Below are 71,498 nucleotides of genomic sequence, written 5' to 3' on the forward strand. Positions count from 1 at the left end.
TCTCTCCCTCTCCCTGCCTCTCCCATCTCAAAACAAATTAATAAACATTAAAATATATATAAATAAATAAAAGGTAAGCTTTGGCCAGTTGTGGCAGAAGCTGCATCACAGTCTGAGGAAATACAGTCCTCGTTCATTTTCTTAGCAAAGGAAAGAGATGCAGGAAGTTTCCTAGAACTCTGCCCGCCCCTTTAACCAGTGCCCATACGTTTTTACTTGTCTGCCTCTTTTGGCAGAGGTCAGTGCTTGCAGCCGAACCACTGGGTCAAATTCTGTTCACTTTTGACCCTTCTTTCATCTTGACCATGTTGTCTGTCTCAGTGCAGCCCAGAACAGCTGGATTTTTACTTAAAGGCTCTGATCAAAGTTCTATACAATCCCCTAGGAGATCTTATTAAAGATCTCCAGAATTGTCAGAGGACTGCGATTTACAGCATGTTGCAGAGGTGAAATTTATTTAGGACACAAACATGGAACCATACTAAGTGGAAGAAGAAGAGGTCACTCACTTTTTAGGGGCCTGGAAAAGGGAAGACCCCCAAAGAGGAAGTGGTGGGCAAACATGTGTAATCGTTCTTGATTCTTCCCTGTTTTAGGAAATGTTTTTTTGGTGTTTGGACCTGGCCCATCGGGTGAGCAATTTGCCTACACTTTCAATGTGACACTTCCGTTGTGCCTCTGAAATGGGTTCCTCCTTCTCTAGGCCAGCTCTCCAGCTCCAGGCCTCTGAGCTGGTTCACAGGCTATGGAACTGCAGCCATTGTCTCCTGATCATTATTTCTGCCCACACTGTTTGTCCCTCCCAACATCCCCCAGAATTCTCTTCCTCAAACACCATACTGCAATATCCCTTTGGGGTGGTGAGGGCCAGTCAAAATCTTCCTACTGCCTTCGAGAAAGTGTCTAAGTTTATTGGTCTGAAAACTTTTTAAGTACATCAACTTTATTGGGATATAATCACCTACAGATTCATTTAAAGTGTACATTTTTATGATTTTCGTATACCTGCAATTGTGCAGTTATCCCTACAATCAATTTTAGAACATTTACTCATACCAAAAAGAAACCTCATATCCTTTGGAGGTCACATAATTTTATTACGGTACATTATTATAAACGTTCCATATTATTATTGTTAAAATAGAGTTAATCTCTCAATGTGCCTAATTTATAAACTTTATCATAAGTATGTATGTATAGGAAAAAACATAGTAGATATAGGGGTCAGTACTCTCTGCAGTTTCAGGAATCCACTATGCAGCTTGGAACACATACCTTGTCAATAAGAAGGAACAAGTATACACATATAGCTATGTGTATATGCAGATATAATTATAATGTGTGCATTATTCATAAACATATATGTATATGTGTACAAATCTGTATGTTTTAGATATACATTTTTTTCATTTAAAATTCTTTTGATGTTTATTTTTGAGGGAGAGAGATAGAGTGTGAGCAGGGGAGGGGCAGAGAGAGAGAGGAAGACACAGAACCAGAAGGAGGCTCCAGGCTCTGAGCTGTCAGCACAGAGCCCAATGTGGGGCTTGAACTCATGAACCGTGAGATCATGACCTGAGCTGAAACCAAGAGTTGGGTGCTCAACCCACTGAGCCACCCAGGAGAGTCCTATATATATATATATATATATATATATATATATATATATATATGTTTTTTCTTACAACTCTATGATAAAGATATTGTTATTGTTCCAAATTTTATAGATCAGGCTATGACCACACCTTCTACTCTCTCCCTCACTTAATCTGTTCCTGCATTGACCTTATTGTCATTCCCTGAAAATTCAAAGCATCTACTAACTTAAGAAATCTTCATATGGCCTGGGGCACCTGGTTAGCTCAGTTGGTTAAGCATCCGACTTCAGCTCTGGTCATGATCTCACAGTGTGTGGGTTCAAGCCCCGCATCAGGCTCTGTGCAGACAGCTTAGAGCCTGGAGCCTGCTTCAGATTCTGTGTCTCCCTCTCTCTGCCCCTTCCCCACTCATGCTTTGTCTCTCCTCAAAATAAATAAACATAAAAATAAAAAAGAAAGAAATCTTCATATGGGCAATTCCTTGTGCCTTAAACATTTAATGATGGTTCTGTATGAATTGCTTCTTCATCATCTATTGGTATCCTCTCATGTGTCCCCTCATATGAGAAAATTCCTACCACACTATTTAAAGTAGCAATATCATTCCACACTTGTCCCCATCACAGTCTGCCCTTCATTTTGGGGTTATCTTCCTCCATGCACTTACCATCACTGGCATATTCCCTGTATTTTACTTGTTTAGTTACTTTCATCTAACTCCTCCCTGCTTTCCATTTCATGAAAACAGGGACTTTGCTTTTCTCACTTCTGTACCCTTAGCACTTCTGCAGTGTTGAATGAATGAATAGCCAAACATACACACAACTAGAAGTGCAAAGGAATATGCACATACACCCACTGCTGCACACATACAAAGCAATCGGCAGAGTAATGCTGGCAGTAGGAAGGCCAGCGAGAGCTAGTCAGACCCCAGCAGGCAAGACCTCGGTCAGATTCTTGAGTTGCAGAATATGTAGGTTGACATAGGCTCTTGAAGGCTGATTCTGGCCAAAATAAAAGGCACGCAGGCCGAAATAGAAACCAGGGTACTTACTAATCTATGTTGAGATTGGTAACTGGAACACTCATGTCTCTGTGAACGATAAATCCTTTCCTTATATCAATCAGGCAAAAGGAAAAGAAATGATGCCAAGGCAGGTAGTTGGGGGCAGTCATGCCAAGTAATCCTGTTGCCAGTGGGGTCAGAATGCCTTCTTCACCCATCGGCATGGCAAGGATATCCATGGCCTGGACATAAATGTTATGAACATTCTAGACATGTTCAGAACATCTCTAGAATCTAAGCCAACAAAAAAGGTCTTCCTGTTTTCTATACTTTCTTTAGTGGTCAATTCTGTAGTGATTAGCATCTTTTTTCTGTATACATCAGAATATCTCATAAGATTATAGGTAAGAGCTTCTGGTCTGGGAGTCATTCTGTCTTTTTAAGGTGGCTTTGAGTCTCTCTTTTTGTCATTAAATTTATTTGTTAATCTCAGTTAAATTTAGAGAATGAGGTTTATTCCCCTGGTTACCTAGGCCTTGTGCATTACTTAGTCCCTGCAGCCTTTGTATTCTGACAATACTCACTTATTTGTAACTACACACACACACACACACACACACACACACACACACACACATTACACAGAACATATTTATCAGGCATTTCTGAGCAGTTAACCATGCAGGACCTTCAAACCCTAGCCCACATTTTTTTGCATTTATCAACTTGTGTAGGAACCAAAGATGGGGTCTTTGAAGGCAGGAAAAGAAGCACTCTGGCTCTCACTGTCTTTAATTACTTCCCTCCCTTGCCACAGTTCTGTGTGGTCCTGAGCTCTTATCTATGCCCACAGTTTCTGACCCCACCCAGCTATCACCAGCCCAAGTCCCTAGAAGGAGAAAAACACTGGATCTGTCTCTGTTGATTAAAAATAAAACAAAATGAAATAAAAGCCCTCCTCCAATTCCAGAAAACAAATACATTAACAAACCTAAGGAATAAGAAGAAGGAGAAGGAGGAGGAAGGAGAAGAAAGAGGAGAGGAAGAGAAACAAAATAAAAACAAAATCAATCAATCAAACAAAGACAGGAAAAGATTGGTGACATTAGGGCCTGAATGAGGCTGGAGTAAAGAGAAGAGCTACATTAGCCTGTTGGTCTAGGAATCTAAAAATACATTCTTTTCCCTCACAGGTGCCTCAAACTCAGTAAGATACAGGCTGTAGGAATTTGGTTTCAGAAAGAACTCTTCTGAAGCGAGAGTTAGCAAGGGCTACAAGGGGTTCAGGGGAGGAGCAATCACTAACTGTCCCACTAGGTCTACAAAAGAAAGGAAAATGCCCAAGTTTCTCCTCATTCTGCATGGTAGATGATCTTGTTAATAGATGGGGTCTAACCATAACCATTACTGCTTCCATTTAAGCCCTGCTTACTTATCAAACCCTAAATGTATCCTCTTCCAGAGAGATGTAAATTTCTTGTTCAGGAAACATGCTATGCTGCAGCTTTAATACTGAATATCCAAAGTACTGAAGATAGCATGTCTAACTTAAACAATCATTAATTGTTTTTTAGAATTCAAAAGTCACCAAGTCAGGAACTTCCCAATCTTCTAGCAGCAGACATGGAATCTTACCATAGTACTGGATCTTTTCCATCACTTCTGTATATAAGATACTAAGCCTTATACCTAGAAGAGCCACATTTGAATCAACCCTAGGTAGAACCTAAATACTGGGTCTATGCATGCTTCAGAGGTACTATACTTGAGAAAGTTTATAAACCACTACTTGACTTAGGTTTTGGGTCAGAGCCTTGGACTATGAACCAATAACTCATGTGGTGAAATAAACTGAAGGGAAAAAAGATTAGAAAACACTGGTTCTAATCAGAGTGTTATTCCTTCAGAGTATTTTTTTCTTTGTTTTTCTTAGTTCATAGAACCCATTAGGCAATATTATTTGTGATAAACAAGAAAAAGAACAGGGATTTCCTGCTTTTGAAAATAAATCATGAAAATAAATGAAGGAACTTTACTCAAGGTCGAAAGCATCAAGGAAAGCAGGAAAATAAAGCTACATTTCAGAGGAAATGGGAAATTTATGACTTATCTAAACTGTCAGATTCCAGCTTTAACCTTCAAGGTCCATCATGTAGAAAAGTGTGCAATAACTGGCTGGTTCTGGTTTCCATTTCCTCTTCCTCTTGCTTATTTAACATCCACACATATCTCTGGCTATGCCCGAGGCACAGTGATCCCAGAGGCCAGTCAAGCCACCGATGTCCGTGATGAGGTTTTGTAATAGTGGGTAATAGTGGGGTTCATGGGGTCCGGAGCCAATGACTAAGAAAGAATTCTTGAAGACATCTTTGGTGCAAAAAGATGATTTTATTGAAACACAGAGACAGGACCCATGACAGGAAGAGGTGCCCTGGGACCAAGAGGAGAGACTGGTTATATACTATGGGGTCAGGAGAAGTAAAGTTCCGGGGAAATTTCCAGTGAGATTTTCATATGCTAAAGAAGACTCACAGGATACTGGAGGCCTGGCTATTGTCAAGCTAGGGTTGTTTTTCTCTCTAGCAAAGCATTAAGACAGTAAGGAGTTCCTGGGGAAACATTTTACTCAGCCTGTCTCAAGTATTTGTCAATGGGCTGCAGGTTATAAGGAAATTTAGTTCTATCTGCCATGTCCTGCCTTTGTTTTCCACATCGCTATGGAGAGATGATGGAGACTTAGGTCCTGCAGGACTATGATCTCTATCTGCAAACCATTTGTTTTTCCCCTTTTCTTTGTTCTTGGGCAGCCAGAAGTACCTGAGGAATACCACACATAACCCACCTGGTGGGGATGGGAGGGGGATTGGTTGCGGCCTTATGCTCCCTCATCAGTCCATGTTGTAAGCTGCCAATGGGGAGAAATCACTCTGAAAATGCAACCCAGCTCTGGTTGACTCACCCACAGGCTTTGTGAGAGACGTGCCAAGGAGGCAAGGGACTTAGAAACCAGCAGTGTTGCCTGATGTCAGTGTGGTCTTTTCTCTCATTCTTTCAGTGACCAAAAACTGTTCACTGGCATCCTTCATGGCAACCACAAGAATCTGCTGCTACTCATGGTAACCAGTGTATTCTAGGCTGATGCAACACCTCCTAGAGCCTTTGATGGAAACTGTCTACTTCTGTTATGAGAATATAAATTCAGATGCCTAATGGAAGCAGACTAACTGATAACTTCTCTAATAAAGAGTCCTACACAGGGGGCCTGGGTGGCTCAGTTGGCTAAGCATCTACCTCTTGGTTTCAGCTCAGATCATGATCTCATGGTTCATGGGCTCAAGCCCCATTTCTGGCTTTATGCTAACAGTGCAGAGCCTGCTTGGGATTCTCTCTCCTTCTGTCTCTGCCCGTCCCCTGCTCACACTCTATCTCTCTCTCTTTTTCAAAATAAATAAATAAACATTAAAAAAAAAGAATTGTACATAGCTTTTTGTGCCTTCAGTGGTTTATAAACCCTGACTATGATTCTCCACTTTTAAAATTAAAAATAAAAAAATATTTGTGGTGAAGAATAACGTTTGAAGTAATTTTTCTCAGATAATACTATGAAAAAACATGCAGTGGGGCCAAAGACCTAGTTTACCTACCAACAGCGTAATCTATACAATTCACATTAATAGCACCTACACATATAATATTTGACTCATAGGATTTATACATGTGATAAATTAATTACCAATATTTAAGAAAATATTTTACTTTTCCTTCCTGAAAAGATGCATCTTAAATTTCTTAAAATCCTGCACAGAGCTTCTAAAAACACAAGTGCTACAGAACACATAAGAGGCAGGAATTAATGTTGGTCAAATTTTGGAATTTCTTTTTAAAAATCCTTTAAATTTAAATACCTTAAGACATAACATGGTTTTTTTTTACTTTATTGACTTTAATTTTATATGTAATAAATATTCTTATTGTTTGCTTTTTGATGATTTAATCTTTCTGATCTATCTGGATAATAATATCACTTATCTCTATCCTTTTTTTTCCAGGAAAGGGAGATAATAATCATGATGTTTCATAGGAGAAATGAGTAAAATGCTTCAAAATGAGCAGCTGAGATAATTTAGTTTGAATCAACCAATACCCAAGCAGTAATGAGACTACATTCAGCCTACCTGACTCCAGAATCAGAATTTATAAGCCTTACACTGAACTACAGATATCCCCTCTTTCAATCCTGTCATCTTTCCTGAAACCTTTCCCCACAGCTGTTAGTAGTAAGAGAGCACAGGTGGGCCAGATCCCTGGAGACAAGCCAGATCTTTCCCAAAGGCCCTCATAGAGGATGATGGGTCCTGCAGTGAGCACAAGGCAAGAGGGTGAAGATCAATCCCATACTCTGAATTTAAGAAAAGACTGGCGTCTACACTGAATCAGGAGGAGGGTGAATGTACTCATACTGTCTGCTTCAGAGAAAGGCATGTTTCCCAAACTCTTGGTATTAAGAGGCCTAGTTCTTATTCCCTGGGCTATGGCAATGTATAATCCTCATACCCAAGGTCTAAGGAAAGGGTCACTGTCCTCACACTAGATCTGTAAAAAATTTGCCTTGGGAACCTAGAGCCCTATCTCTATTGATAATGAATTTCTTATTCACCCAGGGCTATTCTTCACTGAGTAGCTCTTTCTTGTCCATTCACTGGTCTTCTCCTTTAGTAATAAAGTATCTTCTCTCTTAACCTAGAATCTTGTCATCCTAAACCATATAATCTAGCCCAGGGAGGTTTTCCTGACTTTTTTTCAGAGGGGAAAGCTGTAAAAATCACAGCCCAGGCACACTGGCCCATTAAAGGTTGAAACTGGATTATGCAATTAGAGAATGCTTCTTCTCCAACGTTCTTTACCACCCTATCAACAGGACTCCAGAATAACAACCGTGGATTGCAGCCGAAGAAGTTGCAAGGTGCACACTCTGTTTCATGATGAGAGTTTAGGGAAGCCCAAAGATAGGAGTGGCATCAGCAAACAAACAAACAGGCAAACAAAAGGACACTAGAGGCATCTGAAGCCTCTGACACCTATGGCCGCAGCAAACATTAAACCTACTCCAAATCCTAGCCTGATTAATCTATTCATTCGTCAGTTTGATCACAAGCCCTGGTTTTAAATCATTGCAGACTCCTTATCTGTCTCACCAATTAAAGAAGTGTAAGTAGGGCAGAAAATGAAAACGAGAGTTCAGGGAAATCTCCTCAAAATAGCCAGTTTCCCCTGAAGTCACAGAGAAAAGGACAGAGAGAGGGTTCCCGGGAAGCACAGGATGTAAGTTCATTCTGTCTATTCTTTCTATGAAATTACCCTTGGGTATTGTACTTTGGGATTGAAGTCTTAGTCATATTGTGGATCCCTTGTTACTCCATTCAGCTTCATGAAGTAACCATGTGTATGTTTTGTCAGCTTTAGAAAACTAAGAACCAGAGGCTTTGTTATAATCCACTCCTCAACTGAGTTAAAACTGGCTGAGATTCTGTGTCAACAGTTGTATTTTTTTCTTCACTCTGTTCTTGTCCCTGTCACCATCTTTAACCCAAATATTAAAACTGTCTGGCTAGAATCATTTCCCTATCTTGAGCTTAGCTCCTCTCTACATGTCTTTCTTGAAGAAGAAGAAAGGGAGAGGTGGATGTCATTTTGGAGGATCACATGGAGAGAGAAAAGGAAATGGAAAATTGTGTTGAGGACAGAGGAGGAACCAATGCCTCAGGAACAACACACATTATCACAAGTTCAGTGTGCATTCTTCACTGCTGACCCTTTCCTGATCTGACTCCACCCCTGAGGGACACAGCTCAGCCTTGACCAATGATTTCAAAGAACTAGGAGGAACAAGGGGCCAGAAGGTCAGCAGTAAAGAATAAAAGGTGACCCTTTCCAACAGCAGCACATACCCGCTTCTCTCTCTGATCGCCTGTAAGTTCCCAGATCTGACATCATGGTGCATTTTACAGCTGAGGAGAAGGCTGCCATCACTAGCCTGTGGGGCAAAGTGAATGTGGAAGAGGCTGGAGGCGAAGCCCTGGGCAGGTAGGCACTGGGTTTCAATGCATGGGAAAGGATGGTGAATATGAGCCTGGCCACTTGCCTGGGAAATTCCTCAAGAGCTTTGAAAGTCTCTGATTTTCCACCTGCTATGGTCCCGTCACATAGGCTCCTGGTTGTTTACCCCTGGACCCAGAGATTCTTTGACAACTTCGGCAACCTGTCCTCTACTTCTGCCATAATGGGTAACCCCAAGGTCAAGGCCCATGGCAAGAAGGTGCTGACCTCCTTTGGTGATGCTATTAAGAACATGGACAACCTCAAGGGCGCCTTCGCTAAGCTTAGTGAGCTGCACTGTGACAAGCTGCACGTGGATCCCGAGAACTTCAGGGTGAGTTCAGGAAATGTTCATGTGCTCTTTTTATACTTTCTACTTTGAGATAGACTAACAAGAATTTCAGAAATAATGGGTCAAATTTGGTGTTAGAAGGACAGACCGCCAAAGGGCATGACCAGGACTACCTTGATTCAGGACTAGTGACAGTAAAGGCCTACTAGCGGCCAAGGTTTGCTTAAAACCTCTCAGGAACTTTTGTCAGAACTGAAACGACATCAGAGAAAAGAAGACTTGTTCAAGGAGGAATGGAATTTGGCATTTGATAAAGTTCTGTCTCAAGGAAGGAAGAATGTCTTATTTTACATGGTTTCTGATGACTGAAGCGTGGGGAGAGATTTGGGGTGGGGGGAGTTTTGGACAGATTGTCACACGGAAAATACAACAACTTCTCTCAAATATATCCTATTACCTGTCAGCATTGTTACCAAGTGGAGACTTGTCCCTGTCCTGATTGGAGACTTTAAATAAACTCACTGTGAGAACCCATGCCACCCTAAAATCCTGTTGTTACAGCAATTAGACAACTTGTAGATAAGAGGGAGGGAGAGATGCAAATAAAAATGGTGAGATGCAAGAGGATGGAGATAGAGGTGGGTAGGGTGTTGAATGGAGAGCTCATACACATTAAATTGAACTTAGGGACTAGCTTATCTGATTTCGTGCGGACACAACCCTTGAAGTAGTTTAAGGTATGGAGTTGGCAGGGACTGTAGGTATTGAACCACTTTTTCTGCAATTCTTTTTGAAAAATTGTACTCAATGTGCCTCTTTTTCATTTTGTCTTTCACCTAAAAGCTCCTGGGCAACGTACTGGTGATCATTCTGGCTTCTCATTTTGGCAAGGAATTCACCCCTGATATGCAGGCCATGTGGCAGAAGCTGGTGGCTGGTGTTGCCACTGCTCTGGCCCACAAGTACCACTGAGTCTTCCTTCCAGTTCAACAGTGCTCTTTTGTGTCCCCAGGGCCCTCCTTCTGCATATGGGGACTTGCGTTTGGCCTTGAGAGCACAGCTTCTGTTTAATAAAGTTCATTCTATTCAGTCATCATAAATGAATACTGTGTTTTCTGCGTCTTTCACTCATTGGCTGAGGGGTGAGGTGAGACATAGGGAGAAATGAGAGCTCATTTGGGAAGTGTGTAGGGACTCATCAAAGGAAGATGGGTATTATGGGAGAATTCTAGAAGGTCTGGGTGTATGGTAGGATGGGGAAGAAATTGTCTGGGTTGGGGAAAGGGTTAATTAAGCGAACAGGGATTTACAGGAGAGTGTGGCAGAAACTTACAGTAAAGGCAAATAAAGGAGATGCTAAGAAGTGCCTCAGAAGAAATCAAGATAGATTCGAGGTGCGTGTCAGGGTTCAGCTTTAAAAGCTTTGCATGGATCTAAGGTCTCGGCTAGGGTTACTTTTTCAATTTGCTTTAATGTATATTTTGAATTAGCTAACTTATCATATGTCATGTGAGCCTGAATTGGACATAAGAGGATGAATTGAGGGATGGCTCGGAGTTTTCCAGAAAAATGTCCATTAACCAACAAAAGTCTGTTCTTTCCCAAAGTGTTGCATAGTCTCAGTGGGGAGCCACAGTGGGAAATCACTGTGCATTATTTTATAATCAAACATATGCTAAAATAAAGCTGGCATTAGGATATTATATGAATTCGGGGGAGAGAAGAATGGCCAAGGCTTCATGTAGCAGATGAGATAATAACAAAGGTTCATAGTCTAAAACCAGTAAATTAGGGCTTGAGCTAATTTCTTGCAGGAAAAGGCTTTCTGGAAGTAGAGGAGACAGTAAAATAGAGTATTAGGAAAGACTAGATAATCCAAGGCTTTGATTATAAAAATAAAAACTATTACTATGTTTTTGGCAAGAGTAAACAATAAATATCCTTAGAACTATAATGACTCAAGGAATAGGAGTCGGGGTGGGGGGAAGTTATCAGCTTAATGAACACAAAATGAATTCCAAATTGCAGATTAGATGTAGATGCTAATTCATGGCCTAAACCCAAGAAAAGCAGAGAGATCTGCAAAACATGAAGGAGGAGCAGAGGTTGAGTGAGGAAGAAACGGTGTCTGATTGGCTGGGGTGGATGAGAAGGAAGGAGGTGGTAGGGAATGACTGAAATCTCCCAGCCCTGGGGGATCTAACAAGAGGCTGTGCACTACCTTGGGGACCCCCTGTGTGGGAGTGGCAAGAACTGAATGACTCTTGAGGGAGTCGTTGTTATTTTACTTAGGGAGTCTAGACCTTCAGGCCTTGAGTCAAACTCTCATATCAGTTAGGTATTTCATTGCCCCTGCACATTGATCAGAATTTGTCCTCTGAATTACCTTCTAATTTGGGTTTCTGTCTCCATGATCCAGATGAGAGACCAATGATTACATAGTTGCAGGTTGTCAACAACAGTGGTCTCCGAGCCTCAGTAGCCTCTCTTTATGCCCTTCAGCAAAGTAAACAGGAGCTGTTAGTGGTACTAAGCCTTTTACCCAGTCTGTCAGTCAGTGTCTCAGTCAACAACAAATGTGCATTTTTAATCAGTCTCATTTTCTCTTTCTTGCCCTCAACTTTTACACTGATTCTGCATGTCCCGGGGTCAAGGATGGTGATGATGGAGTGGTGGGCAGAAGATACATTCTTTACCCCTTAAGGGTCTAGATTTTGATTTTGAAGTTGCCAGTCCAGGACTATTTACATGATAACAACTTCATAATTAACACACACACGTGCATGTGCACACATAGGCACACAGGTCTGGATGACTCAGATTTTTAATAGATGAAAAAAGGAATTGTTGTCAATAGGCAATAAAAGCCATGTGAGCAAAACAATGTTGTGATGGACCAGATATTCTTGGAATATTAATCTGGCTATGAGTACAGAGGTTAGGAGGTTATGTCATTGCCAAGATTAAAATCCCGTAATGGCTTTTTACACTCTACCACTGAAGATAAGTCCTAAGTTATTAGGTTTAATGCTTCCTCTGCAACATTTCCTGCTTCTTCTTACCTTTACATATCACCTGCACCAGCCCATTATTCTTATCTCCAGCATCCCAAAGGTTTGTTGTACCTAACTCAGAGGTTTGGATTCCCTATTCCAGCTTTCAGAACTTTTATCCTAATATTTCCCCATGGCAAATTCCTTCTTTTCATTCTGGATCTGGCTCAAATACTACCTCCTTAGAGGGACTAATCCTGCCTGGTGTAATCATGGCTCTGCCTCATTAAGTCCAGATATTAATTTTTTCATAGCAAGTGATATTAACTGAGATTATTTTGTAGATTGGTTTAATTATCCATTTTCTATGTCTTCCATGCCATGTTATAAATGTTAAGAGGAAAGTTTTTTTCTCTTCCTCATTTATCTTAAGTCTCCAGTACTTAGGGCAATGATGACAGTTATTCAACAAATAGATATTAAATGAGGGTCTCAGAACACAAGAGAATGAATGTTTGAAAAGAGTAATTCTCTAGTAGCAGAAATTCAGCTTTCATGTAGTAGGTTGAGTTCTTTAAAATTTAGAGTATCCTGTAAGTAACATGGAAGTGGATTTTCCAGTGTTATTCGTTTAAGGAGCAATCTTAGGGAGAAACAAACAAGCCAGTTTCCTAGAACTCTACAGGCAGGAGTAATAGACCCTGAGAGAAAAAATAAAATAAAATGAACCATTCCATTTCCCGCTGAAAGTGAGTCCTGTCCGGTCCTATAAATGCTTGCTTGAGATGCTTGAGACCAAAGTACCATAGGTTACAGGGACAGTAGTGTGTGGCATCCTGTCAGTGAAGATTGCTTCTGCTTACTAGAAATAAAGAGAAGTTAAACATAGCAAGCAAGGGTAGATCCAGCACATGCCAGAGACAACTCTCTTAATCTGCAGCCCATCCCACGGAATCTTCAACTACTCTCTGCATTGAACAAACACTGGCACCCTTCTCCCCCAACCAGCCTGAACACCTGTGTGCTCAGAGACAAATTGGAAAATACATGGAATCTTCCAGACTGCTGCCAGATGACTCCAAGGGAATATTCTGTTACTTAGGGAAGTAAGGAAAATACTTAAATGGATTAAAAGACTATATAAAATGGATTAAAAAACATTGGAGTAACATCCAATCCTGCCCTAATCTACATATTTTTTCCTATTCTGCTTCCTTTTGATGTTAGATAGAGACATTATTCCTATTTTAAGAAGTATTAAATTGTGTGCCCAATATAATCTTAAGAGATTTGAAAACTAAGAAGCGCGGTGGCCTCTTCTTGTAAAGACTGGCTGAACAACAGAATGATACAGTATCGCAACTCTTCACTTAATGTGGAGGATATTTACAATTCTTCCTTTTTACTGTTTTAACCCAAGCCTCATCAACCATCTTCAAGTCATTGCAGGCTGCTGGTGGGGGCCAGGGAGGGGCTTGAGATGTGAATTGCATACTGGTTGGAGCCAGTAGGGATAGGTGCAAGAGGGAAGCGAGGTGGGGGGGCGGGGATGAAGTATCAAATTGGGCATGAACAGCAAAGTCCCTCTGAGGAATAGGTATTTTTTTTAATTTTCTTTTTAATGTTTATTTACTTTTGAGAGAAAGATACAGAGGTATGGGGGGGGGTGAGGGGCGGGGGGAGGTGGGCAGAGAGAGGGAGACACAGAATCCAAAGCAGGCTCCAGGCTCTGAGCTGTCAGCACAGAGCCTGCTGTGGGCCTTGAAGTCAGAGACCACAAGATCGTGATCTTAACGGACTGAGCCACCCAGGCTCCTTGGAGATGGGTGATTTTTCAAAACAAAGGAATGATATAATCATTTTGGAAAGCATTTAGAGAGACCAGGTAATGAAGAGAAGGGAGTTAGTATTATTTTATGTTCAGGGAAACAGTCAAAATTATTGTTCCGGAGGGGAATATGAATAATAAGTTTTAATAAAATTGATACATATGTGGGTGCATACCCGATCAGAGAAGAAGTATAGACTTGGGACTGGCCGTAGCAACTTGGTGTGATGACGAAGTGATTGGGAAAAGAACAGGCAGGACAAAGATTCAGCAGGACTTGGAAATTGATTGACAGATAGTGAGGAAGTCACAGATGATAGCCAGTTTCTTGTCTGGTGAGTAAGAAAGAAGGACTCTTTCTCTGTCTCTATTGGCACGGAAAAAAATGCCCAGATACCTCTTACTTTGAAACTGGAAAGAGCACAACTGCTCTCATGGCAATCATTTCAAACCTCAGCGTGTTGAAGAAGTCTCTAGAAAGCTCAAACTGACTCAACAAATAATAAGTTTCAAAAGACTGAATCTCCTTTCTACTCCAATTTCACTGATCTTTACTACTGCTTCTTCCCCAGAATCTTTCCCGCATGCACCCACCCTGAAGAGTTCCCCAAATGTAGGCTTCTTGGATGGGGCACATGAGGTCATGGTGGCTCCAATTCAACAGCCTCTGGAGTTTCTTTGGCATTTTCAGGAGTCCCACAGTCTCTTATAACAACAGAGCAGAATAGACAGGAGTCACTGATGCACCATTCGCTTGCAGTCACTCACACACTTAAAACACATGTATAGAGCACCTTCTGCAAACACTTACAGTATCTAACACTTTTGAATCCTGCATTTGTCTTATTCTCTATTTTAAACATCTCTCTATTTTCTAAATTAAAATGGCAGGATTTATTCTTTTCCTGTGTTTTTCCTTATTTCTCCCCTGAGCACATCTTCCCTCCATCAGCCCTTTTTTCTTGCTGTCCTCATGGATTGTGAACACTTACACACACACACACACACACAGGCACACACACACGCACACAAAACGCGTGCCTTCAACATCAGAGTATTTAATATTTGAATGGGCTCTCATATTTCTCAATAGTCTATAAAACCCACTTGAGCAAAACAGTTTGGGAAGGAACAAGATATTCTTGCAATATTAATCTAGACAAGAGTACAAACAGATTAGAAATGGTATCAGTATCATGATTAAAATTCTCTAATGGCTTCCTACTCAAGATAATGAAGCTAATCCTGAAGAGCTGTAAGCATGTGTTACCTCTACTATCATCTCCGACCACTCTTTTCTTTGCTATTTGCATATCAACAACATTGGCCCACTATTTGTCTCTCTGCATATACGGGTACATTGCGTATGTGTGGGAGGGTGTGTGTTTTCCTGCCTTAGAGTTTTACATTTGCTATTCCAACTTCCAGAGCCTTTCTTTCTTAGTATCTTCCCATGGCAGCAACTTCATGCCATTGTGACCTCAGCTCAAATATTGCCCCCTTAAAGAGATCATTGCTAATATAATTGTGTCCCACTCGCAATGAGATATAAATTGTCCTCATAGCACCTGGATGATCTTAAGGCCACTTTTGTCCGTTTGAGTAAGCAATGCTGTGATATGTCACAAGTAGACCCTAAGAACTTCAGGTAAATCTAGGAGATGTTCACACCCTCTTTTAGCTTTGGGACAGCTTAGACAACTGAGCACTGACCTGACTGCAGTCTAGGATGGCTGTGAGAAGGGGAATATTTGGAAACATTGGAGTTGAGAGAACTGAACTAAGATCAAAGGGCCTAAGGGACACTTCTCGAAATCTAGAGGGACCTGTTTGAATTCTTTGTTTTTAGAAGAGACTTGTATAGAGGTGAAGAAAAATGACTATTGGTAACTTGAACTTTACTTTTTTTCTCTCCTGGAGGCAGAAAAAACAAGGCCAAGGAGAAATATCTATGCAGGCAAATGTTGGCTCTATATAAGGAAGGAACCTACGGTTCACAAATACATTGCTAAGGTTATTCATATATAGGCTGGACACTTGTACAAAATTGTTCCTAGAGACCCATTTCAAACTTACATCCTATAAATCCTAAGGTGGGTCAGATCGTCTCTGAGGGAGGGAAATGGCAAGAACATGTGTCCTGGAGTGGCTATGGAAAGAAACCTGTGGGTCCTTGTTTTTCAGCCCACAAAATAGGAGATTGGTCATGGGGAGAAGAAAGAAAAAGTGGAATCATGGCCAGGGGTTAGTCCAGCAAGGAGAACACACTTGTGTTTAGTCACCAGGCAAGACCCCAGGCTTTGTGGGAAATTGACATTAGTGTGGTTCTAAATGGAAGTTGGCTGGCCAGATACCTGGAGACCCACCTGGAACCCTCTGTCCCTCGTACATATCTGTTACCTCTTGCCACCTCCACAGCTCCTGGGAAACTGGGATCACTGAGTCCCCTGTTTAGTATTGTAGAGTCAGCAAAGAAGAGCTTTATTTTCAAACAATAGCAATAGGAGTGGTAGCAGTAGTAGTAATGATAATAATAATAATAGCAATGGTAATAATAGTGCTCTGCTAAGAATTCTTTACTGATTGTCTTCAGTTCTACTTTTCCCATGTGCTGTTACACTTGTGAGAATCCCAGGAATTATTTGTTGTGCTGTGAGTGTGTGTGTGTGTGCATGCAGTCTCCCCATTCAATATTTGTATGCCGTAAAGATTTTGGCAAGAAAATAAAAAACAATAGGGCAATGAAAGGAATATATGCTTGGGACATACATTTGGGGAAAACATACACTTAGGGGCTCTTCAAGTTAAAGCTAATGACGTGGCTGGGGGCATGGGGAAGGCTGTGATGAGAGAGGATGGGTGTCACGGGACAAGAACTCCTCTGAACCAGATGATTACATGGGTCTGAGTGAGGACTCTGGTGAAGACCAAGGATGGAGATAGAGTACCAGTGGGGATTCTTCTAGGGAAAATTAACCCAGTTCTCAAAAGGTCAAGGTCCAGGCAAGGGCTGCAATTCCATTCTGCTAACAGGGGGGAACATGTTTTCTAAAAGCAGCTGGTTTGCCACAAGCTCTTGTGAGGATAGATTAGGGATGGAAGGGGTTGGAGGTCTGAGCAGGGGGATAACTCTTTGAAATCACCTCCAAAGAACCGGCCCTGGGCTTTAGGAAAGAACTTTGTGGCTTAAGTGGTGAGAGCCGCTGGGGACATTAAATTGACTGCATACCATCAGGAGACAGCATGCAGGAGCCAGCAGATTTGCTACAGTGTTTCAAAGAAGGGAGATCCCTATAAACTACTCAGAGAAGTGGGGATTTAGGTGGGGGGAGATGAACCAGAAGAAGCTGAGAAGGCAGCTCAGCCAAGCAGATGAGCACTGAAAGATCAAAAGGGAAAGGAAAGATATTGCACAGAATAGTTGGGGAGGATCACAGGAGTATTCCTCTGACCAGAAGTTAATTTCGAGTTATAGACAAAGCTGTAATGTGATGGACAGGACAGTGAGAAAGTTAGCCTTGCTGTGGGTGTTGAGTAGATTAGCAATCACGCTGATGCCAGGTTTACAAATCTCTGCTCGTTTCCCACGCCTTAGTGTAAAATACCCACACTCTACCCTCAGGTGCCCAAATGGTGAGGCCTGGGGCCGTCACTCCAACTTTGCTCCTTCCCACTCTTCCCTTAACATCTCTCTCTCTCAGATCTTGTCATGCCTTAGGCTTGTCGTGTTAGGCTTTTCTTTCTTTCTTTCTTTCTTTCTTTCTTTCTTTCTTTCTTTCTTTCTTTCTTCTTTCTTTCTTTCTTTCCTTCTTTCTTTCTCCTTTTCTGTCCAGCCTCCAAGTTTCACACTTGCCTTTCCTGGCTTCAAGGAAACTACTTATTCCTGGCTCCATATTGTCATCAAGGTCCCAGTTCAAATGTATCTTCCTTTCAGACCTCTGTCCTTACATTATTTTTGTCTAGTCACTTGCCACCATGTCATCAGATGCATTTTGTTCCTCGTCATATAACAAACACCATCTGAACTTCTTTGCTGATTTAATTATTAGTGTCAGTATCCTCTACCCACTAGAATGTGAGCACGATGAGACTAGATACATTGTTTTGTTTTTTCCAGGATTTCCAGGTTTTTTTTTTTATTTTTTAATGTTTATTTATTTTTGAGAGAGGGGGATGAGCAGGAAGAGGGAAAAGTCCAAGCAGGCCAGAACTCAAGACCGGTGAGATCATGATCTGAGCTGAAGTCAGATGCTTAACCAACTGAGCCACCCAGGATCCCCAAGATTCTCAGTTTTTAAAACAATGCATGGCATTATTGGCCTCGGTCAATATGTGCTTTTTAAATACGTGATGGATGAATGACCAGAAAACTGATAGATGACTGTGATGGTGATCTAGCATCGATGTGATAAGCTTCCAGACAGCAGTGGGAACAGTGAGCATGGAAATAAGGTGGAAGTGTGAAACAGCCATGAACGGGAGAAGTAAAAAATTCTTGCAAAGTAATTGTCTAAAGAAGGTGAGAGAAAAGCAGGAGTTAGAGGTAACTACCAGAATCATTGTTGGTTTGCTGGAAATGTGGGAGGCTATTTGCCAACATTCAGAGATGCAGATATCCCCAAGTCTGTGGGGTCCCAGTGTGCACACAGTGGGCCAAACAAGCACCAGGGCCATCAGGGAACAAGGGCCCTGAGACTTTCCCTCCGTCCATGCACATGGCTAAGGGTAGGTGGGATTCCTGGCTGTGGTCAACATTTCCTTGGGTTTCTTTTATGTCATTGACTTCTTCCCTTGAAGAAATCTTTTTGGGATTGATTCACACATTTTTTCTTTATATCTCTGTACCAAAGTGTTCACATCAGCACAGCTTGGACTTGAGAGCTCACAGATAATCAAGTCTGTCATGATAAAGTACCTTCCAGCACCTTAACAATTCTTATCCACAGTGTAAATGTAAGTTTTTTCCCAAGATAAATTGATAAAAGCCTTCACTATATCAAACAGACAAAGGATTTCTTTTATACTAGCAGAAATCCAACACTAATATATTGGGCTGAACTCTTTACATGTTAGAGTACCTTTGTAAATACACATGGGGATTATTTCTTAAATTGAGAAAAAAAAATTTTTTGTAAGAGTCATCTCCGGGAGAAACAAACAAACCAGCTTCCTGGAGCTTAAAACATGGGAACAATAAACTCTGAGATAGAGAGAGAGAAAAAAAATACATATATATATTTTATATTTTATATAATATGATATATATATTTATATTTTATTATATATATACATATATAAATATAAATACATATATAATATAAAAAAAATATATATAATTATATATTATATATAAATATATATATATATATAATATAAACCATTTCCTCTCTCCCTGGAAGTGTGCCCCATCTAGACCTATAAATGTTTGTTTGAGACGCATGAGACCAAAGCACATTAGGCTACAGGATAGTAGTGTGTGAAACACTGTCAGTGAGGATTGCCTCTGCCTGATTAGAAATGAGGAATGGTTAACCACAACAAAGGAGTGTAGATACAATAAATGCCAGAGACAACTCCCCTAATCCTTAGCTGTGGCCACAGAGTCTAATATTTTCTGTGGAACACTCAGTTTTCTCCAATACTCAGTTCTGTATCTTCTGAAAGAACTGAGTGAATAGTTCACATTGGCCAGAGACACTGTGTGTATAATCAGAATGAACAAAATTGTTCAGACAAGGAGATGCACATATATTTTAATAGAACTCGCCAACAATCAGGCAGTACTCAGTTCTCCAAATTACTTAGTTTTTACCTGTCCTATTTCTGAACTGAAGCTGGATTGGGATCTTTTCTTCTTCACTTATAAAAGTATAAGCCTCATTTAAGCTTTAGGAAAACTGGTGACCAAGAAAAGCTATGGCTTCTTTTATACCCAAAGAAAACAACAGAGTGATGTCCTGTAAACACCTGATACAATGCCCAGAAGATCTCTAATTCTTACACCTCTGAATTCTAGTCATGCCTCGTGGTCAGCCTGCAGGTCATCTCAGGGCTGATGGGGTGGGAAGACTGAGATACGACATGCATAGTGGATGGTGGGGAAGGGCAGAAGAATCCCCCTGATAGAGCCACCCAACACTATCAGAGACACAAATGTCCATCCTGCTGACCCTCCCTTGTCCAAACCCCACCCTGGTGGTGACAACCCACGCTTGACCAATAGTCTCACCTCATTGGGAGAAGCAAGGGCCTGGAAACTAGAAGTGATGAATAAAAGGCCACATGGAGAAGCAGCAGCACCGACTTGCTTTTGGCACCTTAGTGATCACCAGTAAGCTCCCAGATACCATGGTGCATTTTACGGCTGAAGAGAGGGCTGCTGTTGTTAGCCTGTGGGCCAAGGTGAACGTGGAGTTGGTTGGAGGCGAGGTCCTGGGAAGGTAGGCACTGGAAGGGGGCAGGAAGGCAGAAAGTGTTCCTGAAAGGGGAATTGGTCAGGTTTCATACATACTGTGACTTCCCATCTGGTCTGTGACTATGGTCATCCCACAGGCTTCTGGTTGTTTATCCATGGACCCAGAGATTCTTTGACAATTTTGGCAACTTATCCTCTGAGTCTGCCATAATGGGCAACCCCAAGGTCAAGGCCCATGGCAAGAAGGTACTGACCTCCTTTGGAAACGCTGTTAAACATATGGATGACCTCAAGGACACCTTTGCTGAGCTGAGTGAGCTGCATTGTGACAAGATGCATGTGGATCCTGAGAACTTCAAGGTGAGTTCTAGGCATGCTTGTGCTCTGTTCCTTCCCCCCAGATATTTGCATTGTGGGTACGTTAGGAAACACAGGTACTTAAGTCTGATTCTATGAAGGTAATTGTTGGGATGTAATATTTAAGGAAGAGCTTGATTTTGGTAGTTAGGTTGTTCCAAACGTAGTTTGGATGTTAACTACTCCATAGTTAAGATGGAGTAGGATAATTATTGTGACCAGTGGAGACCACTGGCCATCTTATATTTCTGAAACAATGATTATGACCAGGGAAGAACATTGGCCACAACTGAGTTAAATGGTTTTGGCCTGAGCATACAATTACAGGAAGAAGAATGCCTTACCTTTGGTAATTGAAATTTTGTCTAAAAATGATGAATACATTTATGCATGATTCTTGAGTTTAGAACCTGGACTAAGCAAGACAAAATAACAGCAATCTTTTCAATGGATGATTGTGAACCCTGCCCCCTTTAGCAGTGATGGAATGCTCTCGTATACATGGCAGAAGATTCTTTGTCATGTGAGTGACCAAACAATTTGAATGTACATATTATCTGGGGACTTAGACTATACTTGCAGTACTATAATCCTACTTAAAAAAAAGACAGAGTCTCTACAAAAGAGAAGCCATCCATAGCAATATTCTAATGTGGAAGCTGGCAGGGCAAATGAGAGAAGGCCAGACACAATGGAAAGTTCAGGGCTAGGAGTCATATTGATGCCGATGTCAAGCATATTATGGTAAACTTCTGTGGGATCATGACCCTGAAAGTTACTCAATCTCTTATCAGGAAGATAATGGATGTGACCAGCTTGAGGCTTTCTGTTCACTAGGTACCATTTTCTTTTTATCCCCAATCTCTCCCCAGCTTCTAGGCAACATGATTTTGATTGTCTTGGCAACTCACTTCAGCAAGGAGTTTACTCCACAGGTGCAGGCTGCTTGGCAGAAGCTGACCACTGCTGTGGCTAATGCTCTGGCCCACAGGTACCACTGAGGTGCTTATCTAACCATGTTGGCACCTACTGGATGGCCCTCTGTTCCAAGAGTCCATCTCCTGCAGATGGGCAGTGTCCTGCCCCCTTACTTAAGTGCTATATGATAAAAATAAAATAAACATTGTGCTCTATAAGAAACATCCTTGTCTTCTCTCTCTGTCTTTATCTCTTATGTTGATTCAGCTAAAAGAAAGCAATCCTATAAGGAATGGGGTTATTTGAAATAAGGAGTTTGGGGAGGATAGAGAAGAGAGCCTTATAAGATTCTTCAAGATAAGAGTGGCTTTGGGCACCTGGGTGGCTCAGTCAGTTAAGCATCCAACTCTTGGTTTCAGCTCAGGTCATGATCTCACAGTTCATGCGTTCAAGTCCTGCATTGGGCTCTACACTGAAGTCATGGAGCCTGCTTTAGATTCTCTCTCTCTCCTTCCCTCTCTGCCCCTCCCCCACTTGTTCTCTCTCTCTCTCTCTCTCTCTCTCTGTCTCCCTCTCCGTCTCAAAATAAATCAGTAAACTTAAAAAAAGTAGCTTCAAACGAAGGTACTTCTAGGAAGGGAAGGTAGACTCGAGTTGAATAATGTCTTCAGCAAAAGGGAGTGAATGGAGATACTCTAGAGAAATGTAAGAAGAATGTTGTAGTGAGTTGGGGTTCACAGAGGGGACTGTATAGGCTCAGAGCTCTTTGGTGCTATATTTTGCTTCCATTTAATATAAGAAACATGTTTTTATCAGCTGTAATAAAGTTCAGATGGGACTACCCAGAGACCTAGGCAAGGACCATGCTCTAAACTTTCCCTAGTGTCTTCAGTGGTATTAATGGAGGAACTGTCTCTAAGGCATAGGAAGTAACTGCTTTGATTTGGATCTGTATCTCACCTGCTAGTTCTGTGACCTGGAACATGTTTCCAATTCCTTTGGTGGAGACAAAAGGCCATTAATGTGGGAAAATGACAAATGCAGGGTCTAAGTGACAGAGGAGAAATCAGTCCCTTGAAAGAAGCACAGCGGCATAAAATTAGGGACACTGCTGCCAGGAAAAAGCAGAAAAGAAACTATCATTATAAGCAAAGTACCAGTGAAATTTCTTGCACACACGAGTAACATAGTGATCAGGGAATTTTAGGGAAACTGATCCATGCATGGATATAGAACTGACAAGACAGGGTCTAACGTGGATCTATCCATAGGAATGTGCTGTGATTAGAATGAGGGCAAAGGACCGAACTTCACAGGGGCAATTAAACTAAGAAAAAAGTAAGGTATCATTGTGGCAAAGATACCGCAGGACTTGGAAGAGAGTGCAGTAGAGAGTAGTGAAGTCACAGATGATAGCCAGGTTCCCTGTCTGGTGAACGAAAAGAGGAAAACCTATTCTCAGAACAGAAAATGCCGAGAGTCTCTTGTATGGAGCTGGCAGTTGAGCACAGCCATTTTTGTGGCCATCCCTTCAAATTCCAATACCCAAGCCCCTGGCATAGAAGCAAAAAGCCTGGGCTTTGGGAATAGCACCTCGAAAAGTTTAGTCAATATTTCCCAGAATGAATTTCCTTGTTTGTAAAATGGAATAATAATTCCTACCTCACAAATATATTACAAAGTTTTCTGTTTTTGTTTTTCTTCCAAGATTTTATTCAAATTTAACTTAATATATAGCGTAGTATTGGTTTCAAGAGTAGAATTCAGCGATTCATCACTTACATGTAACACCCAGTGTTCAACACAAGTGCCATCCTTAATGCCCATCACCCATTTAGCCCATCCCCCCAACCTCTCCTCCAGCAACCCTCAGTTTGTTCTCTACAGTTAAAAGTCTCTTGTGGTTTGTCCCCCTCTCTGTTTCTATCTTCTTTCATTTTTTCTTCCATTCCATGTATTTTGCTTCTTAAATTCCACATGTGAGTGAAATCATATAGTATTTGTCTTTCTCTGATTCGTTTTGCTTAGTGTAATACACTCTAGTTCCATCCACATTATTGCAAATGACAACATTTCACTCTTTTCTGATGGCGGAGTAATATTCCAGTGTGTGTGTGTGTGTGTGTGTGTGTGTGTGTGTGTGTGTTTGCTTTTGAAACATTTAGAACATTTGGAGGACAGGTATGGCTGTCATCATTCAGACCTCCCCCTGCAGGACCACACCTAGGCCTGGGCCAATCTGCTCACAGGAGCAGGGAGGGTAAGATCAGGCCTGGGCATAAAAGGAAGAGCAGGGATAGTACCAGCTTACACTTGCTTCTGACACAACTGTGTTCGCTAGCAACCCCACAAACAGACAACATGGGATTTCTGACTGCTGAGGAGAAGGGTCTGGTCAATGGCCTGTGGGGCAAGGTGAACGTGGATGAAGTTGGCGGTGAGGCCCTGGGCAGGTTGGTATCCAGGTTGCGAGGCAGGCCTAAGGAGAGTGAATGGATGCTGGGCAGGTGGAGAAGGCTCAGTCCCTGGGGCTTCTGACAGGCACTGACTCCCTCTGTCCCTCTGTGCTGTTTTCACCCCTCAGGCTGCTGGTTGTCTACCCCTGGACTCAGAGGTTCTTTCAGTCCTTTGGGGACCTGTCTTCTGCTGATGCCATTATGGGCAACAGTAAGGTGAAGGCCCATGGCAAGAAGGTGCTGAACTCCTTCAGTGATGGTCTGAAAAACATTGACGACCTCAAGGGCGCCTTTGCTAAGCTCAGCGAGCTGCACTGTGACAAGCTGCACGTGGATCCAGAGAACTTCAGGGTGAGTCTAGGATATCTTCCGTTTGTTTTTTCTTTTCACTTTCTAGTCTTCTACTCTGGTTCCTTTACCTACCTGTTCACCCTCCAGCTTCCTTTTTACTTTAGAATATATCATCATTGAATGCTTTTCAAAATGTATGTAGTTTTATATTTTTCATTCAGTATTCCATGTCGTTTCCTTTCTCACATTCTTGTTTTTTTTTTAATCAAGCTCTTACTTAATAGTTTATCTTTTGCTTCTCTCTTTTTCTCCCTAACTTTTTTCCCTACTCAGTACCCAAATTATACATACTAGCTCTCATCTTCTACTTCTATACTTGGAATAGTCTTTCTATCTCTCCAAATGGGGATTGGAAGGGCTCCTCAAAGGGGAGAGGCTCAAGATGTCATCTAGAGTCCAAAAATCAGTTCAGAATTAAAGAATAATTGGAATTTTATGGAATCAAGATTCAATGGAAAGGAAAGGAAAGTGAATATCTGAGGATGGTAGACCAGAAGTAGGGAAGTAGGGAAGCAGTAGTTGCTAAGACAACCATCATCAGACTAATTAATCTGTTCCTTATTATATAAAACATATATAATAAAACTATACAGTATACATACATATATGGTTACTCATTTCTGCCTATGGAGATAACCTGAAGATCAATTTGGGCTAGAGCATGGGCAGGAAAAAAAAAAGATTGTTGGCTCGGTTTCTCAGAAGCCAAGCTTGATTTCTCTGTTAATCATGTATATTTTTCTATCTATGTCTTCCCCACAGCTCCTGGGCAACGTGCTGGTGTGTGTGCTGGCCCACCACTTTGGCCATGAATTCAACCCCCAGGTGCAGGCTGCCTTTCAGAAGGTGGTGGCTGGTGTGGCCAATGCCTTGGCCCACAAGTACCATTGAGGTCATGGCCTATTTTCTGGTGACCACTGGAAGAACCTAGTTCCCTAAATTCGATCTTCTGAACTTGATGAAATAATGTCCACCTTCAAGGGTATGACTTCTGTCTAATAAAGAACTTTAACTCAACTTCCTGATTCATTTCACTTTATTTTATTTTATTTTATTTTATTTTATTTTATTTTAGTCTGGAGGTATGCTAAATCCCTTAGGATCTACAGATAGGAAGCTCTTGTGTTTTATTCAAAGAGGTCAAGGAAAATGAGAAAAGGAGGGGCACCATGCATAGTCACTAATGTAGGACACTTCTCCCTCCTGAGCATTTGCATTGTCCAGAAAGTTTTAAATACATAGAGAATACTGGCATTACAGGGCCTCTGTGGAAGGCTTCACACAAAAGACATAGCCTTCAGGCTAATGCTTTGATCTATTTCCAACATTTACTAAAAAAATACTGTGCTCAGCTGGAGACATAATGAATGATCAAGACACTGTCCTGTTTCTTTTTTTGCCTACATGCCTTGCTTGCAGTGTAGCTTTCAATACCACACTTCCTCAAGTGCTCCTGCTCTAAGGAATAACTTCCATCTTTTACTTGCCCCAAACACTCTCATAAATAATTCCTGCTCCCACCCTCCCATTTTAGACAAAATTCAATGCTTGTTTATTACTTGTGAGGCCTTTGGACCCTGGCCTTAATGAACTTTCCAATATTGCCTAAGGAAATCCTTCCAAACCCATCCCTTCTACTTATTGTTAACATTTCTTCTTATCCATCACACTCACATTCTATGCTGTATAAATGTGTCTGACCATTTTATACTGCCCTATATGACTACTGTGCTCTGTTAAGTTCCTCCATAGGCAGTGAGTGAATATGTACTAAATGAAATAGTCAGTGGATGAATAAGTGATTATTCCCCATCTTCGAACTGTGGAACTAGAGAACAATCTGAGCAAGGGACCATTGCATAGAGTTCCTCCGGTATGGATGCTACAATATGCAATGAGGAAGCACATGGGGAAGTAAAACACTGATCGGAGATTTGCTTTCTGTTTCTTGTGTGCTGGACATTGGGCCTTATGAACTAATGCCTTACATATTTGTAAAAGTTCCCAGAATGAAGTCAAGATTCTGCCCCTGGAGATATACAGTTTCATATTTAACTTGGGAAAAAATTGCCCCTTTGCTTTTCATTAGTCAACACCATGGCCAACTTAGCGATGTCAATAAAAGCTTGAGCCCAGTGGAGGAAATACCAGTGGCAATTATAAACTGAAACATTAAGTATCTTGTAATAATTACCACATACTTTATCAAAGTTATGGCTAGGTTGACTTAATGCTTTTCATATAAGGCTACGACTTTTAAAAACTGTATGTCCATAACTTTTCTGAGTTCTGCTCTTGTTAGGGTATTTTTGCTTTATTTAATTTTATGAATTTAATTTAATTTAATTTTTGAAGGGATACTAAACTGAGGTAATTGAGAGATTGTGCATCTGGAAGAGAAGTGTAAAAGATAACTTTCTTGACCCAGTAAAATATGTATTAGATTGTTGAAATGCCTAGATGACTGAAGGGGATTTAAAATTGAACACTACTGCATGTACAAAAGTGTTTTGGTTCAGTGTCATTTTTGAAACACATAAAACAACATACCTCTGGATGACAATCAAGAGAATCTGCTTCAGGATGGATAGTCATGAAGAGAATCTTGAAGTCATACTCTTCATTACACTCAGACTAGGCCCATCCTGGTTCAAAACATTAAGAACTGTGCAAACTTGACATACTGGAGAAAAATAAAATTTAAAAAATTATCTCTCTCTCTCAGGGACTCTGTGTGTGTGTGCGTGTGTGTGTGTGTGCACATGTGTGCACATGTGTGCATATGTGTATGTGTGTATGTTAGTGCCCAATGGAGCTGGAATCAAGGTAAAGCAGACATCCTGTGGTTCCCCTTCACAGGGTAGAAATAAGTTTAAAAGGAAAAGAGGGCACTGGGTCTAGAAGCTTTCTAGAATCTTCAAATATTGATCAGGATTTGAGCCCGAGGCTCAGAACATAGCCACATTTATTCTTATTTTTCTCTGATAAGTCTGAGCTTTTGATGTCTTATTACAACTTTCAGCCTTGTCACTGCAGAGTCATGAGTAAGAAAAGGAGAAGTCCATTTCCCTCTTCAGTCATGCTAAGTAGCAATGGTAAGATAGAACAGCAGTTCCTGTCCGGAAGCCAGGAAGATGGTGGCTCTAGCAGTTGTCAGCACAAAAGAGTGGTCCATACATTCGTGGCCAAAGAAGACTGAAGGAAGAAGATATAACAGAACTTAGGGGAACCATTTCTGAGTACAAGTAATGGTAGGGGAAGTCTAAGTAGGTGCTACTTTCTGTCAGTCAAGATAGCAAAGCTATGGCTTTGACAATTTGGTACTTTACATTTAAAATATAAACATACTCCATATTGTTATTCAGTAAGGCCTCTGGATTTCTCATGACATATCTACAAAAGATATGTCCAGACCTCCCTTTGCACACTTACACCTGACCTCTGATATCAGGAGTGTGAAATAGAGTCTTGGAAACAGTCTGAATGTAAAGCAATGGTAAAGCTAATGGAGGTTTAAATTTAGTAAAATAAAACTCAAAGCCTACAGGTCAAACAAAATGTGTGTGTGTGTGTGTGTGTGTGTGTGTGTGTGTGTATTTGCTTTTGAAACATTTAGAACATTTGAAGGACAGGTATGGCTGTCATCATTCAGACCTCCCCCTGCAGGACCACACCTAGGCCTGGGCCAATCTGCTCACAGGAGCAGGGAGGGTAAGATCAGGCCTGGACATAAAAGGAAGAGCAGGGATAGTACCAGCTTACACTTGCTTCTGACACAACTGTGTTCGCTAGCAACCACACAAACAGACACCATGTCGTTTCTGAGTGCTGAGGAGAAGGGTCTGGTCAATGGCCTGTGGGGCAAGGTGAACGTGGATGAAGTTGGCGGTGAGGCCCTGGGCAGGTTGGTATCCAGGTTGCGAGGCAGGCCTAAGGAGAGTGAATAGATGCTGGGCAGGTGGAGAAGGCTCAGTCCCTGGGGCTTCTGACAGGCACTGACTCCCTCTGTCCCTCTGTGCTGTTTTCACCCCTCAGGCTGCTGGTTGTCTACCCCTGGACTCAGAGGTTCTTTCAGTCCTTTGGGGACCTGTCTTCTGCTGATGCCATTATGAGCAACAGTAAGGTGAAGGCCCATGGCAAGAAGGTGCTGAACTCCTTCAGTGATGGTCTGAAAAACATCGACGACCTCAAGGGCGCCTTTGCTAAGCTCAGCGAGCTGCACTGTGACAAGCTGCACGTGGATCCCGAGAATTTCAGGGTGAGTCTATGAGGTAGTCTCCTTCTCTTCCCTTTTCTGGACAAGCTCATGTTGTCCGTAAAGGTTATGGATATCCGGATGTTGTTTAAAATGGGAAAGAGGTATTCTAGTTGCACCAATATGGACTATTCAGGACTATTTTATTTCACCCTCTTTGCTTGTCCTCTTTTTGTTCTCTGTAATGACTTGCCTTGATTGTTTCAATTAAACTTTTGAGTGTTTAATTTAAACACTTCTCTTAATCCATCTAAAATTTTTTAGTCTAATGATTTTTTCCCTTATCTCTTCCTTTGAAAGCAAGGAGGGTAAAATATGATTGCTTCTTTACATAGTTTGAAAGAATAACCGTGATATTTAAGTTCCAGTTTAGGTCAGAAGGAAAGAAACATTTCTAAATTGAAAATCAGGCTGATATGGTTAGAGTCACATCAATAGCAGCATCTGAAATCCAGTACGTTTCTGCTTATATTCTATGTGCACAACTTGCATCTGTGGATGGGGCTGGGGTACTCTGAGCCTAAGCTGGATCCCTCTGCTAACCATGTACATACCTCTTGTCTCTTCCCCACAGCTCCTGGGCAACGTGCTGGTGTGTGTGCTGGCCCACCACTTTGGCCATGAATTCAACCCCCAGGTGCAGGCTGCCTTTCAGAAGGTGGTGGCTGGTGTGGCCAGTGCCCTGGCCCACAGATACCACTGAGCTCCCTTTCTTGCTTTCCAGGGAAAGTCCCTTGGTCCCCAGACCCTAATACCTGGACATGTCTAAATCATGAAATTCTTTGAACATCTGGCCCCTGCCTAATAAAGAATATTTATTTTCATTGCACTGGTGTATTTAAATTATTTCTGCATCTCTCACTCAAATGGGTACATGGTATGGGAGAGCAAAGCATTTAAAACATAAAGAAATGAGGGGTTAGTTCAGATCTTGGGAAAATATATCTATATCTTAGCCTCCATGACAGGAGAGGTCGTAAATAGCTACATATGTGGGAAACAGATCCTGCTGCCTATTTTACTTTCCCTTAGAGAAGGATTCAAGTGGAGGCTTGATTTGGGGTTTGGATTTTTCCTATGCTTTATTTAAGTCATTTATTTTATTTAGCCTTCCTTATAAATGTCTTCCCTCTCTCCAGTTGTCCAGAGCCTCACAGCCCTAAATCCACCAAGTTTTTCTTCCTGAAGGTTCCACTGTTCCTCTAAGATTTCCCTTCGTCTTTTGCTGTCCCGTTATTTGCCCTCCTCATCACTCTTATCCTGGTTCCCTCTATCATCTTATAACAGAGACTCCATATGAAGGACCCAAAGTGGGGGAGGTAGTTTCACTGCTCCTGGCCTTGAGACTTTCACAGTCTGCATTGGAAGGAAGGAACAAGTAATATTTTGAGAAATATATGACTAAGGAGAATGTGAAAAGGGACTTTTCATGTCTTGATATTCACTAATGTCTTGCAATCGTTTTGTGGGCTCACACCAAATGGAATACCATTCTCCTCAAGATGCTTCAGCATGCATACCCAGGAAGTGATTGGAGGCCTGTTCCCTCCTCCATCTCTCTCTGATGCCTCTGATGACATCTCTGTCTTTCTAGTTATTAGTATAGTGTTACCATCAGCAACACGCCATGATTTCATTTCCTGGTCAATAGCCACTTATGTGGATCCTAGATTCTGGAAATCAAATGACTTTGAAGTGGTCCTTGTCCTTTCCCACATTCTCATTCTGAATATAGCTAGGAAGACTCTGAAAGTATTGCAACCAACAAGTAAATTAATCAATTAGTTAAATTAATATGCAGGCTTCATTCAAACCCAGAATGGAGATGAATACAAGCTGTCCTTCTAAATGCATAACTGATGATTCTCTAAACTTTCAGGATCAGAAGGGAGTTAAAAGTGTGCCTTGCTGACAACTTTGTTCGTCTGCTGAAGGAATCTTCACATTTGTTATTGACCTGAGTATTAATGAATTTGCATACAGAGAGAGCATGGAAGAGCAGAGCTCCTGTAGATCTAGATAGATCTTTGATACAAGCAAAGTGGAACGAAGAGTCATGCAAGTATCTCCAAGAAAGAGGACTACACATGCCCACATAAGCATCAGAATGGAGTGGCAAGGTGTGGCAGGGAGGAAGGTGAAGAGTCTAGGAGGTCAAAAGAAGGGCCTGACAGTGGATGGGAAACACTAATAATATTAAGTGGCCCAGGGTGTGCAATTTGGTGATGATTCTATTAGCAGAGCACTCTTTTTAAGCAGAATTGTGCAAAATTATTTAAGCCAAAGATGGCTTTATTGACACTTATTTGGCCAAAGGTATAGTGTCTCCAAATGACAAATGCCCCATTTTGACATGATTAGGTACCATCTGGCTGCTGTTCTACTCCAGTACAAGCATTAGTTGGAGGCAGAGAAGGATGAAAGAGAGAAACAGAGTACATAGGGTGTGTATTTCATGTATAGAGATTACTATTCTTGTTTGAAAGCCGCTTAGCACTTGTGCTTCTCATGGGAAGGAGTCTCTCACTTCAATAGGTATCAAGCAGTACAGAACAATCTCAATTATTCACATTCATAAAACAGGAAAGGGCCAGAGATGTTCCAAAATTACTCTTGCTTCTGCAAATTTCTTTATAAAGTTACTTATTTTTTCTTGTAGGACTGATTTTTATTTTCTGATTGTCTCCAGGCAATGTATTAAAATGAATGCATTTACTAAATTCTTACAACTAAATGAGAAAGGGGATTCTCAGATTTATGTGAGGGCCTGGTGTTGGAGCTGAACAAGGCCTGAAATTTTGTCACAACTAATCACTTTGTTACTGGGAACACACAGGATTTCCATCCATTTCAGAGAGAATACCTTGATAATGGCTCAGTGGATCCAGTCAGTCTTGATGCTATGAATGACTGGGTTCATCCACAATAGAAAGAAGATGTACACTTTGCCCATGATGAAATGGATGAGGAAGGAGGAATGGCCTGCAATGGAAGGGCCTAGCAGAGGGACATAAAGTAACATAAAGTATATCAGAATGTGAATACACACAGCTGTGAAAGCTTTGAGTTACTTCCTTCAGGAGGCAATGGGCACTTCAGATATGAGAATCAGAATAGAAGAAAGCACTATTAAAAAGAAATATGGGCCCATGGCAAGCAAGATGACCAATTAAGCACAGAGGCTGTTGATCTATGAGCCAGAGGAGGAGAGTTGGATCATATCCTGGTGTAGACAGTAGGAGTGAGAAAAGATATTGTTATCACAGTAAGACAATAAGAGAAACCAAGGAGGTGAAGGCCATGAGGGATGGGGAAGGATGCACTCTGAATCCACCAAGCACTCTAATCTTCACTACCTGGGAGCTGATGAGCACTGAGGGATAGCTCAAAACCAACCCCCCCCCCCAAATAATCTTATTAAAAATGGACAGAAGACATGAACAGACATTTCTGCAAAGAAGACATACAAATTGCCAACAGACACATGAAAAGATGATCCACATCACTAATTATCAGTAAATGTAAATTAAAACCACAATGATATATCACCTCACACCTGTCAAAATGGCTTAAATCAAAAGCACAAGAAACAAGTGTTGACAAGGATGTGGAAACATAGGAACCTTCATGCACTATTGGTGGGAATGCAAACTGGCATAGTCACCATAGAAAACAGTATGGAGGTTCCTCAAAGAATTAGATATACCTTATGATCCATTAAATTCACTACTGAGTGTTACCAAATGAATTTGAAAACACTAATTCAAAAAGATATATGCACTCCTATGTTTATTGCAGCATTATTTACAATAGCCAAACTATTGAAGCAACCCAAGTATCCATCGATAGATTAACAGATAAAGAAGATGTGGTATGTATATATGATGGAATATTACTCAGCCATAAAAAGAATGAAATCTTGCCATTTGCAACAACATGGATGGATCTAGAGGGTATAATGCTAAATGAAATTAGTCAGAGAAAGGAAAATACCTTATGATTTCACTCATAGGTGAAATTTAAGATACAAACAAAGAAAAAATAAACAAACCATAAAAAAAGCAGACTCTTAACTATAGAGAAGAAACTGGTGGTTACCAGAAGGGAGGTAAGTGGGGGGTATGGGGAAATACGTGATGGGTATTAAGAGTACACTTATCTTGAAAAGCATTGTGTAATGTATAGAATTGTTGAATCACTATATTGTACACCTGAAACTAATATAACACAGTACATTAATTACACATAGGAATTAAAAAAAATAACGTAGACAGTATAAACAATTTAGTCCAAGATGATTCCTGTTCTTTCAATATATTAAATTACCTCTACCCTTCTCTTCTCAGATGCATGGGACAACAAATATTTCTACACAGAGTTTTGATGCACCCCTTGGTCTCCTTGGCCAACCTGAATCATTAATATTAATTTGTAGTCCTTATACTAACTCAAGTCCTATCTCTGAAAGGAAATCAGAGGACATCAAAAAGACTAAGAAATACCACAAAGAAGTTCATGGAGGAATTATTAAAAGGGGAAAAAGGAGATGAAGGTAGCTTTGCTTTGTTGGTAAGGGAGTGGAATGCATAAGAAAGTTGACTTTTTCTGTCTATGATAAGCCCTGAGCTGGGGAGTTTCTACATGAAGTGGAGAGCACATGAGGGAAGTAGGAGACTGGTCCCCTCCCTTCTCAGCTCCCTGTCTGCCTGCCTGCTCAGGTTGGTGGTAGGGCTAAGCCTTAAACTTCACCATAATATCAGCTTTTTCACCTAAGCTAAGGCTAGCCATGAAGAGGAGAGAGGAAATTAAAAGTAACAAAAAATATCTAAAAGGTGAAAAAAATTATGAAAGGGAAAAAGCAGAACAATTCTGAAGGAAACCTGGACATTATTTAATTGTTTATTTACCATAAGTAAACTAAAATAATAGAAAATTTAGAATAAGCATTTCTTGGGGCACCTGGGTGGCTCACTCAGTTAAGCCTCTCTCTGAGTTTTGATATCGGCTCAGGTCATGATCTCATGGTTCACGAGATAGAGCCCTGCATCCGGCTCTGCACTGGCAGCACAGAGCCTACTTGGGATTCTCTCCCTCTCTCTGGCCTCTCTCTCTCTAAGATAAATAAATAAGTATTAAAAAATAAGCATTTCTTCCTTGCTGTCACTTTACACATTAGACCCAGGATGGAAAAAGAATGATCTACCTGTCTGCAGGGAAGAGATTTTCTACCTTACCAAGATGACTAATAGCCTTCTTCAAAGTTTAATCAGATATTTCTGGGAGATGACCTTGAGAGGAGAGACCCTTGTATTTCTCTCATTTTGTGCCTATTTGGGACCACGTTGCTTCCCACAATTGTTCTTCTCATACAATTTCTAGTCAAATATGGGCAAAAATATGTGTACTTGTTATTATTGTTCCTGGATGTAGCCATGAACAATTTAAACTTGCTGGAACTCAGTTTCTTCAGTGGAAAGATAAACTGTTCAGCAGCATATGCTAAAGATGAAGATATACATACCCTACGACCCAGTAGTTTCCAGAAATTCTTGTGTGTGTACAAAATATCTACAATAATCTTCATAGCAAGATTATTTATTACAGTCAAAAGCTAGAAAGGACTCAAAGTCCATCCAGAGTAGTAGCAATAAATGTATTTGTGGTATATGCATAAAATGGAATACCATCCAGCAATGGAAAAGAGTCAACTATAGTTATGTCAGCAATATGAATCCAATTCACAAATATTATGTTGCATAAATAAGTCAGATATTAAGAAAATGATAGAGCTCAATACATATACATTTTAAAAAGAGGAAAATGAATCAATCATGATAGATAAAATGAGAAAAATCAGGATAAGATTAACGATGGAGAGATAGCACATATACCATACATATTCTTTTATTCTTAGACATTTACACATGCTACCATCCCTTCCTGGATCGTCACTGCCACTATTTTCACTGATATATAAGGTATTTCCAGTGTTGGGTGTTACTTCCTACAATATATTTTTTGTGACCTTTTCTCCTTCTGAAAGTCTTTAACTGTGACCTTCGTTTATATTTCCATAGAGATACATTAAAAGTGGTACAGTAGGTATCACGCCAAACTCTATTACTCACTAACCTACAAACTCTGTGATTTTGTAGGTCTTTGTGGTTTTTTTTTAACCATAGAACCTGGACCTCAGTGCCTGTATACAGTGTATTTTCAAAAACAAAATGAAATAAAACAAACTCCCACTCCCCAAAAAAAGCTAAAAAGAAAGACAAAAATTATAAAGTCTATGAAGGATTAAATGAATGAACCACTTCTATGGTACCAGTGCTTTTCCTGGGCATTTTGTCCCATTCGAGGACAATAGCACCTTCCAAATAGTTGCTCTTTCTATTCTGAAAGACATGGCCTGGCTCATACCTGATTTGTAAGTCTATAGAACCGGAGACACTAGCATCTCAGGTAATGAGCCTTTATCATCTTTGAAGCGTTCAGAAATTCAAGGATCTAGGAATTGTAGGAATTTAAGCAATTAAAATTTGATATTTTCTGTAATGTCACAATATAACAATGGCTGAGAAGCACTGAAATTTGGTTCCCATAAATAAAAAGTGATCTATTCTCACATAAAGCAAAAAAACATTGTCAAAGGCCACAGCAAGAGCAGTCTCCCAGCACTGCATCATCAGAGCAGAAGAATCTTGGATAGGGTAAGCAAAGGCCATGTTAGTCACCCATCGCTTCACATAAGCCCTAGAGGGAAGTCTACCCACCATCTTTTTTTCCCCAGAAACAACACATCCTAGCAATAACATCCTGGTAAATTGCTTTGAATAACTCCCTTCCCTGAGATACTGTGGCTATATTCTCACCCTTCCCTCATCTGGCTAAGGTTAGAGTTTCACTGGGTGAGTTAACTTTTGTCCCTCCACAAGCTTACCATCCTAAGATATGGCCAGCATTACTCTCTGCACAAGGTATTGCAGCTAAGAGCCTCATCTCTGTGGCAGTAGTAGGGCTAGCAGGCAAGGCATGTTATCTAGGGGTGCCCTGGAAGCCCTTTTTGCCCTTGGGAGTTTGGGTTCCCACTGATTGTGAAGGAGTTTGGACAGTCATCTGAGAATCCCCCAGTTCTAGTCTTGTCTATGGTATCTGTCTCTCCCATGTTCTGGAGACACAATAACCAGTTATCTGGGCCTAGGTTCCACTCTCAGCAAAGTAGTGCTCTCTCTGTTGGGGATAAAACAGGAACAAAGGAACCAATTTATTTCTTCTTATATCCTCTTCCTGTAAAGGAGGGTGGAACTGGAAATTAATGCCAGTATGTGAATTCAAAATTTCATTATTAATAGCATTTCTGTCAAGCATATAAACATGATCATGGTAATAAAATTTACATGAATAAATCATAATTCTAGATGTAACTGTTTTTAAAACTTATTTATTTTTGAGAGAGACAGAGAGAGAGAGTGAGAGGCAGCACAGGAGGGGCAGAGAGAGAGAGAGAGAGAGAATCCCAAGCAAGCTCTTCAGTGTCATTGAGGAGCCTGATGTGGGACTTGAACCCATGAACCATGAGATCATGACTTGAGCCCAAATCAAGAGCTGGATGCCTAATCAACTAAACCATCCTGATACCTCTCTAGATGTGACTATTAATTTCTATAATATCCACCAGTTTTCTAGGTCTTTCTGAAGACCTTACTGATTTAATATGACAATACATTTTTTTATTGCTGACCAAGCTATTCTTCTCCACTGTGTGAGGATTACAGAACAAGAGAAGTAATGAAAATGGTGATTGTTGGTGCCTACACTAAAGTCATAGAAATGACCTGGACAACAGCAGGAGTCTAGCAGTGTGTATTCTGGTACTCAATTTCCTAGAAAGACCCTGCAAGTTTTTTTATCTTGAAAACAAGGGGGATGAATAAGATAGTCATGGCCTATTCTGTAATCTTCAGGGGACAATTTAAAATATGTGGAACACTGGGGAGGAGCCAAGATGGTGGAACAGCATGGAAGTTTTTTGTGTGTCTCACAGCCAGACCAACACTAAACCAACCTGCCCACCTAGAAAACGGGTCTGAGGATTAACACAGCAATCTGCATAACCTGAACCACAGAATTCAGCAGGTACATGGTGCGGAGAGACGAATTTGAGGAAAGAGAAGCAGCGGCTGGCAGGGAGCCACTTTTGCATGAGGAGAGAGGATGGAGACAGCTGCGGGGGGTGGGGTGTGGGAGAATACAGGAAAAGCACGCCTCCCCAAAAGCAGCTGGAGAGAAAGTGGAAAATGGGAAACAGCTGCAGGGACTGAGCTAAAAAGAGAGAAGGGAGAAAGGAGAAAGGAGAGGGTTTAAATTCCATTAAGACTGTAAACAGGGGGTGTGCAGAGTCTGAAACTCTGCAGCTCAATACCTGGAGGTGCTCTGGTAGGAAGGCTGGATCCCCAGGAGCAGAGTAGCATGTGAGAGGTTCTTGGGCCACATGGGGAGAAGTGGTTCCACTGCTGGAAGGATATTTGATAGAGGCTGTGAGGCCACCCGGGCCCAGCAGACCCCAGAGAATGGCCACATTTGCTGGTGCTGGAACAAGGTCATTGGGGGTGAAGCCTGGTGTCAGATGTGTATTGTGATTTTCCATAATCCGTGAAACACTGCTGCTACACTGTCTCCCGAACTTTTTCTGGGGCGCGCTGGCACGTGGCTGCAGTATCTGGGTATCAGCAGCAGCACAGTCCTGCAAACGCTCCTGGGTGTGGCTGGCACCTGGCCATTGCTCAGTGAGATCCTCTACAAAGGGGAAGAATGGGTCAAGGCTGCAGTGCCTCAGAAGTGGGGGGCCAGGGAAATTAGTGGCATCTGAGACAAAACTAGGGAGGGAGGTGCTGCCTGGGGCTTGGTCACAGACAATGTGGAAGCGGGGAGTGGATGGAAGCCGAAGACGAAGGACGGGTACACAATTGCTGATCAGGGAGAATAGAGTTCCAATACTAGAGACTGGGTAGCTGGGTGTCGCCATTTTCACTACTCCAGCACATGCTACTAAGCACCTACCAGCACCACAACAATGCACCCCAGTAGGCTAGCAGCACCATCTAGTGGAGAACAGAGCCATTACACTAAGCCCCAGCCAACTGGGCCAACCTTGCTCTTCAAGAACACAAGTCTCACCGCCTGCTTAGTTTATGGACTATAAAGCGCTTCATAGTTTGACTTCTAGGGGAAAATGAAGCAATTTCAGTCATATTTCAGTTGTTATCTGGTCCATCTATTCAATTTTCTTTCTTTTCTTAATTTTAATTTTTATTTATTTTTTCTCTCTTCTGTTTCTTTTATTTTTCTTGAATACAGAAAGAGAAAAACTTCATTTTTATTTTCAATTTTAATTAAAAATATTTTCTAGAATTTTTCTACTATATTTTTTACTTTTTTGTAATTTTTTTCAAATTTTATTTTACTTCTATCATTTCATTTTAGTCTACTTTAGTGTATTCATTTTTTCAAATTTTCAAATGATTTCTTTTTTCCCCCTGTTTTCTCTAATCGAACAAGCCACTTTCAACACGCAGACCCAAACACATCTAGGATCTAGCATCATTTATTCAATTTTTTTTCCCTAGAAACATATACACTATGAAAACTGAAACAGGAAGAAATAGAAAATTTGAACAGACCCATAACCAGTAAAGAAATCAAATTAGTAATCAAAAATTTCCCAAAAAACAAGAGTCCAGGGCCAGTTGGCTTTCCAGGGGAATTCTACCAAACATTTAAGGAAGAGTTAACACCTATTCTCTTGAAGCTGTTCCAAAAAATAGAAATGGAAGGAAAACTTCCAAACTTTCTCTGAGGCCAGCATTACCTTGATTCCAAAACCAGACAGAGACCCCACTGAAAAGGAGAACTATAGACCATTTTCCCTGATGAACATGGATGCAAAAATCCTCAACAAGATATTAGCCAACTGGATCCAACAATACATTAAAACAATTATTCACCACTACCAAGCAGGATTTATACCTGGAATGCAGGGCTGGTTCAATATCCACAAAACAATTAATGTGATTCATCACATCAATAAAAGAAAGAACAAGAACCATATGATCCTCTCAATAGATGCAGAGGAAGCATTTGACAAAATACAGCATCCTTTCTTGATAAAAACCCTCAAGAAAGTAAGGATAGGAGACCTGGGAAGATGGCGGCATAGGAGGATGCTGGGCTCACCTCATCCTGCTGATCACTTAGATTCCACCCACATCTGCATAAATAACCCAGAAAACTGGCAGAAGACTAGCAGAACAGACTCTCCAGAGCCAAGCGTAGACAAGAGGCCCCTGGAAGAGGGTAGCAAGGAAGGAGTTGCAGTGCATGCTACACGGACTGGTGGGAGGGAGCTGGGGCAGTGGAAGGGCAGCCCGCCTGGCAAGGCAGAACCCCTGAAGTCTGGCTTGCAAAAGCGGAGGGGCCAGACTCCATGAGCTCTGACAGCCAGGGGGACTTAACATCTGGAATGTTAAAAGTCAACAGCTCTGCTCTCGGAGAGTGGAGAGGGTGAGACGACAATGGGAGGGAGAGTTGTTGAGCCCTGGAAGACAGAGCTCAGCTCGGCGGTGGAACAAAGGCACTGGCAAGCATCATCTCCCTCTCCCATCCCGCAGCCGAAATTCCAAAGGGAGCCAGTTCCCATCACTGAACTTGCTTGCACCGTGCAAGCGCCCAATGCTGTGCTTCTGTGGATCCATCCCTCCTCTGGACCTGCCTCCCTCCGGTGCTGCAGGTCCCCTCCTGCAGGGGACCACTGATGGCAAAGCGAGCTAAGCCTGCCTCTCCCACCCCTGTGCACCTTAAGGATCCAACCTGGCTAATACGCCCTAGGCCAGATCCCATGGAAGCAGCACCGCAAGCCTGGCAGTGTGCAAGTAGCCCAGACAGGGCCACACCACTCCACAGTGAGTCCTGCCCCTGGGAGAAGGGAAGATAAGGTACACACCAGTTTGACTGTGGCCCCAGCGGTGGGCTGGGGGCAGACATCAGGTCTGACTGTGGCCCCCCCACCAACACAAGTTACTCAGGACAGCACAGGGGAAGTGCCCTGCAGTTCCACGCCACTGCAGGGACTACCCAAAATGACAAAATGGAAGAATTCTCCTCAAAAGAAACTCCAGGAAGTAGTGACAGCTAACGAATTGATCAAAAACGATTTAAACAATATGATAGAACAAGAATTTAGAATAATAGTCATAAAATTAATCAGTGGGCTTGAAAAAAGCATAGAGGACAGCAGAGAATCTATTGCTACAGAGATCAAGGGACTAAGAAATAGTCATGAGGAGCTAAAAAATGCTATAAATGAGGTACAAAATAAACTCGAGGCAGTTAGAGCAAGGATTGAAGAAGTAGAGGAGAGAATAGGTGAATTAGAAGGTAAAATTATGGAAAAAGAAGAAGCTGAGAAAAAGAGAGATAAAACAATCCAAGAGTGTGAGGGGAGAATTAGAGAACTAAGTGGTGCAATCACACAGAACAATATCCATATCATAGGAATTCCAGAGGAAGGAGAGAGAGAGAAAGGGGCTGAAGGTGTACTTGAACAAATCATACCTCAGAACTTCCCTGATCTGGGGAAGGGAAAAAGCATTGAAATCCAAGAGGCACAGAGAACTTCCTTCACACGTAACTTGAATCGATCTTCTGCACGACATATAGTGAAACTGGCAAAATACACGGATAAAGAGAAAATTCTGAAAGCAGCTAGGGATAAACAGGCTCTAACTTACAAAGGTAGAAATATAAGAGTAGTGGCAGACCTATCTACTGAAACTTGGCAGGCCAGAAATGAATGGCAGGAAATCTTCAATGTGCTGAACAGAAAAAAATATGCAGCTGAGAATCCTTTATCCAGCAAGTTTGTCATTCAGAATAGGAAAGATAAAGGTTTTCCCAAACAAACAAAAACTGAAGGGATTCATCACCAATAAACCATCTGAAAAGAGATCCTAAGGGGGATTCTGTGAGTGAAATGTTCAAGGACTGCAAAGTACCAGAGACATCACTACAAGCATGAAACCTACAGACATCACAATGACTCTAAACCCACATCTTTCAGTAATAACACTGAATGTAAATGGACTAAATGCTCCAACCAAAAGACATAGGGTATCAGAATGGATAAAAAATAAAAACAAGACCCATCTATTTGTTGTCTACAGGAGACGCATTTTAGACCTGAGGACACCTTCAGATTGAAAGTGAGGGGATGGAAAACTATCTATCATGCTACTGGAAGTCAAAGGAAAGCTGGAATAGCCATACTTAAATCAGACAAAATAGACTTTAAATTAAAGCCTGTAACAAGAGATAAAGAAGGGCATTATATAATAATTACAGGGTCTATCCATCAGGAAGAGGTAACAATTATAAATATCTATGCACTGATATCAGCAGCCCTCAAATATGTAAAACAATTAATCACAAACATAAGCAACCTAATTGATAAGAATGTGGTAATTGTAGGGGACTTTAATACCCCACTAACAACAATGCATAGATCATCTAGACACATAGTCAATAAAGAAACAAGGACCCTGAAAGATACATTGGATCAGATGGACTTGACAGATGTATATACAAAACTCTGCATCCTAGGGCACCAGAATATACTTTCTTCTCGAATGCACATGGAACATTCTCCAAGATAGACCACATACTGGGTCACAAAACAGCCCTTAATAAGTATACAAAAATTGAGATCATACCATGCACACTTTCAGATCACAGTGCTATGAAACTTGAAATCAATAACAGGAAGAAGTCTGGAAAACCTCCAAAAGAATGGAGTTAAAGAACACCCTACTAAAGAATGAATGGGTCAACCAGGCAATTAGAGAAGAAATTTAAAAATTTGTGGAAACAAATGAAGATGAAAATACAACAATCCAAATGCTTTGGGATGCAGCAAAGGTACTTCTGAGAGGAAGATACATCGCAATCCAGGCCTATCTCAACAAAAAAGAAAAATCCAAAATACAAAAACTAACAGCACACATAAGAAACTAGAAGCAGAACAGCAAAGACACCCTAAACCCAGCAGAAGAAGACAAATAATAAAGATTAGAACAGAAATAAACAATATAGTATCTAAAAAAGACTGTAGAGCAGATAAATGACACCAGAGTTGGTTTTTTGAAAAAAAATAAACAAAATTGATAAATCTCTAGCCAGGCTTCTAAAAGAGAAAAGGGAGATGACCCAAATAGATAAAATCATGAATGAAAATGGAATTATTACAACCAATCCCTCAGAAATAAAAGCAATTATCAGGGAATGCTATGAAAAATTATATGCCAACAAACTGGACAACCTGGAAGAAATGGACAAATTCCTAAGTACCCACACACTTCCAAAACTCAAACAGGATGAAATAGAAAACTTGAACAGACCCATAACCAGCGAAGAAATTGAATCAGTTATCAAAAATCTCCCAACAAATAAGAGTCCTGGACCAGACGGCTTCCCTGGGGAATTCTACCAGACATTTAAAGCAGAGATAATACCTATCCTTCTGAAACTGCTCCAAAAAATAGAAAGGGAAGGAAAACTTCCAGACTCATTCTATGAAGCCAGCATTACTTAGATTCCTAAACCGGACAGAGACCCAGCAAAAAAAGAGAATGACAGGCTAATATCCCTGATGAACATGGATGCAAAAATTCTCAACAAGATACTAGCAAATCGAATTCAACAGCATATAAAACGAATCATTCACCACGATCAAGTAGGATTCATTCCTGGGATGCAGGGCTGGTTCAACATTCGCAAATCAATCAATGTGATACATCACCTTAATAAAAGAAAAGATAAGAACCATATGATCCTCTCAATCAATGCAGAAAAGGCCTTTGACAAAATTCAGCATCCTTTCTTAATAAAAACCCTTGAGAAAGTCGGGATAGAAGGAACATACTTAAAGATCATAGAAGCCATTTATGAAAAGCCCACAGCTAATATCATCCTCAATGTGGAAAAACTGAGAGCTTTCCCCCTGAGATCAGAAACACGACAGAGATGTCCACTCTCACCACTGTTGTTTAACACAGTGTTGGAAGTGCTAGCATCAGCAATCAGACAACAAAACAAAATCAAAGGCATCAAAACTAGCAAAGATGAAGTCAAGCTTTCACTTTTTGCAGGTGACATGATATTATACATGGAAAACCCAATAGACTCCACGAAAAGTCTGCTAGAACTGATACATGAATTCAGCAAAGTTGCAGGATACAAAATCAATGTACAGAAATCAGTTGCATTCTTATACACTAATAATGAAGCAACAGTAAGACAAATAAAGAAACTGATCCCATTCACAATTGCACCAAGAAGCATAAAATACCTAGGAATAAATCTAGTATTGAAGTCTTAGCCTCTGCAACTGGACAGCACAAAGAAATAAAAGGCATCCAAATCGGCCAGGAGGAGGTCAAACTTTCACTCTTCGTAGATGACATGATATTCTATATGGAAAACCCAAAGTATTCCACCAAAAAACTGCTAGAACTGGTTCATGAATTCAGCAAAATTGCAGGATATAAAATCAAGGCACAGAAATCGGTTACATTCCTATTCACCAAAAATGAAACAACAAAAGGAGAAATCAAGGAATCAATTCCATTCAAAATTGCACCAAAAACCATAAAATACCTAGGAATAAATCTAACCAGAGAGGTGAAAAATCTATACACTGAAAACTATAGAAAGCTTATGAAAGAAATTGAAGAAGACACAAAAAAATGGAAAAAGATTCCATGCTCCTGGATAGGAAGAACAAATATTGTTAAAATGTCGATAGTACCCAAAGCAATCTACATATTCAATGCAATCCCTATCAAAGTACCACCAGCATTCTTCACAGAGCTAGAACAAATAATCCTAAAATTTGTATGGAAACAGCAAAGACCCTGAATAGCCAAAGCAATCTTGAAAAAGAAAACCATAGCAGGAGGCATCACAATCCCGGACTTCAAGCTATACTACAAAACTGTAATCATCAAGACAGTATGGCACTGGCATAAGAACAGACACTCAGATCAGTGGAGCAGAATATAGAACCCAGTAATGGATTCACAAAAGTATGGCAAACTAATCTTTGACAAAGCAGGAAAGAATATCCAGTGGAATAACGACAGTCTCTCCAGCAAGTGGTGCTGGGAAAACTGGATAGCAGCATGAAGAAGACTGAACCTGGACTACTTTCTTACACCATACACAAAAATAAACTCAAAAGGATGAAAGACCTACATGTAAGACAGGAAGCCATCAAAATCCTCCAGGAGAAACCAGTCAAAAACATCTTTGATCTTGGCTGCAGCAACTTCTTACTCAACACGTCTCCCAAGGCAAGGGAAACAAATGCCAAAATGAACTACTGGGACCTCATCAAAATAAAAAGCTTCTGCACAGCAATGGAAATGATCAGCAAAACTAAAAGGCAACTGACAGGATGGGAGAAGATATTTGCAAATGACATATCAGATAAAGGGTTAGTATCCAAAATCTATAAAGAACTTATCAAACTCAACACTCACAAAACAAAGAATCCAGCGAAGAAATGGGCAAAAGACATGAATAGACACTTCTCCAAAGAAGACATCCAGATAGCCAACTGACACATGAAAAAATACTCAACATCACTCATCATCAGGGAAATACAAATCAAAACCACTATGAGATACCTCCTTACATCTGTCAGAATCGTTAACATTAACAACTCAGGCAACAACAGACTTTGGTGAGGATTGGAGAAAGAGAATCTCTTTGCATTGTTGGTGGCAATGCAAGCTGGTGCAGCCACTCTGGAAAACAGTATGGAGGTTCCTCAAAAAATTAAAAATAGGACTACCTTATGACCCAGCAATTGCACTACTAGGTATTTATCCAAGGAATATAGGTGGGCTGTTTCGAAGGGACACATGCACCCCCATGTTTATAGTAGCACTATCAACAATAGCCAAAGTATGGAAAGAGCCCCAATGTCCATTGATCCAATGTCCATTGATGGATGAATGGATAAAGAAGATGTGGTGTGTGTGTGTGTATATATATATATATATATATATATATATATGTATATATATAATGGAGTATTACTCGGCAATCCAAAAGAATGAAATCTTGCCATTGGCAACTACATGGATAGAACTGGAGGGTATTGTGCTAAGTGAAATTAGTCAGAGAAAGACAAACATCATATGACTTCACTCATATGAGAACTTTAAGAGACAAACTAGATGAACATAAGGGAAGGGAAACAAAAATAATATAAAAACAGGGAGGTGGACAAAACATAAGAGACTCTTAAATATGGAGAACAAACAGAGGGTTACTGGAGGGTTTGTGGCAGGGGGGGGATGGGCTAAATGGGTAAGGGGCATTGAGGAATCTACTCCTGAAATCATTGTTGCGCTATATGCTAACTAACTTGGATGTAAATTAAAAAAAAAAATTAAAAAAAACCATTTGTAACACTTGCAGTGTTTATACTACAAAATTTAACTGCTGGGGCTCGGTTGCTCAGTGGGTTGAGTATCTGACTCTTGATTTCAACTCAGGTCATAATCCCAGTGTTCTGAGATTGAGTCCGTCATTAGGCTTGGTGCTGAGCATGGAGCCTACTTAAGAATCTCTCTCTCTCTCTCTCTCTCTCTCTCTCTCTCTCTTTCTCTCTCTCTGTCTCTCTCTGTCTCTCTCCCTCTGCCCTCTCTCCCACTTGTGCACACACTCTCCCCCCACAAAAAAATTAATTACTTATTTCAGTATGATTAAAGATAGATTTAGTTGCCACTTACAACCACTTCCGCTTGGTTTTTGTCTTTCATTCAGTGTTTGATATCTTATTATGTCTGGTTTTTATTTCAGTTTTCTTACATTGTCTTAAATATAGAAGAAGTGTTAAAACAGATAAATTTCCTTGATACAGATCATTTGAATCATAGTACAATCAAACTATAAGAATCCTGACAGAAACTTCTCAAACACCAGAATGACCACAGTTAAATTTTTATCATGGTTCTAAATTATGGATAATCATTTTTCAATATTTTAACTATAATGAGAGTATTATTTACAGACATCTTATATAATACAATTAGTAAGAAATATATAATAAGAATGGATAAATAAATAATACATAATAAAGAGAATATTCACAAAATGAATAATAGTAACCATCCCTGTAAACTGGGATTTTAAGCCTATTGTGGGTTTGTGGTAAATAAGTCACCTCCAACGCTAACATACTGAGAACTCCTGAACGCCCAGGTTTTTGGATCGGTTCTTATTTCTTCAGCCATGCCAAGACTCTGAAGGGCTTGGCCTCACTTACACTTACCCAGTTCTAAAGCAAACTTGCTTTATGCATCCCTGAAGAAGGGACAATTCAATGGGCTGCTTCTACCCCCTTCTGGTGTCCAAATGGGACCATTAGAGGGATTACTCAAGGAATGAGACCATTTAATTTATTGTCCAAAGCAGGTTGTGTATGAGTGTCATTAAATAATCCTATGAGTAAACAAGCAGAAACCCACACTATCCTGGCAAACAGATGTTTTTTATTCAATATACTGAAAAGGCTCTGACTTTTAGATCCAACAATCTTCCTTTATTCCTTTAGGGTAAATACGGACTGTTGGTCATTACCCTTCCTAATCTGAGAAAAAGGCAGCAAGTAATCAAATAGAGGATCATTTCCAAAGAACAGAAAAATAAATAAATAAAAGAAATGCAGAGGTAACTGAACATGTAGGTAAGTTTGAATTGGAGGATGTAAGAAAAGACTCTTCTGAAAGAACGGTCTGTTTAATTTGATCACAGATAGGGTTTCCAAATCACCATTCCAGACAAAGCGTACAGAGCCAGCCCCATAATCTCCTACCACTGCCCTCGACTCAACTTCACTGCTGCTTGTCTTCACTAATTATTTATTTTGTGCCTGGCATTGTTCTGGTTGCTAGAAATTCAGAAAGAAATATTACACACACTGACTTTGAGGGACCATAGCATAGCATGATGTTTGGGGAAATGATATTCTTTTTTCCCCTTGTTGATACAGATGGAGCATAGAGTGCTTCTGACATATCTAACCACTTTCTTCTTGGAATCTTCATTTATTCATCTCATCAACCCCTATCTTCTCCTAATTTCCACCCTATCTCAAAATAGAATTAAAAAAAATTCTCCAACATTGAGGCAGCACCATTAACCTTCGTGGCTAGTCTGAAGAAGCTTGAATGAGAGTATGGCTTTTAATGTATGCCTATACTCACAGAATGTTTCAATCTTTTGATACCAATCCCATGGCCAAGCTTCCATGTATGGGTCAGGTTGTGAATGATAAGAATCATATTTGGGTTCTGAGTATTGTGTTCAGTGTCAGCAGGAATGCCTAGGGCTGCATCTGTTTTACATATCATATAAAACTTACATAGGATGACACATATTTTGTAGCACATGGCCAGCAAGGGCCAGATGTGTACTTCAAGATATGAGTGTTTAGATTTCACAACATTTTTTACAATGTATTTGAATTTAGCTTGTTTTTCTTTCTTTTTTTTTTTTGATGTTGGTGTTTATTTATTTGAGAGAAGGCATGCAAGCAAGGGAGGGATAGAGAGAGAGGGAGAGAGAGAAATCCCAAGCAGGCTATGTAGCTTGAACCCATAAACTGTGAGATCATGACCTGAGTTGAAATCAAGAATTGGATGCTTAGCTGACTGATCCACCCAGGCAACCCTAACTTGTTTTCAAACCTTTGTAATTGTGCAGCTCTTAACTCATAAATTAATTCAAATAATTCAATAATTATTTGCTAAATGCCCACTTGGTGCTAAACCTCATTTTGCATTTCAGAGCAGAAACCAGACATGGCTCCTGGTCTTCAAGAACTTCCAATAGATCTAATGGAAAATCAGCATACGATAAGTGGTATAAACACAAAGCAGGGTATTGTGCCAAGAGTAACTTATTTGAGAGAAAGAAGAAATGTTGGTGGGTTACAAAAATCCCTCTGAGGAAGCCACGATGAACTTTACCAAAGAAGAAAAAGTAATTGTTGGCTATGTCATCTGGAGCGGGAGAATCCTGAATGAAGAAAAGAGGTTTTGTGCAAATACTTGAAACAGATCATTCTAAGCAGAGAGAAGATTAAGAACAAAGACTCTGAGACATGAATACTCTTAATTTGTTTTGAGGAATTAAAGATTCCTGGATATTAGGGAGCTAAAATAACAGTGGTCTATGATGTAGATGGAGAGGTTTGTGAGGGTCAGATCATTTAAAGTTTTCTGACTATGAGAAATAAATTATTTTTTATTTTAAGAGCAATGAAAATCCATCAGTGGCATTTGTTTTGTTTTGCTTTGTTTTGTTTTGTTTAACATAAGCTCATGTGATCCAGTAGATGTTTGCAGAAAAGCAATCTGGTTTCTTTGGGGAGAATACAACTTTAGGGGACAAGTGAAAAACAATAAATCTAGCTGGTAAATTAGCCAATTACAATAGCCAAGGAATAGTTGATGATGTTACCAGTACAGTGACAGTGTGTAATGTATAGGTAAGAAGTGGACACATTCTGGGTATGTTTTAGGGTGGAAACTATAGAAATAGATGAAGGATTTGATATCCAGGAAAGAGAAGGAAAGGGAAGAATTGAGAAAGATTCTTGAGAGTTTTCTTAAGCAATATTGTGATTGGTGAAGGCATTTTATGAGGAAAACCAAATATTTTTTGTTATAACTTGAGTTTTGAGATGAAATATCCAGATGAAGATATCAAAGTAAGCAGCAGTATCCATGAGTATGAGCTCACAGGAGAGGTGAGAACTTTGAGGCGTAAATTTCAGGCTACAATGGTGAATAAAAATTAACACTATGCCCCCTCTCAGGGAACTTAGTAGAGACCTTAGCCTCTTATGTAGGCTAATGAATATCAAATTGTAAATTCAATAAGTTATATAAAGATAAATATGGTTACCCAAATAATAGATATGCAGGGAAAATCTGTCTTAGTTAAGGGGCTTCCTGAGAAGTAATAGTTGAATTGAAGATGAAAGGGACAGGCTGGTTTTAAAAGTGGAGGAGAGGTTGGGGAGAAGATGGGAAAGACCATCTCTGTGAAAAGAGCATCTTAGGCAGAAAGAATATTTGGAAGAAAATCTCATGAAAGAATAAAAATGGCGTTTGAGAAATAAAAGAAGGTAAGTGCTTGAGGCTGAGACTAACAGATTTGTCTTCCAAGAGCAAACACTCCAATCATTCAACAAAGGAGACAATTAAAAATAGCAGGCTAAGTTATCTAATGCGGAGAGGGGTTCAGGGCAAGCAATAACAATAGACAGGATTCTAGAAAAGGTCTCAGGGAAACAGGGTGCATTCAGAAGAAGGTTAGCCTGAGGAGCTGCCTGGTGGGCTAGTATGACAAAGATGGGAAATAGGTCACAAGATGAAGTCAGAATCTGAGGCTAATTTAACATGTTGGAACAATTAAATCAAACACAAAAGCCAGTATGGACTTTTAAACATCTGCCTACATTATAAGAGGCTTAAACCTTTTATCATGACTCCCAGGGGCAGAACTCAATGTGAGGAAGAAGCAAGTCAATTCTGTTGTAATGAGGCTTTTTAAAATTCCGGACTTAACTGACATTGGCCCTCTTTCGAATCTTTAGAATGGTAGGTTCTCGGGAAGAGAAAAAAAAAACCCTGCTCATATGTTCAATAAATGTATATTAAATGAATACTTAACCTACTGATTCAATAAATGACTAAGTGGGCTGGTGTCTGAGACTGTCTTCAACCTAAGTCTCCATATCACAAGGGCACAGATAAGTTGAACATCTCAGGGGGTGAGAATTCTACTGGGAAATCACTCACCAAAGGCCTCTTGCATAAATATTACTCTCTACTTATCACCACAGGAGAACAAAAAGTACTTCTTGGCTATGTTATCTGAAGTGGAATAAAACAGGAGCGTCTTTCCCTAAGTACTATTTGGAGGAAAAATATACTTGGAGAGCAGCAGAAAATGGAAAACTATGGGTACACAGTGACTATTTAAACAGATTTTGGATACTTAAAAGCTAAATCTTACTCTTTAAAAATATTTTTTTAACGTTTATATTTATTTTTGAGACAAAGAGAGACAGAGCATGAGTGGGCGAGGGGCAGAGAGAGAGGGAGACACAGAATCTGAAGCAGGCTCCAGGCTCTGAGCTGTCAGCACAGAGCCCAACACAGGGCTTGAACTCACCAACACAGGGCTTGAACTCGCCAACGGCAAGATCATGACCTGAGCTGAAGTTGGACACTCAACTGACTGAACGACCCAGTTGCCCTGCCAATTCTTACTCTTTATTTTCAATGCTTAATGAATTAGAGGGAAGAAACTAATAATTCCTTTAAAAACCTCAGCTCTCAATTTTACAGGTACACCTTTTACCAGAACCTCTGGGAAAATATTCCAGGTAACATATCTTTTCTGAAAATTAGCTTCCTCTAGTCTATTCGCTTTTGCTTGTGGCTTCTAAGGACATCTATGCATCTTGCCAGTGGATGAATAATGGCTCTTAAATGACATCAGGAGAACACTATTCTCTTCCAGGTAGCAGATAATACATGGCTAAAGAAGAGAGTTACTCATCTAATACTTTGTAAACTTAATTAACTTTAAGTATATTTTCATTTACTTAGAAATTTCACCTTACTCATCTAAAATTGGAGGATTTCTTTTGAAAAATACTTCCTTTCTGCTCAGAAGAAGTATCTCAATTCCAGAATTACCGGTTTGGTAAGCCTTATCATGAATTCTTCCTCCTTTCTTCTCACTGGATTTTCTGGCCTGGAGCAGCAGTATCCCTGGATCTCCATTCCCTTTTTGACCATCTATGCCATGGTGCTTTCGGGCAATTGCATGGTGCTACATGTGATCCAGACAGAGCCCAGCCTGCACCAGCCCATGTTCTACTTACTGGCCATGCTGGCCCTCACTGACCTGTGCATGGGGCTGTCCACATTCCACACAGTGCTGGGGATCCTGTGGGGGTTCATTCGAGAAATCAGCCTGAATTCCTGCATTGCCCAGTCCTATTTTATCCATGGTCTTTCCTTCATGGAGTCCTCTGTTCTCCTTACGATGGCCTTTGATAGGTATGTTGCTATTTGTAATCCACTGCGTTATTCCTCCATTCTGACTAATTCCAGGATTTTCAAAATTGGGCTCGCCATAGTAGGTAGGAGTTTCTTCTTTATTACACCCCCCATCATCAATCTGAAATTTTTCCATTACTGCCATTCCCACATCCTCTCTCACTCATTCTGCCTACACCAGGATCTTCTCCGCCTCGCTTGCTCAGACATAAGATTCAATAGCTACTATGCCCTGATGCTGGTCATTTTCACACTATTGTTGGATGCTATTCTGATCCTTTACTCCTATTTCCTGATTCTTAGGTCAGTGCTGGTAATTGCCTCTCAGGAGGAGCGGCATAAATCATTTCAGACTTGTGTCTCCCACATTTGTGCTGTTCTCGTGTTCTACATCCCTATCATTAGCCTCACAATGATGCACCGTTTTGGCAAGCATCTCTCCCCTGGGGTCCATGTACTTATGGGCAACATCTACATCCTTTTTCCACCTTTGATGAACCCCATAATCTACAGTGTCAAGACCCAGCAGATTCGTAGCAGAATGCTCAGACTCTTTTCTCTGAAAATATATTGAGGTGCTCAGGTCTTTAAAAAAACAAAACAGCAACAATAACTAACACACAAAATTCAATACCAAAAAATGAATTTTATTAGAATTAGAGATTTAGCCCAGGGTCTATGATTCTTGATTTTAAAATACATTTTAAACATAAATGCAGAAACAAGTCCCATTTTAGGCTATGTTTTGGAAGTCAACTGTTCTTAGGGCTAGAGGTGGGAGACTCCATCTGAAACATTCCATAAATTTTCTACCAACTGTCAATTTATGTAAAACAAGACAGTATGTTCATGCCATAAGTATGATCATATTCAAGAAAGGATAAAACTAGTTATTGTGCCCCAAATGGATATTCAAGTATTTTCTTTGCATTGAAACAGAGCTGGATTCAAATCCTAGGTCTTCTGGTTTCAAAGGGGATACCTTGAAGCTTCTTTAATTCTGAGACTCAATTAATCTTCAAAATGGGGAAAGTGCCCAACTCACAAGGATGTTGTGATAACTAGATGGACCAGAATTGTGCAGTAGAATTTTTCTAAAAGGATGGAGACGTTTTCTAATATAGAATAATATAGACGAACATATAACAATAGCTCCATGTGGCTATTGAGCCCTTGAAATGTAAATAATATAACTGGGCAAGTACATTTTTGATCTGGTTAATTGTAGTTAATTTATATTTAAATGTTAAAAGAAGGTTGCTTTGGACAATGCAGTGGCTGCTTTATTGGACACTGCAAGTATAAAGAGCACATAAAATGGAATATGACTATGGATTCAATTTTCCCCACATCTACTTTATTTATTTTTTAAATATTTAAAAATGTTTTAAAGTAATTTCTATACTTAACATGGGCTTGAACTTACAACCCCAAATCAAGAGTTGAATGTTCCACCAACTGAGCCAGTCAGGCATCCATCACATCTACCTTAAATTGGAATCCTCACTTGTTATATTTTATATGTAGACTCCATATGTGGGAGTGGATTTGGCTCCAAATCCTTCACTTTTAAATCTAAATAGGGGAATAATCTGAGCAGATGAAACTTTAGGCTTATGATTGATTTTGATTTATTTTTTTTTTAATTTTTTAACATATATTTATTTTTGAGAAAAGACAGACAGAGCATGAGTGGGGGAGGAGGGAGAAAGAGGGAGACACAGAATCTGAAACAGGCTCCGGGCTCTGAGCTGTCAGCACAGAGCCCGACAAGGGGCTCAAACTCACAGACTGTGAGATCATGACCTGAGCCGAAGTTGGACGCTTAACCGACTGAGCCACCCAGGTGCCCCTGATTGATTCTTATTTAAAAAAAAAAAAAAAAAAAAAAAAAATATATATATATATATATATATATATATATATATATATATATAACATAAATAGGTTCCCTTCTAAGTAATATAGTTCAATTTTCAAAAGAAGGGAAGAAAGAAAGGAAAAAGGTATCTGTGCAGAGATAAAGAGAAAATAATTGGTTTAATATTATTAAAATCTCTTAGGTACCTAAGGAGGAAAGTGTTAGCTAATACTCAGCAGATTAATGCATCAGAGTAATCTTACACCAAGGAAGCAAGTATTTCCTAATATTTTTAGATATAAACCTAAGTCTATGTACTTAAATTTTATTTTTAATTTTTAAATGTTATTTCTATTTATTTTTGAGACAGAGAGAGACAGAGCATGAGCAGGGGAGGGGCAGAGAGAGAGAGGGAGACACAGACTCCGAAGCAGGCTCCAGGCTCTGAGCTGTCAGCACAGAGCCAGAGACGGGGCTTGAACCCACGAACTCCAAAATCATGACCTGAGCCGAAGTCAGATGCTTAACGAACTGAGCCACCCAGGTGCCCCTGTACTTAAAATTTTTATTTCAGACTTGTGTTTATATATTTCTCTCCTTGTTATTGTTCCATTCAATTAAGTAGTCAGTGTAGAAAGCAAAAAGACACACTTTAGTTTCCAACCGCTTAAAAGTGGGAAAATAAATAGTTCCTGGACAGAGCAAAGCACCTTGGCATGTGCCAATTGCACAAGATCCGTATGACCCAGTTTTAGAATGAAATGAGAGTTAGCTACTGAGTCGGCAGAGGTCATGTTGTGTCTCACGGATCATCTTTGGGCACACATCGCTCAGCGGCTAGACAAGCTTCCCTTCAATGTCTTGATGCTACATAATCACCTTTGCTCAGCACTGACTCCGTTTGGGGGAAGCAGGGGCCTCTGCAACTGCAGGATATGTTCTGCCCTGCCAGGCATGCTGGGAGGACTGATGTGAACTTATATGGAGTTAACAGAACAGAGACATATACCTAAAACACCTGAGTCGTTGGTTGGAGAGTCATGTTTAATATGAGGAGTGGGAAGGTCCATTTGAAGACTCTATTCATCAAGGGTCTGAGTATCTGTACCTAAGATTATGGCAACTTGTAGGAATATGAGCCAAAATAGTTGGAACCAATGGCTGTGGACAATGGGCTTGAAAATATCTGGTACATACTCAGAAATCACAGCTGGTTCTAGAACTGGGTAATTGGACTATAATGATGAGACTTGTGAAGAACTTCAGATTGTCTTAAAATCCATGACCCAGTGGAAGGGGGTCAAAGGAAGGAAAATTAAGGAAGGAAGCTGATGAAAATACACTTCCTGATTACTGGGTTTTACACAGAAAGGAACAAGTTACGAAAGTTTGTGCTTTGGATTGTATGCTTTACATAGGCCTCTCTATCTTGGAGCACTAACATAAAACAACTAAACCCCTTCCTAGGGAGGATGGCAATTTTAGAGCCATCAGCTAGGGTCCTCACATTGAGAATTGACAGACCTACCACAGGTATTAAAAATACCATCTGGGGGGGCCTGGGTGGCTCGGTCGGCTAGGAGTCTGACTTTGACTCAGGTCATGATCTCACAGCTTGTGATCTTGAGCCCCGCATCGGGCTCTGTGCTGACAGCGTGGAGCCTGGAGCCTGCTTCAGATTCTGTCTCCCTCTTTCTCTCTGCCCCTCCCCTGCTCACACTCTGTCTCTCTCTGTCTCAAAAGCAAACAAACATTAAAAAAAATTTAAAAAAAATTAAAAAAAAAGAGAGCTATCAAGCTATGAAAAGACATGGAAGAGCCTTAATGCAGTTTTGAGTGAAAGAAGCCATCCAGAGAAGGTTACATCTGTATATGATTCCAACTATATGACATTCTGGAAAAGGCAAAACTATACAAATTAGAAATAGCATAAATATGAGTGTAGCCAGGAGTGTAGGAAGAGAGAGGGAGAGTTGAATGGGTGGAGCACAGGGAATTGTAGAGTAGTGAAACTGATCTGTATGATACTGTGATGGAGGGTATACGACATTATGTACAGGTATCCCCCACTTTTTGAAAGTTCACGTTATGCCCCTTAGCTCTTCGGAAAGACCTACATCAGTACCTGTTGTCACCACTTGAAAGAACTCTGAAGAGTATTTTCACTTTTACAAAAAAAGCAAAACAAGCGTTCAGTGTGTGTTTTGCATTGAGCCATTACAGAGGCAGCGAGAGGAGGCCAGCCTTCCTGGGGACCCACACTCAACATCACAGCATCAACCCCCCAGAGTTCTGAACCGTGTCTCTGAGCATCTGTGCTTTATCCGGATTAATTTTGTGCATCTGTTAGCAAGACATGTCTGAAGGTGCCAGAAAACCTTAACAGAGATTATTTTGGGGGACTGGACATGCTAAAACAATTTTTCATATGAATTAATGGTAATTGCTTCTTTGTTTTATGCCATTTCAGCTGAGGAAAGGTTCCATAGGAAAGTTCTACTTTTGGATGGATCTGTACTTATCAGAACCACAGAACTGTAACAGAGAAGGTGAATCTTGATGTAAACTGTGGGCTTTGGTTAATAGTAATGCATCAATATTGGCTCAATTGTTTAAAAATCAGACATGCAATCATTAAGTTTTTATATAAAATGGGAGTAGTAAAAAGGACACACTAGTAGCTTCAAAAGGGAAACGAATAAGTTAGTAAACAAACAGCTGATACCTGTAGGATTGGAAAACAGAATGGCCTTGCCGATTTCCACCGTAACACAGGATCTAGAAGATAGCATAAAATCCCTGCGAAATGTTGAGGAAAGCTACTGGGATCCTGACGATAACAGTAGACACTTGTATCTCAGTATGTTTACACGTTCCTTGCCCTCACTCAATCCATAAGGAGCAGAAGAGCCAACCCATATTTTCATGTATAGGGAGAAAAACAATCTCCTACTTTCTGAGCCAGCCCCCAAGCCACACCCAAAAGACTGTCTAGGGAGGGAGAGTTGGGGGACAGTAGCCTACTGTTAGGGAAAACACTGGAAATACCACAAACCCTGACACAAATGCCAAAAAAGAGAGTCCACCCTGTAATGGAAAGTAGTGAGAACAGATCTGAGGCCTTTTGAGTCAGACATTCCTCAAATGGGGAATTAATAGGAGTAGTTGAAAGTGCATGGACATAGGCTTGAAAGCACTCTTGAGCAGGTGTTGATTTTGTGGGAGGAAAAACCATGACAGAAATGGTAGTCAGTTAAAACTGACAAAAAACTAGTAACCACCCTACTCTGAAAGAACCCCCTCACTCTTCCTTATACAACTGTTATCAATATTCCTGGAAAACAGGAAGCATTTTCAGTGAAGAGCTTCTGTCGAAAATAGAAAATAAAAATAAAAATAAAAATAAAAATAAAAATAAAAATAAAAATGTTTCTGGTGATAAATGCTCTGTCTCCCCTGCAAGAACACCCACACAACACACACAGACACACTCACACACCGGTGTGTCCTAGAGAAACTACATTATATTGCTTCGATCTGAAGTCATTCTCTCTATGACTAATTGGTAGACATGGGAATACAATAAGAAAACAAAGTACAGAAATAGACAAGAAATAGATCATATGATATAAGAATCGTTTAAAGTTGGGGTGTCTGGGTGGCTGAGTTGGTTAAGCTGCCGACTCTTGATTTCATCTCAGGTCGTGATCTTGCGGTTAGTGGGTTCAAGTCCCACATCAGGCTCCGTGCTGATAGCACAGAGTTTGCTTGGGATTCTCTCGCTCTCTCCCTCTTTCTCTGGCCCTCCCCCATTCATGCTTGCTCTCTCTCAAAAATAAATAAACTTTAAAAAAAGTTAAATTTAACAAATTGAAGTCAGGACGAAAAGAAAATTATGAAATCATTTCAAAATATTTGCTATGTTATAATTGTTATCTCTTGTGTAACAAACCATCCCGAAACTTAGTGTCTCCAAACAACAATGACTTATTGTTTCTCACAATTCTGTGGGTCAACAATCCAGGTAAGGCTTGACCGTATGGTTCTGTTTCCATAAGGAGTGGGCTGTGGTACCTCAATAGGCAGCATTCAACTAAGAATTCAGCCTCAGCTGAGTTGAAAAGTCCACGGACTTCATTCCCATGCCTGGTGCCTTTGGGCTTATCTCCATAGTCACCCTCTCTCCATGGGGATAGCTTCTTCATACTATTGGTATGATTTCAGTGGAGTTCTATTCCTAATATGGGTGCCTGGCTTTGAATAAAAAACAAGGTAGAAGTTGCCAGACTTCGTATTACATTGGCTCAGTCACCCAAGAACATCACCATCATTCCTGCTACATTATGTGGTCACAAGAACTGTCATCCTAGGTTCCAGGGGAGGAGAAATGGGCTCCACCACAGATGACAGCAGCAGCACACACAGAGAGAAAGAGAAGGGAATGATTTCAGTCAGCTTCTCAGATTACCTTCCACAGTGTGCAGAAGGGAACAGCAAACATATTGTAATAGGAATTGAGAAAGAATAATAACCAAGAGAGACAAAACTCGTGTGAGGGTCCGTGATAGATACAGAAAAGACAAAAAAGGGTTACTACATATATGAAAGGATTCTCCAAATTTTATTATAAATGCAAAATCAAACAATAAAAAATGTGAAATTAAGATTATGATTATTATAGAACCTTAGCCCAACCCCCCAGACAATCCCAATGTATTTAGAGAAAATTTACCAGGACAGAGAAAGTTTAAAAAGAAAAAGGAAAAGGAAAAGAGAGGCACCTGGGTGACTCAGTCAGTTAAGCGTTCGACTCGTGATCAGGTCATGATCCCAGGTTGTAAGATCAAGACTCATGTCAGGCTCCACACTGAGCACTGAGCACTGAATAGGGATTCTTTCTCTCCCTCTTCCTATGTCCCTCGTCCACTCTCTTTGTCTCTGAAAGAAGAAGGAGGAAGAGGAGGAAGAGGAGGTGGAGGAAAGGGAGAAAGAATAGAAGAAGAGCAGTTCAGGCTGAGAAAATAAAAATCCACATAAAAATCCAAATAAAACTCTCTATGGTAGCTAATGGCATTTCTGGACCCTTCTGATGCGAATTCTACCATGTGACCAATGGAAGAGAGAGAAAGCCAAGGAGCCTTAAAATTTCAAGGTAAGGAAGGTGACAGAATCTAGTCTTAGGTACCCTCTCAAAAGCATACAATCCTTCCACATGTGGCATTCACAGTCTACATTTGCAGATGCCTCCATGGGAACAAGACAGTATTGCACTAGCAAGCATCTGTGCCACGCAAAGGAGATCTGGGTACTCAATGCAAGTGTGTGCTAACTTGGATGTCCCAGAGTGCTGGACCAAGGAAACCCTGCATATGCTGTAGAGGGAGAGACAGTGGGCGTGTTTCTCCCAGGAGCCGACTCTGGGCCATCTCCTTCCACCAGTGTGTAAAGTTCAGTCCTCTGGGGACTGAAGGTCTAGGGCCTGAGAGATGCCTAGAGGAGGTATAAATAGCTCCACATTTGCTATTTGTCTTCTGAACATCATCTTGCTTTTATTTTTCCCTCTCAACCAGTTAAATACCTTCAGGATCCAAGAAAGTATAGGTAAGTAAGCTGAGTTTTGCTCAGCAAATACATGTAGAAAAAGACACCTGGAGGGCGGCCTGGGTGGCACAGTCGGTTAAGCGTCCGACTTCAGCCAGGTCACGATCTCGCGGTCCGTGAGTTCAAGCCCCGCGTCAGGCTCTGGGCTGATGGCTCAGAGCCTGGAGCCTGTTTCCGATTCTGTGTCTCCCTCTCTCTCTGCCCCTCCCCCGTTCATGCTCTGTCTCTCTCTGTCCCAAAAATAAATAAACGTTGGAAAAAAAAATTAAAGAAAAAGACACCTGGAAACACAGGGAAAAAAAAAAAGAAAGAAAATCTTAGGGAACTCCAGAGGCAGCTCCGTCTTCCTAGCAACTAATCATCTTGCATTTCTCTCAGTCTTTCCCTAAGAGGCATTGGATGTGGCTGTAATGGGACTCATGGGCAATTGTAGTATCTCTTTGTGCTCTTTTCCTAAATGGGCCATCTGCAAAGGCACAAATAGAGGTTTTTCCTTTTAGATGCACTTGGTTTCCATTTTGCTCAATGGTTCTTTTTCTTTGAAATGTGGGCCTGAATGCTGTGCATAGATGCAATGAATTTGGATTCCAGTTCCAGTAGTAAAAGCAAGGCTTTGTAGCTAAACAAGTCTAGTAAAGAAAATGCATATATGTGTATGTATGTAAATAAATGCACGCATTTCCCCCTAAAATTTAATGACTATTCACTATACATCAGGTGCTGGGCTAAACACAGATTAAAAAACCTAAACTCAGAGATTTCAACTCCCTTCCCTATATAACAAAGATGATACACTGAACATGAGGATAGAATAGAACCCCATTTCTTTTTTTTTTAATGTTTATTTTTATATGAGAGACTGACAGAGTGAAAGCAGTGGAGGGGCAGAGAGAGAGGGAGATACAGAATCCAAAGTAGGCTCCAGGCTCTGAGCCTGAGCTGTCAGCACAGAGTCTGATGTAGGGCTGCAGCTCACAAACCATGAGATCATGACTTGAGCTGAAGTTGGATGCGTAACTGACTGAGCCACCCAAGTGCTCCTAAAACTCCATTTCTAAGCCAAGTTCACCATGCTGAATCGCCTGTACTTTATAAGACTGAAATGACAGATTGGGGGTGAAAATTACCAATTCACATTTGTGTCTAGCATACAAAAGTAAGTCTAGGCCTTTATGGATACTGTATATTAGCTCAATCTCTGTCTAGAGGAACCGAAGCTTGAAGTCTAAAAATTTGAACCTGTTCAATGTAATAATTATTTTGATCTTAATGATGGTAATTTTGCAAGTGCCCTAATCTCATCTGATGTTGAGCTAAAAATGTATCTGACTTACGTGGGAACCACCCTAACATACTGACCCACATTTGTAACTGATGTTTACTTTTAGGTGTTTTACAACTGGAAACTAAGCCTCCCATTAAGTAGTTTTTAGTGGTAATACAGTCAGAATAGGATGTAGCTATCACTTAAATATAATTCTATGGGTCCCAGATTTATGCAATCCCTATTAACCACACACTGCCTCTATGCATATATTCATGATTCAGTCAGAAACTGCCATTAGTAATATTATAAAATATGCTTCCTAGAGCCCCAGAGTTATAAGTTGGGAGCTGCAGGTGATAATGCTATATCACAACAAAAAGGAATACAATGAAACAGATCACTCACTGATGTCCCAAAAGATCACTGGGAAAGTTAGAAGGAAATCTGTAAAATTTGTCTTATGTCTCTTCTACCTCCGTTTCTGTTTCCTCCATCATTTAGACTCTCCTCCCCCCATCTCGGATGTCCTGATGAAGCCCCACTCGCTAAACATTCCCTCCCCATAACTGCACTTCACTCACAGATTAACCTTCTCTTTCTGTCTCCGAAACACCATAATCCCATGGAAAATGAATTTCCAGCAATTAATTTTAGCTCTATGTTAAATGGTTACACAGTTGATGTATGTAACTAAAGTAGATCGATAGTCTTAAGCATCTCAACATTTTCTTACAGTATTTTGAAAGTATCATATACCAACTTAATGAAAGTCCTAATGGGGTGACCCTTTGAGTATTATGTCCTCTAAACTTTAACTCAAATAATGGCGTCCAAATGAATATAGAGAACAAACTAATGCTTGCCAAAGGGGCTGCAGGTTGGAGGATGGGCAACATGGGTGAAGGGAGAGAGAGATAGAGCTTGCAGTCACGGGAATAAAAGCCAAGCATGGGGAATCTAGTCAGTGGGACTGTAATAGCATTGTATGGTGACATATGGGAACCACACTCATGGCAAGTATAGAACATACTATAACATATAGACTTGTGGAAACACAGTGTGGTACACTTGAAACTAATGCTACATTTGTTTCAACTATACTTCAGTTAAAAAAAAAGAAAAAGAAAGAAATGGATTCCAAACATTTCAATCATATAATATGAAGTACTAGAATACTGAACACCTAATAAAAACTGAAAGTAAAGGTGGTAAAACTATGCTGCACAATGATACTGACTCCAGTGCAATCAAAAGGTAAAAAGGCAGACATCTCTTAAGCCCATGTTCCTCTTAAGCAAATACATTCAGCCCCCTTTGATTTGAGAATGGGGACTGGGGGAGGATGGAAGCCACTTGTCATCCACCTGCTTTGTATCCATGTTTATACCCTCACTTATAGCTATGTATTCATAGGAATATGCCCCCTCACACTCACATCCCACTCAAATGGGCTATCTCCTGGCTGGTATTTCACCCAACACATCCCTTGCTTTTATGCATTCTGTTGCAACTACAGAAAAGTAGTAACCAGTAGATTACCCTCCCTCTCTTTTATTGAAGGCCTGGGGACCCCTACTTGCTAATGTGAAACCCTGTTACTCCTGCTTGGGGGTATTTTGAAGTAATATATTGTCTAATTTTCAAGCAGGGACCCAAATGGGACAGTGAATTTTTCCTTCACAACTTGTCAGGCATATCCATCCATTTAAGAGTCCAACTCAGTTTGAGGCTGCATATTCTTTAGGTTTTATAATATGCATCGTATAATTTTAAGAAATATGTTGATTAGCTGACAAGAATCAATGAAGTCACCTGTAGATGTTTAGTGCCTATCATGGATGGCCCTTAGCATCATTCCAGCGGCCCATCAAGGTTGAGAAGAGCATATGTACTGTATTGCCCAAAATGTATTTAGTTAAAAATGAATTCCCTCCCTCTTCCTTAAGAAGTATAATACTTCAGGGATACGATCAGTGAACAATTTGATGACATGTTTTTGTGTCTACTTTTATTTTTATAGGGAGAAGCGGGTGGTGGCTGCGATCAGAGCTTTCAAATCTATGCTGTCTGACCCTGAATCCAATGGGACCTGGGACAAGAAGCTGAAAGTCTGTGGAATATTTTTGCATCTGTTCGAATAACAACAGTATCCATGTTGAGGATCATTGTAAAGGTCTTTTCAACAGGCTATTGTGAACATTTAATAAGGTGATATTTATAAAGTGCTATGGCACATATGAAGCATTTATTAATGTGAAGCATTTTTTTCCCGAGATGATCTTAGAGTTCTGCCAAAATCACAGAGACTCACTATGATGACTTTGAATTAAAACAGGAGTAGAAGAGTGCCACTGACTGAGAACCTTGTTTCATTTTCATCTGGAGGCCGGAGGACATTATGTCCGTTTCCAACATCACAATCTTCAGGCCTTCTGTGTTGACGCTGATAGGGATCCCAGGCCTAGAGACTGTGCAGTGCTGGATTGCGATTCCATTCTGTGTCATGTATCTCATTGCTATGATTGGAAACTCCTTGCTTCTTCTCATCATCAGGTCAGAACGCAGCCTCCATGAGCCCATGTACATTTTCGTAGGCATGCTGGGAGTCACAGATACTTTACTTGGCATGAGCATTGTGCCCAAGATACTTAGAATCTTCTGGTTTCATGTACCAGAGACTTATTTTGATTCTTGCTTGCTTCAAATGGGGCTCATCCACACATTTCAGGGTATAGAGTCAGGCATCCTGTTGGCCATGGCTCTGGACCGTTATGTGGTCATCTGTTATCCACTAAGACATGCTGCCATCTTCACCCACCACCTAGTCACCCTAATAGCAGCTGTGGTAACACTCAGGACTGCCCTTCCTGTAGCCCCATCTTTAGTACTGTTAAAATGCTGGTTTCATTTTTACCATACAACCATCATCTCCCACTGCTACTGTGAGCATATGACCATTGTGAAACTAGCTGCAGAAAATGCACGAGTCAATGAATTTTATGGTTTGTTTGGGGCATTTATAGTTGCAGGGTTCGACCTCACATTCATCACTTTGTCTTATGCACAGATCTTTTTCACAGTTTTTCTTTGCCCCAGAAGGAGGCTTGTCTGAAAGCATTCAATACGTGCATCGCTCACATGTGTGTCTTCCTCCCGTTCTACCTCCTTGCCTTCTTCTCCTTCTTCACACATAGGTTTGGTGCTCATGTTCCCCCTTATATCCACATCCTCTTTTCTAGCCTCTACTTGCTGGTCCCCCCGTTTCTCAGTCCACTTGTGTACAGTGCCAAGACCACGCAGATCCGCATTCACCTGGTAAAGATGGTGTATTCATTAAATGCACTGTGATTAACGTCTTCAACCTTCTCCTTTATGCAAAATAACAATCATTCAAAACAGAATAAAACAGAAAAATGCATATGATTCATGATGCTTGACTTGTCTCCTTAATTGTTTTGTGAAATTTGCCTGCATTTTAGGCAGTTTTCACATCACAGCCCATGACACCTATCAGTCAGTGCAATTTATATCCTACTAGGTAATGAGAATGGGAATGGTAGAAACAGCAATAGCAAATATGTACCAATTCCCTTTCTTTTTTCTTATTTTTCAGTTCCTGATTGAATTTTCTCCTTTAAGTATTCTTCTCCACAACGATCCATAAATATCTATTTCTCAATGAATTTCCAAGCACCCAAGACTCATTGTCTTGGATTGTCCAGGTACTTGATGAAATCACGTTGTTGAATCTATTTGTTTCTGGATCATCCTCATCATCTTTAAAGTAAATGAGAGGAGGGGTTCCTGGATGGCTCTGTTGATTAAGTGTCCAACTTCGGCTCTGGTCATGATCTCATGGTTCATGAGTTCAAGCCCTGCACTAGGTTCTTTGCTGAGAGCACGAAGCCAGCTTGAGATTCTCTCTCACCTTCTCTCTCTCTGCCCCTGCCAACTTGTGCACTTTCTTTCCCTCCATTAAAATAAAAAAATAAACTTAAGAAATAAAATTAATGAGAGGAAGCATTTTGTTTTCATTCAAACAAAAAACCTAAAGAAACAAAAAGCTGTATACAATCTAATGACACATAGTCTTCAAATTTCAACATTTCTGGTGTCATTCAGGGCATTAAGGTATAAACATTATGAACAATCCATCATTCTATTTTACAATTCAGTGCTTTTTATGCACACTCACCATTTATGTCTTTATTAATTCCTCAAGTGTTATCAAAACCCTACAATATTATAAATGCTATACTCAAGAATAGAAGCAAAATGACAAATTTGACAGTGTTTATGTTTTTTGGGTTTATAGTCATCATAGCTTAATATCACTGGGAGAAAGAGAGAGAGAGGGAGACGAAAATGACAGAAGTAATAGAGGTACCTCTGGAATGTGGGGTTAGCCAAGAGAGTGAAGCATTGAAATCCAAAGGAAAGCAGCATCTATAGAATTATTCTTATTTTCTTTCGTTTTAATTACAAAGTCTGATTCCTCTTTTAAGTTTTTTGTTAATTCCAGTTAGTTAACACACAGTGTTATATTAGTTTCAGATGTGCAATATAGTGATTCCATACTTCCATACAACACCTTGTGCTCATCATGACAAGTGGACTTCTTAATCCCCATCACCAACATAACCCATCCCTCCACCCACCTCCCTGCTGGTAACCATCAATGTGTTCTCTCCAGTTAAATGTCCTTTTTTGATTTCTTTCTGTCTCTTATTTTTTCCCTTTGCTTGTTTGTTTGTTTCTTAAATTCCACATATGCTTGAAATCATGTGGTATTAGTTTTTCCCTGTAGCGAGTCTTAAGGAATGACAGATGAATTGCTGATAGGTAAGGACATACCATGCCAGGTAGATGGTCTTGGAGCTTAAATAGAGAATCAAGAAATGGCACAGTTTTTCTCAATGTAATGCACAACTTGTAGAGACAAGAAAACTACAAATGTCAAGAATGGTTATGGACACTATACAAAATGGGTGAACTTTATTCTGAAAGCTATCATATGTCACTGGCCAGTTTTCACTGCAAAAATGTGCATGTGTGTGAATGTGTGTATCTATTTGACATACAGCAGGGTATCTTCTCAGTGGACTTAAAACATCATGCTTTTAAATCACTCAAGGTTATTGCAGTAATGAACACATAAAGTGTTCTGTCCAAATTAATGACTTCAGAACTTAAGGCTTGTGGGCTGTTCCTGAAAACCTGAGCTCATGGGTCATTTTTAAAAAGAGTATGGAAAATATTCACATGTGTGCAGACGTCCATACTTTGATTTCTGACACTTAAATCAATGTATACATAAGAATTTATTAGACTGCATGTCACATGGATGTAGATACTCTGGCTTGTTTTATAGACTGGGCTTTATCAATGAATACTGAATTTGATCACTTTGTAAATCTAGAGGCTATCCTGAAGCATCTTTTGAGGCTGTTTTAAATGTCAGTATTTATTATGGAAAGAGCCTAAATGTTCATCAACTAAAGAATGGATAAAGAAATTGTGGTTTATGTACACAATGGAATTCTAGTTGGCAGTGAGAAAGAATGAAATATGGCCTTTTGTAGCAACATGGATGGAACTGGAGAGTGTTATGCTAAGTAAAATAAGTCATACAGAGAAAGACAGATACCATATGTTTTCAGTCTTATGTGGATCTGGAGAAACTTACCAGAAGACCATGGGGGAGGGGAAAGAAAAAAAGTTACAGAGGGAGGGAGCCAAAGCATAAGAGACTCTTAAAAACTGAGAATGAACTGAGGGTTGATGGGAGGTGGGAGGGAGGGGAGGGTGGGTGATAGGCATTGAGGAGGGCACCTGAAGGGATGAGCATTGGGTGTTGCATGGAAACTAATTTGACAGTAAATTATATATGAAAAAAATAAATGTCAGTATTTATGAGATAGGGTTTGCTTGGATTACCAATAGGGGTTGTGGTGCTTTAATAACAATTTCTTTGGAATAAAAGAAAAAAAAAATCGGAGGCAATTGTAATGTTCTAGTCAGAGTTCAGCAAACATTTATGCAAATAAATGGGTCATCGTCTGCAAAGAAACAATTAAAGACTATTTTGTAAGTATTTATAAAAAAAGCGACAAAGCATATTTCCAAAAACATTTAGATCAAATTATGTATAATTATTTATCATGTATAATTGACAATGATAATAATGATAGTAGTCAGATGTGTAGTTTTCTGTAATGAAAGTCTACTAAGCAGGGGAATGTGGAAATGTCCATCATAACTGGTCATTGTGAGAATACTACTCAATTTACAAAGCTTCAATAAAATAAAGATCTAAAGAATGATACTACAAGAGAATGAGTGTTAAATGTGTGATAGAGAGCCATTGCGGATACAGATTTTGTGTCCAGAAGTGTCTCAGTGAAAGAAGGGTCACAGAATAGTTATTTATACGTAACTCATTGGCACAGGAACATACATTTAAGTACTTTTAAGTGTCCTTTCGATCTTTTTCCAAATGAGGACAGCAGAAAGAAACTGACAAAAGTAAATTAAATTACTTAATTTTTACAGAAAACTTTTTATTTTGTAAGGAATGTCAAAAAATACAGATTGTATATATTAATTTCTCTACATCTCCCCGGTGGGGAAAAAGGAATGAAGAGACCAAGGGGATTCTGCAAGTTGCAGAAATGGCTTCAGAGACATTAGATGTGGATGGACAAAAGAGGGCTTCATTATGAGCTGCTGGGTCCCTGGGGGCTTGGGTTAGTGGCTAGGAAATCTCTATTCAGATCTCCTCCCTCTCCATGTACACTGGGGAATGTTATACTTGCCAATTCAAGCTTAATAAAGTTATGCTGTGTCTAGAAAATATAGACCTTCCTGTGAGTTTTGTTGGAGTGTGATCCCACCAACATGAGCTCAGACACATTTACAAAAGAGGGTGCAAGTCTGTTTTTCAGGGACAGAAGAAGAGAGGAAAGTCTATTCCAGAGATGTGCACAGTTTGGCAGATGGCTGAGCAGCAAATGGATAAGAGTTCATGATATTTACAGCGGGCTGTTCTAGAGGGTGCAGAGAGAAGAAAGAGATGCTGCCAGCATAAGCACAAGTGAATGAGATGAGAGTCTCAGGGGGAAAAAGAGTGAATGACAGGTGAGTGATGAGTGATGAGTGATGAGTGATGAGTGATGAGTGATAGTGTTACGAAGACAGACCATGGTTTTCAGGAGTCTTGTAAAAACACAACTGGCCCCCAACAACAAAGAATGAAGTCCCTGTCCCCAAGTTCACCCAATAATGTTTCACTACCAGCTTTTCCAGTGATAACCACTCCATCCCCCCTGCCCTGCACTCACTTAGGTCCTCTCCCACCTGCCTTCCCACCACCTGTACCTGTCAGGTAATGCTGCCACATCAGCTCCTTACTGTTAAATATGCCAGACAATGTGAATGGTACTGAAGGGTTTCTCTTCTAATTCTGATTAACTCTAGAAAGAAGAAGTGAATAAACGAATCCATGATCGAGGAATCTCTAGGATTAACCATTGGGGAGCAAAGCTTTGGAAATCATGTTTTAGTTGACTAACTGCTCTATTCTAAATATGCATCAGCTGATACAGACTTGCTTCTAGAATGGACCTGTTGAGTGGGTTCCTTCACTTGAGGTTTAGCCACATAGACCACAGCTCTTCCTGCATTACTGGCATTTTTGGTGACAATAAGTATATGATTAAATGATCATGGGCTTGCATGGGCTTACAGAAAGCAACAGTGTTGGACCAACTAGGAAAGAATGAAACAACTGAATCCTGTTTTCACCAAACAGAAACTCTCTAATGTAGCCTGAGGCTTTCTAATTTAAGATATGTGATTTTTAAAAAGCAATGGTCTTTTCAGATACAAATGTATCTGAACTAGACTAAGAGCCCAGTTTTCAGAAAAGTCAGTCATCAGTGAATCGAGGTGATTAAATGATCGTTAGTTGAGCCCTCTCCTCCATCATTTCTGGTATCCCAAGTCTGCTCCATGTCTTCCATTCCTACTTCCATATTGGACTCCTGTTGGGAAACGTGCCCTTTCACCCCTTTATTTTTGACTCTTTTCTCATGCATGAGCTCATGAAAAATTCAAATGTTCAAGTGATATATATTTCATTAAGAATTAATGAGCTTACATTGGACAAATCTCATGCTACTGGCAGCTGTGAGCAGTTTAAGCCCAAGAACCTAGCCTCTAGTCCATGAATTACCCATGTACCCATTTTCCCACACTCTGTTGTCAGCAAGATTGAGTCCTCTTGCCTCTATACATTGTTGCCTCTGAGTTTCCATGTTTTCTAGAGATTCCCCCCATCTAGGTATTCAGAAATGGGTATTCCAAAATGTCAGCGAATTTAAGCACACCACTAATTTTCAGGAATTCAATTGTTAGTATGTGGGCAAAATAAAATAGAGTTTTACTAGGCATGTAAAAATGGCATGAAATTTTCACCCAGACCCACCAAAAGTGCATGGGGTTGGATGATCTTTGCAAAGCGCTTCATTTACTTTGTTTTGAAAGGACATCTGGGGAAGGTAAGGAAAAATAGTATAAAAACAGAAGAGGACAAACCATATGAGCCTCCTGGGTGTAAAGAACACTGTGAGGTTTACTGGAAGGGTGGTGGGGGGGGATGGGTTAAATGGGTGATGGGCATTAAGGAGGGCACTTGTTGGGATGAGCACTGGGTATTATATTTAATGACAAATCACTAAATTCTACTCCTGAAACCCTTCTTACACTACATGTTAACTAACATGGATTAAATTTAAAAAGTGAATTTGTTAATGGAAAAAAAAAACAAACAAGGAAAAGAGAGACATCCAGTCTTACGTAGATACAAATGATATAGATAGATGAATATATTGTGCTCCTGGGTGTCACCGGTTTCTCTTTTCTCTTTCATAGGGAGTTTTTTCACTTAAAAAAAATCAAGAAATAAACAGAAAAAGAGGCTCCTGGGTGTCTCAGTTGAGCGTGACATTCTTGATTTCAGGTCAGGTCAAGATCTTGGGGTTGGTGAGTTCAAACCTCATGTCAGGCTGTGTGCTGATGGTATGGAGTCTGGGATACTCTCTCTCTCCCTTCTCTTTGCCCCTCCTGTGATCTCTGTCTCTCTCTATTAAAAAAAAAAACCTTAAAATGTAAAACTTATGAGATTTATCTACTAATGTACTGGTCAGAGTCAGATTTGTTGATCCAAAGTGTCAGTTCCAGACCTAGACATAATGGAAAATAACAGAATATTATCAGGTAGTTGGAATGTGGAATATGGAGATTCGTCAAACTCTGCTTGAAATGTCATTTCCAAGCAAGTTTAACAGGTATAATTATTGTATCCCCAGGTGCAGAGGCACATAACAGAGAGATCAGCAGTTACTCTGTTACCCACGTGATCTGGCTGTTTGTGATGCAATTGACTTGCCTTCTCCATAACTTCTCATTGTGCTACACTACTCGTGGATGTCCGTTCTGAAAACACAATGTGTATCGGCGGATCATTTTCCTTCCAAAATATAAATAAGAAGGATGATATGATCTTAGAGTTCTGACAAAATCAGAGACCCGCTATGATGACTTTATACAAACAAGAGTAGAGGAGAAGGGTGCCACTGACTGAGAAGCTCCTTTCATTTGCTTCTGGAAGCCCAAAGACATTATGTCCACTTCCAACATCACAGTCTTCATGCCTTCTGTGTTGACGCTGATAGGGATCCCAGGCCTAGAGACTGTGCAGTGCTGGATTGGGATTCCATTCTGTGTCATGTATCTCATTGCCATCATTGGAAACTCCATGCTTCTGATCATCATCAGGTCAGAGCGCAGCCTCCATGAGCCCATGTACATTTTCGTAGGCATGCTGGGAGTCACAGATATTGCGCTTGCTACCACCATTATGCCCAAGATGCTTGGAATTTTCTGGTTTCGTGTGCCAGACATTTATTTTGATTCCTGTTTGCTTCAAATGTGGCTCATCCACACATTTCAGTGCATAGAGTCAGGCCTTCTGTTGGCCATGGCTGTGGACCGTTATGTGGCCATCTGTTATCCACTAAGACATGCTGCCATCGTCACGCACCGCCTAGTCACCCAGATAGGGGCAGTGGTAACACTCAGGGCCGCTTTCCTAGTAGCCCCGTGCCTAATACTGATAAAGTTCCGGTTTCAGTTTTACCATACAACCATCATCTCCCACTGCTACTGTGAGCATATGGCCATTGTGAAACTGGCTGCATCAGATGTGCGGGTCAACAAAATCTATGGCTTGTTTGTGGCATTCACCGTTGCAGTGTTCGACCTCACATTCATCACTTTGTCTTATGCACAGATCTTTTCCACAGTTTTTCATTTACCCCAGAAGGAGGCTCGGTTGAAAGCATTCAATACGTGCATCGCTCACATATGCGTCTTCCTCCCGTTCTACCTCCTTGCCTTCTTCTCCTTCTTCACACATAGGTTTGGTGCTCATGTTCCCCCTTATATCCATATCCTCTTTTCTAGCCTCTACTTGCTGGTCCCCCCATTTCTCAATCCACTTGTCTATGGTGCCAAGACCAAGCAGATCCGCATCCACCTGGTAAAGATGCTCTATTCATAAAATTCACTGTGATTAACTCCTTCAACCTCCACATTAGTAACAATCTCTCAAAATAAATATAACATTTAAAAAGCCACATTATCTGCAATGCTTCAGTTTTGTATATTTGTTTTGCGTAATTTGTCCGCATTTTATGGTTTTCACATCATTATACCCCATGACAACTATTATTTGGTCGGTTTTGGGATGCTACCACCTAATAAGAGGAATAAACATAAAGATTAAAATAGTGAAAATATATTGTTTCCTTTCCTCTTTTATTTTTTATTTCCTGGTTGAGTTTCTTCTCTATGGATTCTTCTCCAGAAGGATTCATAAATATGCATCTATCACTGAAATCAAATGCCGCCAACCTCTTTGTTTTAGAATGTGTAGGTACTCAAAGAAAACAAGGTGTTCATGTGGGTTGAACTTTTTGTCACCTAAACAGGTTTCTTTTGAGAAGATGTATTTTAAGCATATTGTGCTAAGAAACAAACAAAAAGCAAACATGTACATAGAAGCCAATCTTTAAGGTTGTAATGAGATAAAAATATCTAAGGGGCACCTGGGTGGCCTAGTCAGTTAAGCCTCCAACTAAGTCTCAGATCATCTCTCAATTCATGGATTTGAGCCACATGTAGGGCTCTGTGCTACAGCTCAGAGCCTGGAGCCTGCTCGAATTCTGCGTCTCCCTCTCTGTGCTCCTTCCCTGCTTGTGCTCTGTCTTTCTCTGTCTCTCAAAAATAAATAAACCTCATTTTTTTCAAAAAATAGAACAGAATACTACTAAAAGAAATAATTAGAGAACAAAAAGATAATTTGTAAATTAAACAGCCATATGAGAAATAAAACAAAAAACAATGAAATTCTCAGAAGTTAGATATAAGAAAGTAGAACAGAAGGACAAGTGTTAAGTATGGGGGCTGGGATGAAAAACTATATAGGGCCAATCCAAGAACACCAACATATCACTAAACTGGAGTTCTAGAAAGTCAGGGAAGATAAAATTATAGGTGGACTGTAGTAGACCAGGAACATATTAGAAAATTATACAAGACTATTCCAAAACCAAAGGACACAAATCCAAATTGGGAGAATCCACCATGTACCCAGGGAAAAAAGAACACAATTTCATAGTAAGTTAAGAAAATGAAAAGCCTATGGCTACAGTGGCAGAAAGTATTTGCAAAATACATGTTTGACAAAGCACTTGTATCCAAAATATACAAAGAACTTTTAAATCTCAACAATAAGGAAATAAACAAGTTGCTTAAAAAGTAGGCAAAAATCTGAAAACATATTTCACCCCAAAAAGACATAACAAATAGAATTAAGCATGTTTTAAGATGCTCAATATCATTTGTCATTAAGGAATTGCAAAGTAAAAAAATGGGAT

At 40.3% G+C, this 71,498-nt stretch overlaps 5 protein-coding genes and 1 pseudogene across 6 annotated transcripts; all 6 read left to right on the plus strand.

Annotated features, from left to right (window-relative positions):
• Positions 1 to 8,581: 8,581 nt before the first annotated feature.
• LOC106965999 (hemoglobin subunit beta) lies at positions 8,582 to 25,327 on the plus strand. Of its 2 annotated transcripts, none has more exons than XM_053203604.1 (3): positions 8,582 to 8,688; positions 8,812 to 9,034; positions 25,073 to 25,327. In XM_053203604.1, the coding sequence occupies exons 1-3, from the start codon at positions 8,597 to 8,599 to the stop codon at positions 25,199 to 25,201; spliced, it is 444 nt and encodes a 147-aa protein (XP_053059579.1). In that variant the 5' UTR covers positions 8,582 to 8,596; the 3' UTR covers positions 25,202 to 25,327. The 2 variants fall into 2 exon arrangements, with proteins under 2 accessions (XP_053059579.1, XP_014917562.1); XM_015062076.3 differs by lacking the exons at positions 8,582 to 8,688; positions 8,812 to 9,034 and adding exons at positions 23,797 to 23,956; positions 24,088 to 24,310.
• On the plus strand, positions 19,778 to 22,024 carry LOC106966000 (hemoglobin subunit epsilon-4). Its single transcript, XM_015062077.3, has 3 exons — positions 19,778 to 20,253; positions 20,366 to 20,588; positions 21,458 to 22,024. Exons 1-3 carry the CDS (start codon positions 20,096 to 20,098, stop codon positions 21,584 to 21,586), a joined length of 510 nt encoding a protein of 169 aa, XP_014917563.2. The 5' UTR covers positions 19,778 to 20,095; the 3' UTR covers positions 21,587 to 22,024.
• Positions 25,328 to 28,054: 2,727 nt separating the features above from the next.
• Positions 28,055 to 29,394, plus strand: LOC106966111 (hemoglobin subunit beta-1). The gene is made up of 3 exons (XM_015062186.3): positions 28,055 to 28,214; positions 28,346 to 28,568; positions 29,140 to 29,394. Exons 1-3 carry the CDS (start codon positions 28,123 to 28,125, stop codon positions 29,266 to 29,268), a joined length of 444 nt encoding a protein of 147 aa, XP_014917672.2. The 5' UTR covers positions 28,055 to 28,122; the 3' UTR covers positions 29,269 to 29,394.
• An 18,981-nt stretch (positions 29,395 to 48,375) lies between these two features.
• LOC106966030 (olfactory receptor 51V1) lies at positions 48,376 to 51,344 on the plus strand. The gene is made up of 2 exons (XM_015062113.2): positions 48,376 to 48,441; positions 50,379 to 51,344. The coding sequence occupies exons 1-2, from the start codon at positions 48,376 to 48,378 to the stop codon at positions 51,342 to 51,344; spliced, it is 1,032 nt and encodes a 343-aa protein (XP_014917599.2).
• Positions 51,345 to 61,893: 10,549 nt separating this feature from the next.
• On the plus strand, positions 61,894 to 62,847 carry LOC128311850 (olfactory receptor 52A1-like; annotated as a pseudogene).
• A 6,334-nt stretch (positions 62,848 to 69,181) lies between these two features.
• On the plus strand, positions 69,182 to 70,120 carry LOC128311852 (olfactory receptor 52A1-like). The gene has a single exon (XM_053203606.1). The coding sequence runs from the start codon at positions 69,182 to 69,184 to the stop codon at positions 70,118 to 70,120; it is 939 nt and encodes a 312-aa protein (XP_053059581.1).
• The last annotated feature ends 1,378 nt before the right edge of the window (positions 70,121 to 71,498 follow it).

The sequence above is a fragment of the Acinonyx jubatus genome, chromosome D1, assembly GCF_027475565.1.
Source record: "Acinonyx jubatus isolate Ajub_Pintada_27869175 chromosome D1, VMU_Ajub_asm_v1.0, whole genome shotgun sequence".
Taxonomy (NCBI): domain Eukaryota; kingdom Metazoa; phylum Chordata; class Mammalia; order Carnivora; family Felidae; genus Acinonyx; species Acinonyx jubatus.

Coding starts and splice junctions, on each gene's coding strand:
- LOC106965999 (XM_053203604.1), top strand. CDS start 8,597: ATGGTGCATTTTACAGCTGAGGAGAAGGCTGCCATCACTAGCCTGTGG. Junction 8,689..8,811: donor GGAGGCGAAGCCCTGGGCAG/GTAGGCACTGGG, acceptor CCCGTCACATAG/GCTCCTGGTTGTTTACCCCT. Junction 9,035..25,072: donor TGGATCCCGAGAACTTCAGG/GTGAGTTCAGGA, acceptor TCTTCCCCACAG/CTCCTGGGCAACGTGCTGGT.
- LOC106966000 (XM_015062077.3), top strand. CDS start 20,096: ATGGAGAAGCAGCAGCACCGACTTGCTTTTGGCACCTTAGTGATCACC. Junction 20,254..20,365: donor GGAGGCGAGGTCCTGGGAAG/GTAGGCACTGGA, acceptor GTCATCCCACAG/GCTTCTGGTTGTTTATCCAT. Junction 20,589..21,457: donor TGGATCCTGAGAACTTCAAG/GTGAGTTCTAGG, acceptor ATCTCTCCCCAG/CTTCTAGGCAACATGATTTT.
- LOC106966111 (XM_015062186.3), top strand. CDS start 28,123: ATGTCGTTTCTGAGTGCTGAGGAGAAGGGTCTGGTCAATGGCCTGTGG. Junction 28,215..28,345: donor GGCGGTGAGGCCCTGGGCAG/GTTGGTATCCAG, acceptor TTCACCCCTCAG/GCTGCTGGTTGTCTACCCCT. Junction 28,569..29,139: donor TGGATCCCGAGAATTTCAGG/GTGAGTCTATGA, acceptor TCTTCCCCACAG/CTCCTGGGCAACGTGCTGGT.
- LOC106966030 (XM_015062113.2), top strand. CDS start 48,376: ATGAAATATCCAGATGAAGATATCAAAGTAAGCAGCAGTATCCATGAG. Junction 48,442..50,378: donor AGTATGAGCTCACAGGAGAG/GTGAGAACTTTG, acceptor CTTTCTGCTCAG/AAGAAGTATCTCAATTCCAG.
- LOC128311852 (XM_053203606.1), top strand. CDS start 69,182: ATGTCCACTTCCAACATCACAGTCTTCATGCCTTCTGTGTTGACGCTG.